Source organism: Fistularia commersonii, chromosome 15 (assembly GCF_037954325.1).
Source record: "Fistularia commersonii isolate RoL2024-O1a breed Wild chromosome 15, RoL_Fcom_v1.0, whole genome shotgun sequence".
NCBI lineage: Eukaryota > Metazoa > Chordata > Actinopteri > Syngnathiformes > Fistulariidae > Fistularia > Fistularia commersonii.
Window position 1 is genome coordinate 11,524,351 of NC_141298.1, and position 61,627 is coordinate 11,585,977.

Here is a 61,627-nt window from a genome sequence, read left to right on the forward strand (position 1 = left end):
ATAGCATAGCAAGACACGTAGACTATAGACACGTAATTATTCACCCTCTCATTCATCGAGAACGTTCACCCTGTCATTCAAACATCATTTAGTAACATTTAACCGTTCACCCTCTCATCCACAGCTCATAGAGAGGCATACAACGATTCACCCTCTCATTCATGTCTTAGGAGACATAACATAATTCACCCTCTCATTGAAACATCATCAAAAAAATGAACTTTTCACCCTGTCATCCACAAATCATTCGGATAAACAATCATAAATATTCATCTTCACGCGTCATGTAGACAGCGAACCATTCACCCTGTCATTCATGTCGTATAGAGGAATAAAACTAATCATACCCTCATTCAAAATTTATTCAGATATACAATCTTTCATTGTCTCATTTGTTTTATAGAGGCATATAAACATTCACTCTCTCATTCAAACATCATATAGACGTACAATCCGTCACATAAAGAGAAATGCAACTATTCATGCTCTCATTCTCACATAATTCAGATATGCAATCTTTTGGATTCTTATCCACGTGATAGAAAAATAAACATTCACCCTCTCATTTCATCTATGCAACCTCCCATTCATGTCAAACAGGAGTGTCTCAGAAAATTAGAATATTGTGATTAAGTTCTTTTTCTTCTATAATGCAATTAAAAAAACAAAAATTACTTTTTCATGATATTCTAATATTTTGAGATAGGATTTTTGAGTTTTCTTAAGATGTAAGCCATAATCAGCAATATTAAAATAATAAAAGGCTTGCAATATTTCAGTTGATTTGTAATGAATCCAGAATGTATGACATTCTAATCTCAACGTAATATGGATTTTTTTTTTCAATTTTTAATTTTATTGAACATAAACAGTATACATATGTACAATATACATATGTACAAATAAACATGACAAGGTAGAATCGAATTCAAAGCAACAACCGGGGATGAGGGAGCAAAGGACATTCGTTCTTTATGTAATCAGAAGTTAACGGTGTTAAAGGTTTGTGAAAAATGTGTAATGCTAGACAAAAAAAAAAAGAAAGTAAAAGAAAATAATTGAATAAATAGATAGATAAATTGAATTTAATGGATAAAAAGATTAAAAAAAAGGGAAAAAAGGGAATCCAACTCTTTTTTTTTTCGTTTTTCTATTGAATTTAAACAGTATAAACAAATATAAATATATACAAATAAACATGGCAAGGTTGAATCGGATGTCCATGAAACAACCGGGGATGAGGGAGCAAAGGACATAAGGACATTCTTTCAACAATTTCCTTCGGGATAAATAAAGTTATTCTCATATGTAATCAGAAGTTAACAGTTTTAAAGTTTTGAGAGAAATGTTTAATGCTAGACAAAAAAGAAAATAAAAGTAAATAATTAAATAAAGAGATAGATAAATAAAATTTAATAAATAAATTAGTTCAAAAAAAGGGAATCCAAGACTTTTCCTTTTCTTTTTTTATTGAACTTAAACGGTATAAACAAATATAAATATATACAAATGAACATGGCAAGGTTGAATTGGATGTCCATGAAACAGCCGGGGATGAGGGAACAAAAGACATCCGTTCTGTATGTAAACAGAAGTTAACAGTGTTAAAGGTTTGTGATAAATGTTTAATGCTAGACAAAAAAGAAAATAAAAGAAAATAATCAAATAAATAGATAGATAAATAAAATAAAAAATAAACAAATAAGTACATTAAAAAATTAAAAAATAAAATAAAAGGGAGAAAAAAAGGGAATCCAACTCCTTAAATGTGATCGACGTCCTGTGACGTGGGTGTGGAAGGGGTTGTCGCGTCTCCTTGTTTCCGGAAGTGGTTGCATCACGAAACCGCGCGATGAGCCGAAACTCCGTGCGCGTCCCCGCCCCGCCCGCGCTCCTGAAAAGGCTCGCTCCCGCCGCGCCCACCCTCATTCCAGGTGCGACGGAGCTGCAGGTGCACGGAGAACCGGAGATCAGAACCAGACCTCACCGCACCCGAGAACACTTTTAATCATCTCAACCTTGAGGATCCACTTCCCTAGAAGCCTTTTATTTTAACTTTTTAATTTTTTTGGGAGTTGTTAAATCCGCGACCCGGCAGGTGCACGCCCCGCCAAACCATGGCCAACTCGGGCCTGCAGATCCTGGGCTTCGCCCTGGCCCTCCTGGGCCTGATCGGGCTGGTTGTGGGCACCATCCTGCCCCAGTGGAAGATGTCCGCCTACGTGGGGGATAATATCATCACGGCCGTGGCCATGTACGAGGGCCTGTGGATGTCCTGCGCTTTCCAGAGCACCGGGCAGATCCAGTGCAAAGTTTACGACTCCATCCTGCAGCTCAACGGTAAGAGAACGGCAATTTCGTTCAGGGCCTCGAATTGTTTTTGTTATATATTTTTAATGTTTTTATTTTTTATTAATTTTTTTTTCATATTATTATTATTTTATTCATTTTCTTATTAATGTTTTATTTGTTTTTATTGTTAATTTAAGTTAGGAAGCTTTTTTTAAAAAAAAATAAACGGAAGTGACGTCAGTCGGCGGACTCTGGCCTTCAGAAGAAGGCTGCTTTCTCCTCAAGGCCACGCCTCCAAACACCTGCAAACCGGTTCGGTGACCCCCTTTTTTTTTGTTTGTTTTTAAAACATTTAAAAAAAACATTAAAAAAAAAAAAAAAAAACGCTCCATCTTGGATCCAGTTGAATCGGGGGGGTTGGATGCCAGGATTTGCGTGCGGCGCCAGAGGTGGTCGAAGGTCACGTCTCCTTCCTGGTGAACCTTCTGGGCTTTCGAACCGGTAACCGCTTTGACCAAACGGAGGAGTGAGTCATGTGAGCTTCAGGGAGCGACGGGGGGTTGAAAAAGCTGGTTAATCATCATCCACCATTTCTCTCCGTTTACCAAACGTCTCCTTTACGACTCCCTCCCCCACAACCGGTTGGACGATTTTTATTCCCCGTATTTCTTTCACTTTTCACACTCTTTTTTTTTTCCTTTTTTTTTGTTTTAATTTTCCCTCAAATTCCGGGCCCGGACTTAAAAAAACCACGGGACAAAGCAATCGGGCCTTTATCGGGCTGTTCAAACCCGGGCCCTCGATAAGGCCGGCTGCGGTCAGATAGGGAGCGTGGAGGTTCTCCAGTACAAATAAACAGCTGGAGATGTTTGCAGTGATCCACACAGGAATACATTCTTTCACAGAAATCCACCTGCTCAGGAAAAGAAAGGAAAAAGCAGGTCTTTTTTTTTTTTTTTTTTCCTCCAGGATGAAACCTGAAACCAGGTCAAACCTGTTTCAGCCCAGCGCTCATGTCCTCCTCCTCCTCCTTTTTCTTCCGGCTCAAGCCGGTTTCCACCGTGACAGGGAGCGGCCCTGTGTGTCGCGGGACTCACCTGTCGGCAGGTGGGAGGTTCCTGCAACCGGGTTCAGCGAGAAGGAACTTTCTGTGTTTTTGTTTTTTTTAAAAAGCAAGCTTTTCCAAACCGCTCTGTTATTCCTCAGGCGCCCTTCAGGCCACCCGCGCCCTCATGGTCGTCAGCATCATCGTCACGGCGGCCGGCCTCGGCGTGGCGTGCATGGGGATGAAGTGCACGAACTGCGGCGGCGACGACAAGACGCGCAAAGCGCGCATCGCCATGGCGGGCGGCATCATCCTTCTGATCGGAGGTGAGGAGGAAATAGAAAATGCGGAACGTCCGGGCGAGTCGGAACAAAGCCGACGTGAAATGGTCATGCAAAATATAGACGATAAATTCTGTTCAATTTTTATTTCTAAATACAAAAAATGGTAGGTTACATAAAAATATCAGGTGACTTTTTTTTTTATTTAAATGATTCATCCAAAAAAAAATTATACAATAACTTTAAAATGGAATTCAACCATTTTTTTTTATTGTATTACTTTATGGCTCTGAATTTCCTACAGTCTGTTCAAAGATTAACTAATTCATTAATTCACAAAGCGATTGGTAGATATACTCCATCCCTTACTCCGACATAGGTTTTTATATTACATTTTTTTTGTTTGTTTATTTCCAGCTCTGTGTGCCATCGTGGCGTGCTCCTGGTACGCCCACGACATCGTCCAGGCCTTCTACAACCCCTTCACCCCCGTCAACACCAAGTGAGTAGCGTTGCGCCACCGCCTTTTTTGCAGCGGGATCCCGCTTTACCAGCAGAGTCCAGTCGCGTTTAAACCGAAACAATTTGACTGATTCAACCTTTATTTGAAAATGTATCCGTTCTGAATTGCTTACGGCGGGCCACTTCGAGGCTCCGCTCCTTTTCATGCCTATTTTATCCCGAGTTTACGGGAAATGTCTTGCGAAGTGCACGATTAATACCCTGTACCTTCATCTCAACAACACCGAAGAATCTCACAGTCTTTGCAACGACTGTTTTTCAAAGTGATAAATGTAATGGAGCTTTCGTACATTTTCAATAAAACGGGAATTGATTTATTTCCTCTTCCCTCGAAAGGTACGAGTTTGGCTCCGCCATCTTCATCGGCTGGGCGGGGGCCTTCCTGGTGGTCATCGGGGGCGGCATGCTGGCGGCGACCTGCCCACGGGGCAAACCCACCCCCAAGTACCCCATTTCCCGGCCCCCCAGCAGCAGCAAGGAGTACGTGTGAGATGATCGGAGGAGGAGGAGGAGGTGGTGGATGGACGGACAGGTGGAGATCAGAAGGAACAATGCTCTGCTTGTCTGGAGGAAAGACGCATTCCGGGAGACGGACCGCAACCCCGTCTGGCTTATTTTATTATTTTTAAACTTTTCTACATGTCTCGTGTCTGTCTGGCAAGTGGGGGGGGGGGGGGGCGTTTTGTGATGTTACTGTAATATTATTTTTTAAATAAAGACATAAAGAGTTTTAAAACGTCTCGTTTACTTCACACCAAAGATCAATTTGGCGCCAATCTGAGATGTTGACCCCCTCCGCCCGGCCACCGTAGCTCCAGATCGAAACATGGGCCTCTTGTCGCTATAACGACCAGTGCATCAGACCATTCATTTTGTATTTTTTTGGTGAGGTTGAGCAAAAGCATTTAGCCAAAAATTACTTTTTGCTTGAATATAAAGCGCAATTTTTCCTCTTGTGTTTTTTTTATTCTTGATTGCAATAAGTAATTTTCAGTATGGTGCCACTTGTGATTAAGTCAATGTTGCAAATATTTTCATCCATTTCTGCAGTTTCTACTGTCATAACAGGTAATAAGCATTTATAAAATAATTTTTTTAATGTTTATCTGAATTGTGATTATCAGAAGATGAAATAAAAGTGATGTTTATCCAATGAGCCTCTTTGGTCCTCTGAGTATCAACTGGTAGGACAATTTAAAAGATTTCGAGACTGGCTTGGGACTGTGGGAGGAAGACAAAGAACATCGACAAGCCTAAGGGTTTATTTTTATATTGAGTATCACCTTTGACCTAAATGACTAAATATATTTATAAGTATATATTTATATTTGTTGGACTATCAGAGCTAAAGCTTTACCGCCCCCTAGTGGTAAAATAAGGCAACTGCATGTCTTTACCGATTTTTGATCTTCACAATGAGGATTTAAACTCATTTCTTATAAAAGTGACTTTTCTCAATTAGTGAAAACCTGGCCAGACACGTAGATGGGACCTTGCTTTAAGCAATAGATTTATTGCAATAAAAAAAGGTAATTTAGATGGAATTAAAATATCACTCCCTATAATATGCTTATAGGAAATAAGATTTTCCTGAAATATTTCTATGAAAGCTTTGGTTCATCATGTATGGATTATCAAAGTGTTTCCTGGTCCAACACCCGGGAGTTAAATTAATTAAATAACTCTTTTTAAAATGGATTAAACGAAAATGTTTACAGAAAGGAATCGGATTCAAAAGTACAGTAGTTCCGTAAATGGAACATGGAAACTTTGCTACACTTGATGACTAAACTATAATGCGACCATGATTCCCCCTTCTTTTAAAGCCGTCAAATCGTCCCAGACCGGCTTTTAACGACTCTTCGGACGCCTCGTCCATTGATGTTACCGCCGTCCGCTGCACAAAATCCCCATGAATTAATAATTTTAATCTCTTCATGGATGAGCCTGCTCATGTTTTTCCATTTTTTCTAGGCTACCAAGTGGCAGGCGGTATCTCACTTGTCTTTAAATGTCATTTAACAGACAGCAGAAGCAACTTATGTCCGCTCAAATCATAAAGTTAAAACGTCCACTGAACTATGGCTTGGGTCTCGATGCACCCCTACATGAAGGTCCCACTTCTTTTTGTCTAAATCAAAACAAAAGCGTGAAAATCCACAAAATGCTCTTTATTTCATTCAGTCTCTGAAATGCCGTTCATATGAACCCGCTAACGTCCGACTCGGAATGATGAGGGGGCCTCGACGGCCTTCCGACGGGGGAAAACGCCAGACAGCGGTTCCCCGGCCCCCTCCCGGATGAATCTGGTAACGGGCTCCGCTCAAAAGAAAAAGCCGATCGTCCACCCGGAGCGCTGCTGGGCGGACGGGGGGCATCTTGGCGAATCTCACCACAGCGTTTACATTCAGACGAACAAAAGTGCAAAGGGGTTGAAGGGTCCTCGGCTTTGGGCTGACGCTCCGGGCTGCCATTTTCCATTTCGAACGCACTTGAAAAAAAAAAAAAAAAAAAAAAAAACATCTTCCTTTTATTTACAAAATGCATAGGCAGGAACCGGTGAGTGGGAGGAGCCAATTCAGAGACGAGCGGGTTGGGATTAGTGGGGGCGCTAAGGGCTCGAACGGGTTGAGACGAGAAAGAAAGGATGACGAACCGATGATCTAATAAAACTGCTGTTATTTGGGGTCGGCTACTGTCTGTCTCCACTTCCACAGCTCGGCCACCACCTGGGGGTCAAAGAAAAGAAATTAAATAAAATCACGGGAGACTTCATACGCGCGTCTCATCATGGCGGCAGCACAAGAGTACAAAATAAAAAAGGCAGCACTGCGTGCAAAGCCACGCTAGGCTAATGTTTCCAAGTGGCTCAGAGCGAGTCTCGCTATTCTTCAATCTTTAATGCGCCAATGGCACGACGCCCAAACAAATACAAGTTCAGGAAGGCCTCGGGCAAACCATAGCTGAGAAAATAATTGTTTTATTGCAGACACTTGCAATTTGTTTACAATAAACTTTATCTACAGAAAGTATACTCTGCAATTAATAAGGCTTTTTGTGGATGGTCATTAGATCCAGCTCTTGTATACACACCAAAACTGTTTAGAGAATTACAGATCAGTATAAACAACCAAATATTAACAGTTGAAAGACCTAGTATTGCAATAATATCTATCATAAATGCTGGCATTAGAGACGCTACTTTTCCCACATGCTTTGAGAATTGTGAACAATTCCTCTTCACAGGTTTTGAATTTTGAAGCATTTAATAGAGAATATTTAATGTTTCAAATGAACCAAGATGTGTTTAATTCCTCCCCAGACACACCTTTTCCTCACGTAATGCGGAATTCAACTATGAAAGAGTGATTTCGGGATACAATTTGGACTGTTCTACGGATGCAAGTTTAGCGCCCCCTAGTGGAAGGTCAAGGAAAACTACGTTCACCCACCTTGCTGTCGGAGACCTTGTAACCGTGTTTGACAAAGTTCTCGAACTTGGGCTGGAGTTTGGGCAGAGTCACCCCCTGGGTGGAGAAAGGACAGCAGAGGGTCACCCGAAGGTCCTGGTTCGACAGGAGACCACCGTGGGGAGTCAGGAGAACCGACCCACCTTCTTCACCGCCTCCATGATTTTGGCCTGGATCTCGGGCAGGGTCATCTTGGCCTTGGGGGTAGGCGGGGTTTTAGATTTTTCACCTTTGCCCTTCGGCGTCTTCACCTGAAACAGACATACCCGTGTTTAAGAGGAGATCTCATCATGCGCCTCCTGCTCCTCAGATGAAAAAGCGGAGATACCTGCTTAGCTCCCGGAGAGCCGCCTTTGGCTCCTTTGCCATTCTGCGCTTTTTTGGACGGAGTCTGTTTGGCCTGGAATTACAGGACAGAACACTGAGACACAAGTTTTTTTTTTGTCTGGCGCGCAAACCCTTGATTATAAATCTGACCTTGACTGGCGATTCTGCCTCCTCGCTCTCCTCGTCCTCGTCATCTTCATCATCATCATCCCTGAAGAAAGACATGATTAGTTACAACTTGGCCCGATAACATTTTCTTCGAAAGGTGAGTTTACATCTGCTGTACAGTTTAACACTCACTCATCATCCTCCTCATCGTCGTCACTATCTTCACCCTCATCCATTTCCATCTTCATTTTTTTCTGCCAACGGGGTTAAAACAAAAGAAGGAATTGACATTTGACAATAATGCATGAGTGGTGTCCAACCCCAGACGTCTGGTGGAGACCCCCCCAGCCTCTCGGCTTGTGTACATTTTTTATTCTTGTCGAAATCTTCTCGTCCTGGCGACTGGACTTGAAGCTCAGAACTGAAGAAGCCTCTGGGGTGAGCAGTCCTCAAGAGAAGAATTCCAAGTCCAGTTACCTTTACCATCATTTCCAGACTCTTACCCACTACTTTTCCCTACTAGCTTTGAACACTGCGGCTAATTTATGGATTCTTTTGGGCCAATGGGTTTCACGCCGCCAAAACATTTAGCCACATCACATCGGACCAATGAAATGACCATGAAATTCTGAGGCGGTTTGATTCAGACAACGAAAAAGACGACTTTACTGTTTTAGTGCGCGGGAGGAAGATCAAGCTAGCTATCAGCCGGAGTAGGACAAACGGATAGAAAATGGATGGACTTTTCGTTGAGTTATCTTTGTCATCGCCAGTGTTACAGACACGATTTGGAAAAAAGCATTTCCGGTACGTATTTGTGGAGGTTACGGTACGGATTTAATTAAGTTATTTTTAACCGGTGCGGCTTATATTCAGGTGCACTCAATAACCTGGAAGTAACGCTAGTATTCTTGGCATATTTGATGGGTTCTCGATCATCTGACAAGGTGCTGCCACAACATCCTTCTTTAGCATATCTCATTTCGACACGATGCTTTATTTTGGTGGGATTACATCCCTTCTCCTTTAAACAGTCCGCCGGTGCATTCGCAGCTGTTTCTCCCATCTTATTTATTTGTGGCGTCCACTTATTTTAACTATTTCCTATTAGATACACTGACGGTACGGCTGCGAGCGCGGCGTAGCAGACCTTGGACTTCTGGGCTGGGGACGACGCCGGCCTTTTCTTGGAGGCCTTCACATTCTCCTCCTCCTCTTCCTCCTCGATGTCTTCATCGTCCTCCTCGTCGAAAGACGGCTCCGCCTCCATCACTGCGAGAGCGAGAGAAAACGCTTGATCGAGTGATACAACTGTAAATCAGCCAGCGCCGGACGCAGCGGTGGCACTTACTGACAAGGTGCTGGCCGCTGATGTGGACGGGGCCAGAGCCGGCCTTCAGGCGGAACACTGCCGGTGGGGTGATGGTGAAACCGCCCAGACACACCTGCGTCAACAAACACACAGCTCTGATCACTAATTAATACGTTAATGGCGGTCACATGACTGAATCCTGTGGAATGGATTCGCTTTCGCTCTTACAACATGGAGAAAAAAACAAAACGGCATCTTTCGATTATGAATGATTTGACAGTAACAGTCAATATCAATGGATTGTCTTAATTATACAGGTGGGGTCAAAACCTTCACCCTTTCATTCACACATCTGGACAATGTAGGGTCCAAGTGCTAATCACCATATTAAAACCTCCATAACTTGCTAATTATGGTTAGCATTACCCTCTATTATCAAAACGTTTGTAATAATCTGGCCGTGATGTACTCACACTTGGCAGGGTGGAGGGTTTGAGGGAAACAAGAACCGCTTTGATTTTCTGGCCCTCGAGGTCTTGACCTTCCACCTCCACCATGTTGAACTCGTCTTTGGTGCTGGGGTCCACGCAGGCCTGCCAGGTAACCAGCGCAGTGAGAGTCGGGGACAGATGGAAAAATTAGGCGGAAAAACAACCAAGGGTTAAAGAACTACAATCCCAGAATCCCCCGCATGACGATATGTCTCCGACAACCTCCTGGAGCCTTCAAGTCGGAGCGAATGGCAAGCGGGTTAATGTCCCATAGCATTTCTTGATACAATCAACAAGTTTCACACGAACGCCGATGACACTCCACCAATCAGAAGTCATCGCTTGTCTCTAATATTGTGGGTAATGTAGTTCTTTACCCATGAATTCATCACTTATGAAAAATCACTATTTGCCACCTGGAAATGTTTTGCTTGTCCAACCAATGAGAACTACAACATTTGACTTCTTTGGATATGATCTTACCAGTGATTTAATGGGATATTTTGTCATGTGGTCCACGCAGAAAAAGTCCAGTATTCAAGAGTGCTATTGGACAACAATATTCATTTCATAAAAGGAAAAAGGCTCTCTCACTTTTTCATCCAAAACTAGAAATCATTCATTTATAGATTTTTTGGGGCAAACGAGCTTCACGCTGCCAAACCATTTAGCCTTGTCACATCAGACTAATGAAATTCTGAGGCCGACCAAATGTGACACCGAAAACGACAACTAACGGTTTTAGTGAGCAGGAGAAAGACCAAGATAGCGATCATATCTCATGTTACAATGTGGACACCTGCGGCTTATATATGTACACATCTATTTGGTCCTTTTTTAGCCGGTGTTGCATATATTCAGATACACTCAATAGTCTGGAAATTTACAGTATATATCCATTTGCCCTGCGGTGCAAAAACCAAACCCTGCACACTGACCATCCTCAGGTCCAGCTGATGCTCAAACTCATCATCATCTGGGTTGAACACCACCTCCTTTCCGGCCTCCAGCAAGCATCCTGGAGAAAATGAGAAAATGTAAATTATCTGAATATGTGTATAATGTATATTAATGTGTAAAATAACTGTTAAGATGGAAAACTAGGGGTATAAATCCTAGATTTAGTCAAACGTACACAAGAGGGAGCTCTCCAGACCACGAGTATGATTACTTAAAACGTGGCCTTGTAGCTAGGCACACACACACACACACACACACACACACACACACACACACACACACACACACAAGTCACTACTTTGGGACGTGTGTGTGTGACCCGATTTCACCTCCAGCCTTTTCCACATCAGCTTTATCACTTTTTTTTTTTACATTTGTTATTATTATTATAGTTATTTAGATTCGCGTTTTCGGCTTAACAGGTTCCAGGAACTGGTATTATAAAAAGAAAACAGGGTGCTGAAAGAAAATTTTATTGAAATTACTTTTTTAGTGTCCCAATTTGTTTGTATTTTTGTCTTCAAAGGATTTACATGAAAGTGTGTGAAGACACACGTGGGCAAAGAGGGGAAACATCAAAGGGAAACGGTCGAAACCACGTGACTAAGCCGGCGGGGGGGTAAAAAAGGTGACAGTTTAACGCGGGAAAATGTGTTTAACGCGGGGAGGGGTCACGTCTGCTCAAAAAAGAAAGAAGACCCCGGATTTTATTTAAAAGCATACAATAAAAATTGACACGATCGAGTCGTTAAATGTTGTCAGGATCTAGTTTTACAGTTTATGTATTTAAAAAAATGGTTCCGTCCGAGTTGAGGCGACCCGGTCCGCCATGTTTAAAGTCAGACACGTGTTTCCCTACCGTCACTCTTCAAAACTTAAAATTTTAAACTATTCAAGGGCATTTTATTCAACACAACTGACGGAAAACAAATCGCCCATCGAGTCTTAGATTCATTCATGGCATTGTCGGTACTCGCTCCGGTACCGGCAGCACCTTGCATGTGGTCACCGGAGCGGGATGTAAATAAAAAAAAAATAAAAACTCTCACCGTAAAGAAACGTCTGCGGCGCCATTTGTTCTTCCTCTTCCAGCCCGTTCATTATTTATATAATTCTTAAAAAAATAAAAATAACAATCTATATAACTCGACGTCTAGTTAAACCTTCTGCCGGATCAACGCCGAACTTCTGGCAACTAGTAGTACCGCTAACTAACGTGGTGTAGGAAAGCTCAGCCCCCTTTCTTCTTCTTCTTCTTCTTCTTCTTCTCCTTCGTCTTCTAAAGGGTTGACTCACCCAGCTGGACGGCTCTATACTGCCCCCTAGCGGTCAATATATATATATATATATATATATATATATATATATATATATATATATATATATATATATATATATATATATATATATATATATATATATATATATATGTATATGCTACTGCACTTTGTTAGGTCACTCCTGGTTATGGGAGATCATAAAGAGATACATTTATTGTATTGAAAAGCATTTGGGAAGGTTGAAAGAAATTAGATAAATGAAGAATAATTTTTCCATCTGAAGATGGAAAAAGAGTTGACTGTTCTTCCTCAGGAGGCTCAGATTTTTCAACGTGTGCAGAACCATGCTGCAGATGTTTTACCACTCGGTGGTGTCCAGCGTCATCTTCTACGCTGTTGTGTGCTGAGGCAGCAGGCTCAAGACAGCTGACGCTGACAGACTCAACAAGCTCATCAGGAGAGCTGGATCTGTCCTGGGAGTGGAGCTGGAGTCTGTTGCGCAGGTGTCAGAGGAGGATGCTGAGGAAGCTCCTCAGCATCATGGACAATGTTCATCAATGCTCCACTGAACGCCGCAGGAGGTCTTTCCTATCATCATGACTTTCTAATTCCTCTCCCTTCAGTTGCAGGGAATCATAAACCTTAAAAAGAAAAAAAATATATCACTCACTTAATGTAAATTGTAATAATTTATCTGGAAATGTGTTCAGAACCGTGTAATATTTCATTTCATAACAGCTAAATGTACAATATTTTTTCATACTCTTGTGGACTCCTTATCTTTCACTTGGTACATAAGACCTTAAGACACTTAATAGTTTATTTACTTGTATTTCTTATTCTCCCCTTTTTATTCTTTTTTTTGTTTTACTGTTTAGACAATTTTTCTACTATTATTCATTATTGTTCTGTTTTTCTTGTAACTCTGGCACAAAAATTTTCTTCTGGATAAATAAAGTTTTTCTTATTCTTATTCTTATTCTTATTCTTATTCTTATTCTTATTCTTATTCTTATTCTTATTCTTATTCTTATTCTTATTCTTATTCTTATTCTTATTCTTATTCTTATTCTTATTCTTATTCTTATTCTTATTCTTATTCTTATTCTTATATGGTGTGTGAGAAAGGCGGATACAGAGAATAGGGTTAGATGGAGGAGGTTGATTCGCGGTTGCGACCCTTGAAGGCAAAAGCAGAATAAGAATGAGAATAAGAATCCATCCATCCATCCATCCATCCATCCATCCATCCATCCATCCATCCATCCATCCATCCATCCATCCATCCATTTTCGATCCCCGCTTAGTCCTACTCCAGCTAATTACTATCTTCGTCTTCCTCCTGCGCACTAAAACCATTAACGCTGTCTTCTTGTTGTGTTGGAATGTTGGAATTCAGAATTTCATGGTAATTTCATTGGTCCAATGTCACAAGGCTTAATGTTTCAGTGGTATGAAGCCCCCCAAAATCCATAGTTTAGCCGCATCATTGTTTAAGCTGCATTGTTCAAAGAATGTGAAAAAAGTAGAGGCTTATATTCTGGAAATTACGGTAAATGGGATTTAACTGCATGAAATTTCAAGTTCAGCGGGCCGGATTAAAAAGCCCAACGGGCAGCAGTTTGCCCATACCTGATGTAGTTCATGGACTGATGAATGAATGACGTATATCCGTGTTGGCGCAGCCAAAAGCAAATCTAAATAATTCTCTTTGTTCTGAATGGATTTGAAATTTTTGTTGTAGTTTTGGATCCAGAAGAGAACGTGGGTAGAAGCAAAGATGTGCCCGGAGGTGGCGTTAAATGCTGACGCTTGTAGGACTGTAATTACGGGGAGACGTGTGTGTGTGTGTGTGTGTGTGTGTGTGTGCGTGTGTTTATGTATGTATGTGTTTCTAGGGCACAATTATGCATCCCTTCCCTCTCAGCACATTCAATATTTATTCCAGTAAAATCATATGTGTGTGTGTGAGTGTGTGTGTGTGACGAGGAGCTTTGATGGTTTTTCATGAATTTTATATTTTTTATTTGCTGTTTCAGCCACTTATCTGGATACATTAGTGTGCATTTCCCCATATCACATTTGCACACACACACACACACACACACACACACGTCTGCTGAGTAAAAACACAACCCCAACATATCAACTCACATGTTTATTCCTATGGCTTTGACTGATTGTTTTTTTTTAATCATTATTATCATTATTATTATTATTATTATTATTATTGTTATCTTTTAAATAGCTGAGTTGTAGCGCCTCCGTGACATCATGGCCGTGAGGTCACACGCGCTGCAGGGTGAAAGAGAACAGCAATGAATATTTCAGAGCTGCATGCAGAGATTTCTGTTGCAGGCGTGCTTTTAAAAACCCGCATTTGACTCACGGAGGCGAGAGAAAGAAAAAAAAAGAAGTCGACTGCAGGCCACACAATGCCTGATTTCCTCTGTGCCCACGATGGGTCGGGGTTTTGGATTGGCGGAGGAGGAGGAGGCCACATCACAATCCAAAGCCCACAGGACCTGCAGGACGATGAGGAGCTCGACGTCGGCAGACTCCTGGAAACCAACAGTTGAAGAACAAGGGACGTCTTCCATCTCCGGGGTCTTCAGACACTGGGGGAGGGCGTCCCTCCAATCAGGGTGAAGCGCTTTGGAAATCACAACGTGTGAAAGCATCCTGTTTTTAGTTTCCATAGAAAACCCTGACTCAACAGGATTTAAAAAATTTTTTTTTACAAAAATAAATCAGAGAAACCGTTTCCTTCCCTCCAAATTCAAAGCACAATATTCGAAAAATGTCCAAAAGATCCACAATATGATAAGATTATTTTTGTATTTTTTTGGGCAATTTTTAGGCAAATCATTCTTCATTTTGAGAAATATTCACACAAGAGTTTTGGTGGGTTTTTTTTTGGTACATTTTTCTTTATTTTTGATCAAATCTTGACTGCTTTCAGGTATTTTATTGTAAAAATGTACAAATTTAGGAATTTAGGCGCATTTACCAACAGATTAAATTCAATTTCTTGCCTTACATCCAAAGGTTGTGTAGCTTTCACACCTTGCGTCTCCAAAGCGCTTTACATTCAATTGCATTCACACACTCACACACACCGATGGCAGCAGAGCTGCTATGCAAGGCGCTAAATGTACTATCTGGAGCAACTGGCTGGTTCAGCATCATCTGGAGAATCCGAATTTTTTTTTGCGCAGAATGAAAATGATGAAAATGAACATCCACGACAAAAACAGCAGAGAAGAGGAAAGTATTTTCGTTTCAGTAAACATTTAAATACAGACAGACAGACGGACATCAGAATAAAACCCTTAAAATACACAGAAGCTTGGACGGACACACACACACGAGAACGACAGTAACCGCGACAACGAAACACAAAATCCACTTGCCGTCTATCAAGGGCTCAGACGGCACAAGTACAGCGAATGTTCAAAGGTCAAACGGCCTTCTTGCGAGAAAAAAATAAATGAAGTAATCATGCATTTATCTTTTGGCATTAAAATATTCTTCTCTTTTTTTTTTTTTTTTGGCAAAAAAATAAATAGTTCTGCTGGTTGGTCTTAGCTCTTTTCTGGTCTCTTCTTGCCACTTCCAAGTCGGTCAGCTAAAAACAACAAACCAAGGCCCTGCAGTCCACGTCTGTTTGGGTTAAGTCCTGTTTGTATCCCAGCTGGAGATGGATGAGCTGGGGTGGAGAAGGAGGAGGAGGAGGAGGGGGCTGGGTGTGCTGGGAATATTCATACACACACACACACACACACACACACACACACACACACATACACATTTTTGTCTCGTCCTCCTCTCCCCACAGTTTCTTTTTTCTTATCTTCACATGACGTTCTCAAAGAGCTGCATGGATCTCATCATGGTTTCATCCTGGCCGGAGAGAAGACAGGCAACAGGGTGAAGTGGGGGCGGTGATGTCATCATATAGTGTGTGTTTGTGTGTGTGTGCGTGTGTGTGTGTGTGTGTAAGAGAGACAGCGTCTCTATCAGCTCCAAGCTATTTGTATGTGATTGTGTGAGTGTGAGAATGTGTGTGTGTAGGACGGCGGTCACTCGCAGGTGTGTGTTTCGGGTGTATGTGCGTGCATATCAGCTAGAAGCCATTTGTATGTGAGTGTGTGTGTGTGTGCGTGTGTGAGTGTCTTGTGTAATTTTGTATGTGAGTGCGACACGGTGGTCATTTGCATTTGCAGGTGTGTGTTTTGGGTGTTTGTCAATGTATATCTGCTAGAAGCCATTGTGTAAATAAGTGTGTGTGTGAATGTGTGTAAGGCAGTGCTTGTTTGTATGTGTGTGTTTTGGGTGGTTGTGCGTGTGCGTCAGCCAGAAGCCATTTGTGTGTGAGTGTATGTCTGTGTGTGTGTGTGAGCGAGATATTGTCTGTGAAACACAGTGGCCATTTGCATGTGTGTGTTTTGGGTGGTTGTGCGTGGACATCAGCCAGAAGCCATTTGTATGCGCATGTGTGGGTGTGAGTGTCTCGTGTGTTTTTGTTTCGGTGTGTAAGGTGGTGATCATTTGCATGAAGCCATTTATACGTGAATGTGTGTGTTTAAGTGAGTGAGTGTTCTGTGTGCTACTGTCTGTTTGTGCAACATGGTAGTCATTTGCAGGTGTGTCTTTTGGGTGTTTGTGTGTGCACGTCAGCCAGAAGTTATTTGTGTGTGATGATGTGTGTGTGTTTGTGTGTGTGCGTGTGTTTGTGTGTGTGTGTGTGTGTGTGTGTGTGTGTGTGTGTGTTGGACACAAGATACACAAGATATTTGTATGGGTTTGTATGTGTGTGTGCAGTAACACTGTTCGAGTCTTGTGTGTTTCTGTGTGCACGTCAGTCATATGCCATTTGTGTGTGTGTATGTGTGTGTGTGTGTGTGTGTGTTTGTTTGTGTGTGTGTGTGTTACATTTGCCATGATGTTTATGTATGCAAGTTGTGTGTGTGTGAGTGTTAGCACGTGTAAGATGCCTGTCATTTGCAGGTGTGTCTTCTGGGAGGGAGTTTCTGTGCGTGTGTGTGTGTGTGTGTGCGTGTGCGTGTGTATGTGTGTGTGTGTCTCTGTGTGTGTGTGTGTGTGTGTGTGTGTGTGTGTGTGTGTGTGTGTGTGTGTGTTGTGTTCACAAAGATTTGAATGTGTCTTAGCCAGGTCATAAATGAATGTCCACGTGTGTGTGTTTGCACATGTGTCATTTGTTGTGTTTGTCAACACATTCAAAATTCTGACGACAACAGTGTCACTCACCTCCTGACAGGCGAGAACAAACTCCTCCAAAGTCACCACTCCGTCTCTGTTTTTATCCATTTTCTATCAAAAAGAAAATAAAATAAAAATCTACATCCCATTTGTAGGGTTGAAAAAAGTGGGTAGTAAAATCATCATTTTTTTTTACATGCATTTATTTATTTTTCAACTTTTTACCACTTTGTCACTTTTATTGAATTTATTTTTGTTGCTTCTTTTAAGTCTATAAGTCGCTTTGGATGAAAGCGTCCGCTAAATGACTGTAGTGTAATGTAAAGTTTTAAATCTGTATTTTGTGTATACATCTGCCGACATAGTGCACCAAAAATAAAATGTATTTTTATTATTAATAATAATAGAAAAAAATTAGATCAATGGAAATGTTCATAAACAAATCAGCAAAAAATATGAAAATGTCGATTTATTTTCACAGAGGACACATTTGAATTCAGAAGCAAATCCCATAATATGAAAATTGGAACCTGGAAAAAGGCATCCACGTGCTGCTGAGGAACATCCCCCTTCAGGGCAGGGTAGGTGTACTTCCCCATCATGTCGTAGATGGCCCTCACGATCTCCGTCATTTCCTGCATGGAGAGCGGGAGAACATGAACCTGACAATGTCCAGGGACCCCGCCAGCCCAGAAGTGTATGTTCTTCTTTTTTTGGGCTGCTCCCTTCAGAGTTCTCCATGGCCAATCATCTGCTAATCATCAACTAACTTCATATCTACTTTCCCTCCTGCCTGGTAGCTCCAACCTCAGCTAGACCCCTGACACTTTTCTCCTCTTTCCAACCTGCTTGCACACATTTCTCCACCTCTTCTCCACACTCTTCATTGCTTTGGTCCTTAAAATCCTCAACCTTCTCCATCTCCACTCCCTGTAGCCTCACCGTTTTACAAATATATATTCCATCCGTGTCCAGGTCATACCTCCACCTCTCCAGATGTTCCTCCAACTTGCCCCCCGCTCTCACAACACATCACAATGTCATCTGCAAACATGATCATTCTGCCTCTTGCGGCACTAACGACATATTTGTGCAAAAAAATGCAGCATTTCATGTGGACATAAAGTAAAGTTCTTCCACTGTAACTGGATTAGCATCTAGCAACCCGGCAGCTACGACGAGGACGACGAGGACGACGAGGACGTCACATCTTTGTCTTTCGGGCGATTTGACGGAAAATGACCACATGGTCGGGGGTTCGAGTAACGACGTCACACCTCTCTGTTGATGTAACCGTCCCTGTTGATGTCGTAGAGGTGGAACGTCCACTCCAGCTTCTCCCTCAGCGTTCCCCGCAGCAGGATGGACAGTCCCGTCACAAAATCCTGGAACCCGACGGGGGACGTCGTTCAGAGTCGAGGAAGCGACAAACGTCTAATTCTGCATAAATATGCAAAAATATATTTACCTTAAACTTGATGGAGCCGTTGTTTGTGGTGTCAAAAGCGTTGAAAAGATAATGCGCGTACATGCTAGCATCTGCGGAAGAAACAAAAACAACAACAGCGGTTTATCTTATATCACCACAAATGCATTGAGATCAGATATAAAAAATACACTAACACACACACGCAATTGCAACTTGAAGAGATAACAGTTATTTAACAATCACAGCATTAACAAAAAATTAACATTGGACATGTAATTACTGTGGAAAAAGCTGATTTTCATTTGTTTGTTGTTTATTAATCCTCAGAATTAGATGAACACATGGGCAAATTTAATTAACATCTATTTAGGTTTGATATTAAGGTTAATTATTGTGTCTGTGAATTGCTCTGAGAGAAAAAAGCAAGAAAACTCAATCCAATCTTTCAGAAATACTGTTTTGATTTTCATAATTATTCAGATAATTCCCATAATGTCCTGGGAGGAAAAAAGGAAATCTGGTTTTAGATTGTGGAAGTAACAGACAAACACAAAAACACCAACATTTCAATTTATTTGCTTGGAATAGTTTTACTTGTCACCCTACTTTCGTTCTTTTTATTTGTTATGTTTTTAATAATATTTACCTGTTCAACCTTTAACCTGTGAGGCTGGGCGTGCTGGTGCGTTCATATCACACGGGAGAATCGGGATGGTTAGTGTATCTCTCCGACAAAAATCAAATCAAAATATAGAAATGAATGTACCTCAGAAACGACAGAGGTAAAAGGTAAAAAATTAAAAAGTTTAAGCGGTATTGCGCTAAAAACCACTGAACTATCACCCCTCTGTTTCGTGTCGGACCCGATGTTTCGGAGCGCTTTGGCTAGTTCGCGAGAATATCTGTATGTACCTGAACGCATCTCACAGCGTTTTATATCCGTCTCTACCACCGCGGCGGCCACGTGAGCGAAAGACGCAATGCGATTGGTGGAGATGACACTCGTGACTTCATTTGTCGTTAGCCTGAGGTTTTAGCGGGAGCTTCGATAATTGACGGCGAAGGTAAAGATGTTTTCGTTACACGGTAGCTAAATGACTGCCATTGGGAGCGAAATGAAATTAAGATAGGAGACAAAAAAGGAAGTTGAATTAATTCAGAAAAATATAGATAAGGTTGGACAAAGAGCCAGCGGAGGTCTAGTTAATTTAACCCCCAGAGAATATGCTAAGGTTTGATAGGGCTAGTTAATGAGCTAGCCCTAGCAGCCCTAACTAGCTAGCTCTAACTAGCTAGCCTTAGCAGCTAAATCAGTGTTTCCCAACCTTTTTTGAGCCATGGCACATATTTAACTTTAGAAAAATCCCACAGCACACCACCATCAGTATGTCAAAAATGTTTTTAATGAAAAAGATTAAAACTGCAGTCGCAATTTACTTACTCAGTGTGGGGCTATTTTTAACAGTGCCAGGGCCTAGCATTTCTTCTACAAGGATTTTGGAGGCAGGTAGTATTTATGTCTCTGTCATGATGTGTGAATGTTTGGATTTAGCGATCATTCCAGCTTTGTAGCTCTCCAGTTGTTTTCTTCAACAACTGCCTGTATCTCAGTCTGTTTTATGCAGATGAACCAAATAGTCAATTTTCTTATCTCTAAGTGAAGGGCGAGTTTGAAGATGGCGTTTAGCTTTGCTTGGAACTATGGCAATGTTTGACAACTTTTCCCCTCAAGGGAGTCGGCTCGGTTGGTTCCCAAGTAAAAGGGAATTCAAACACAATCTCACTTTCATTGTACTGAGCTCACCTTTTTTGCTTTCTCCTGACAGCTATTCATACTTGGGCCTTCAGCTGGGTCAGAATGTTCTTCAGGACCAGAGGGTCCTGATTGAGAACTTTTTCTTTTAAAATATTTATCCATAGTGTATCACTGCTGCTGTCTCACTCGAAGCTGCACTAACTACTCTGTTTGAGCAGCAGCTGGCAGATGCAAAGGTTCATTCACTACGTGTTCCCATCTAGTAGAAGAGCATTTCATTGTTTTGCTTGTCACTGAATGCTTCCCACCTACAAAGACACATTATTTGTGTTGAACAAATGATTTTTGGACCAATCAGGTGAAAGTGGGCATTTTCCATGGCACACCTGATGATCTCTGTGGTTGGGAAACACTGAGCTAAATAACTCGCTAACTAGCTTACATACAAGCCATGCAGCTAATATGACGGGCACTCGAAGAGTCATGCGAGGAAGGATTGGGTCAAACATACACACTTGCTGTCAGACTGGCCACCTGATGGAATTATAAACAAAATTAAATATTCCATCTTATGCTCAAGGAAGTTATTTTTGGAGCACAAACACACAATGGCAGACACATCGAAGAGATTCCTGTTGGTTTCCCGGATGTGGCAGCCATAGTTTTCCTCCTCTAAAGGTTGGACTGAGTTTTACAGACTTTGTTACACAACTATGATGGTATTTTCATATTTTTGAAGATTAGAAAAAGAAGTAAAAGCGGAGTTTTTTCTGTCTTAATAAATCTGGTTTTGAGATCTAAATCATTGCGGTCACCTGAGAAGATCATTAGGCTAACGTTAGCTTTCGGGAGTAATGGACTTTACCTCCGTGTGGAAAGAACTGCGAGTAGATGTGTTTAAATGTTTCCTCGTTTACTACTCCGCTAGGACATTCCTGTGGAGAGAGAGACACGTTGATGAAACCTCTTGTGACCTGGAGTCCTGATATGAGGACATTACGTTATGAGTTCCATAGATAAAGGAAATTCATGTAAAAACATGCAACTCCCTCTGTAGCAAATCCTGATTGTAAAGTAGACAACATGTCAAATCAAGCAGGGATCACGGTTTATCCATCCGAGGACATCGGGATTTAATCGCCCAACAAACCAAATGCTATCCCATGAATGTTTGCTGGGATTATCATAAAGATATTGAAGTACAGTTAAATATTGCAGACTTTAAGAAATCAATTGTCCCCACCGGAGAACATTTGTTTTTGCAAAAGCTATTGAATGGCCAAAGACTAAAATGAGTTTTGTTCTTATTCAGGTCCTGCTCAACCCTTTGATATGCATGGTAAGTGAAAACTACAAACAGTAAGCACTCAATTGAGAACATTCAGATTTGTCAATGCTACATCTGCGTGTCCCAAAATAGAGAACTTAGAGAAATTTCCTGAGGCTCTTGAATGGTCAGTTATAATTGATGCAGTCAAATAAACGAACTGTCCTCATATGATGTCATCTTTATTATTTTGGTAGGATTTCTGTCATGTTCAAATGTGCGCTTTTTTACTCACGTTCTTGAATCCTCGGTATAGGATCTGCAGCTCCTGTTTGGTGAAGTTGGTCTGGGCCTCCAGCTGCTCGAGGCCCTCGGGTCGGTGACACACCATTGTCATCTCCAGCTCGTCGTCTATTTTATCTGCAGGGAACAGATTCCCCCCCGTCCCAAAAAAAGACGCGGGGTGTTAGCATGCTCTAATTGCACCGCAGCTTTGAGGATTTCATTTTTTTGACGTATTAAAAAAAACCCAACTCTAATCTAATACCCGTCGACCAGAACATTAATTCGTCAGCAGGCAGGCAGCGGCGTGAGGTGAGCTGTAGAAATATGGGACCGAAGCGGGGAGAGGAAATAGACGGATTCCAGGGGAGCTACTTGATAAATTACAAATTACACCCTCCTTCTGCCTCCACGCGCTCAGGAGCTGAGGGGTTTTATTAGTTGCTACACGGCACTATAGCCATGAGATGGATGGCCAGTTCATGATGGGATGTGGAGAGGTGGAGATGCCGGCGGCCAAATGTGGCATCGCTGTTGCCGCTGGGGAAGCGTCCCGAAGCATCGATATCCCAGTAAATGAACGACAGTATTGATATTCACACACGCCAAACATGTGACTGAAATCACAAAAATTGATCATGACAGGGACGAGTTGAGAGCCTGTTTTAAAACAATGGCGTGGTGAATAAATCACCTGACCTGAGGTTCCTGAAATCCTTCGGCACGCAAGATCCTTCTTCTGGTGGGAGAGCAGCTCTACCACTTGCTACATGATGAATCTGATCAGGGCTTGGCAACATGGTGACAGCTGGCTGCCCATCCGAGCCAGGGAAATCTCTCTCTGCGTCCAAGGGATTCGAGCAGCTGCAGCCGCCTGTCCAGAGAGGTGGCCAAGTGGGATCTTTAACACTGCGACTGTATTTTCCCGCCGCAGGCGCCATCTGACTGCCTTCTTCCTGTTGGGATTGGCGTTTCGAAAATTGGCCGCCGACAATCGGCTGCTGAGACCGAAATCACAAACCAACTGTTTCTCCCCGGGAGATAAATGGATGATTCCGCTGAGTTTTAAAGAACGGAGACGTCCTGCTGGTTTGGAGTTGTACAGTTGTTGCTAATAACTCCAGAATAGATAGTAGAGTGAGAGAGTGAATGGCTGTGTGTCTTTGGATGACGTCTGGGGTAAATTGATGTAAGTCTATTACGTGAATGACAGGGTGAATGGTGTGTCTTGATCTCTGTCCTTGTGATGGCGTGGTCCAGGGAAAATCCTGCCTCTCACCCAATCACAGCTGGGATAGGCTCCGGTATTCCAGCAACCCCGAGTGCCGGATAAGCGGAAGAGATGATCTTCTTTTCTCTTGGCTTTTCCCTTCAGGGGTTGCCACGGTGAATCAACCTTGCATTAGGTGTATTTCTTTTTTCCAGCTGATCTCAGGGAAGGTTATATTTTGGACTAGTCTTATTTCCTCAAATGCTTCTGTTCATCATTAGAATTAATATTATAATCATTCATTCTTGCTGATTCAATTCAAGCGTTTTGTCAAAATAAAACCTGTACCGGTTGCTGAACACGCCAGCTAGGAAAAGGCTTACACTTTCTGTTTTGTGACTGATTGTTAGGTTCGCGTCTCCCCTCTTAGAAGCAGCCATCCGTGGCGTCTCATGGAAACGCGACATTCGGGGAACGTTGTCCTCCGCCGTGGCAAGCGTGACGTTCCTCCACCGCTTCAATTCAAACTTCAAAGACCTTCTTAAAAGTCTTTCTCAAAGAACTGTCTTCTGCTTTGATGTTTTTAATCACTCTCATGTTTTTAATTTTATTACATTTCCACACAGGGAATTAGAAAAAAAATGTCACTGCAGCACCCTGGTGTTAGCAGAGAGTTTGCTCCTCATTTCCGGACTAAACACATTTTTGGCACATTTCATTGTGCTAAGCGCTTCCACCTCACAGCTAGAAGGTCCCTGGTTGGATTCCCATTGGCTTCCTTTCCATGTTCTCCTCGTGTCTGCGCCGTATCCCTCAGGGTTCTCGGGGTTCCTCAAACAGTTCAAAAATATGCACGAGGTTCACTGGAGACCCTTCATTGTCCAGACATGTGAATGAGAGAGGTGAACCATTGTATATAATGAGAGTTAGCGAGTGAATGTTTTACATTGATTCTGTTTGCTCCACAGAACTCTGACGCAGGGTGTTCATCAGGCCTATAGCTAAAAAAAAACCCAACAAAACACTTGATGCTTTCCCTGCCTGGCTCCCTGCCAGCTCTTGTTGCCATGGATACAAATAACGACAGTTAACCGCTGCGCCCCCGTCGGGAGGAACGTCGTTCGGCGTGATGAGAAACAGATGATGAAGGTGAGAAGAGGGAAATGGGCAGGTGGTGATGAGGGGGTGTGAGGATAAAAAAAAAAAATGTGACGAGCAGCGAAATAGAACTAGCTCAGAGCGCAAATGAGCTTGTCTGAAGACGCAACCTGTAAAGTCAAAGCATCGTGGCATGTTTTGGAGGATAACATAGCAGCATCTCTCTGGCGCCCCCTCTGGACAAACCAACTTGACTGATAGTCCGACTGATCTTAGAATGGATTATTGTCTACTTGCGTATCCTTTTCAGATTTGAGGGTTTTCTCATCGGTTTCTAGGTAAATTTTGCTCAAACTGCAGAACAATTCCCGTAATTTCCAGACTACAAGCCGCTACTTTTTTTACACGCTTCGAACACTGAGGCTCAAACAGTGATACAGCTCATTTATGTTGTTTTTTAGGCTGACGAGCTTCAGGCCGCCAAAATTTTGCTTCGTCACATCGGACCAAAGAAATGACCGTGAAATTCTGATGCCGTTCAATTCCGACACCAAATAAGACGATTTTAATGGTTTTAGTGCGCAGGAGAAAGATCAAGATCGCGATCAGCCGGAGGGGGACAAAGCAGGGATAGAAAATGAATGGATGACGATTTTTCCTTGTGTTATTTATTATTAATCTTTTTAATCAGCCGGGTTACAGGCTCTGTTCAGAAAAAAGCATTTCCAGTATGTGTTTGTGGATTTTACCGGTATCTATTTAATTACAATTAAAAAAAAAAAAATTCTGTTTAAATCTCTCATGTTACAACATGGACACCTGGGACTTATAGACAAGTGTGGCCTATATATGTACACATATATCTATTTAGTTATTTATTGCTCATGTGGCTTATATTTTGGCGTGCTCAATTATGGTACTCACGTATCTTTTTCAGACTTGAAGTGTTTTGTCATCGGTTTCTAGGTAAATTTGCTCAAACTACAGAATAACTACATAATTATTTTGTTCGTTTGTGTTTGGGAGACTTTCCTTTCTCATTTTCAGGTGATATCTCACCTTTCTATGCGGCTTTTTCCCCTTCAGCAAATAATTCAAGTTGCATATTCCTCAGGTTCCGTCTGTCCACCAGGTGGGCCCTCCTGCCGCCTCGGTCACTAATCAATACCAGCGTATTGGTCTGATATCGGCGGGAAAATGTCAGCTCGGTTGTTTCCATCATCATTCCGACCCCAAGGCAACGCCGTAGGAGAAACAGGATTCGATTTTCTCGAACGAACTCTCCCGGCTGAGCTGTGTTTCGAAATGTCACGGCCAATCCACGTGCAAGACGGGATCATGACCAGCAACATCAGCAAAAGGTCATTCAAAAGAAAGCGCTGGATTATACTGCAAATATTCCATTGGCTATCTTCATTTATCTCACTGATAAATGTTCAAACACCAGGAAAAAGTCAAACAACCATTTCCGCCCTGTTCACACATAAAGAGAAATTCAATCATTCACCCTCTTAGTCACCTCATATGGGGTAAAAAGAATTTTCCAGAACCTGGAAACCAGCTGTGCTCAGATATGTCCCAGTGCATTGAGAGGAAAGGAAGTTAGTGGTTTCAACTTGCCAATTCTTGATCTGAACTTTGGGGAAATAAAACCGTTAAAACCTTGGTGGAAACATTTTTCACAATGATATTGCTCTCTCTCTTTCTCTCTCTGGTGCTCTGGTCTTCCCTTTTGTTTGCAGGCTCCTGTTTGAATTGACTTCCTGCGGTTTGAGCATCATTTTATTTAATAATCGTCTTGTCGCCCGAAACGCCTCACAGCAGGCACTGCAAAACCTGCACACATCTTTCTCTCGCTCTCTCTCTCTCTTTCTCGCTCCTTCCATCCCTGCCTCTCTCTGCCTCTTCCCCCCTACCCTTCTCTATCCCCTTCCTATCCTCTTTTCTCAATCCCTCAATCCATCTCTTTGTCACCTCTTCCATACCTGTCCCTCTTCCTCTCTCTGATCCTATCGCTCTCTCTAACCCCCCGTCCCCCTCTATTCTCTTTGCTCGATCCTCTCATCTCTTTCTCACTCCAATCCCTCTCTCACGCCCCCCCTCTTCTTTCTCATCTCTCCCTCTCTCTCCTTCAGTCCACCCTCAGTTTGGTGTCATCATTTATCTTTTGTCGTCTATCCGAAGAACAGCACGAGATAGAGCGTTGGAAATTGGACCTACCCCCACATTGTCTTGGGTGGGCTTTCCAACGGTACCACTCCCCAGCTTGTCAGAGAGTTAAGTTCTGCGCTAGGGTTAGGGCTCTCTCATTTATGTGGACTTTCCATTGGCACCGGTACCAAGTTTGTACTCCGTTCATTAGTGGATTGACCGTTGTTTCAAAGGAGTTTAAAAAAGAATATCGGTCATCAGGGTTAAGATTAGGTAAGAAGGTTAAAAACATAATTGCTAAAGTGGCCATCCCACGTTGTCTTGGGCGGCCTTTCCAACAACACCACTGCCAAGATGGTCCGACTTTCGGTTGGAGAGCTCGTTTAGCGTCAGGGCTCTGCTTAATGTGGGGTTACCGTTTGTACTGGTACCAAGTTTGTACCCCATTTACTAGACGATTGACCCTAGCTTCAGAAGATTTGAAATCAGGAATTAATTGGTGTTGTTTTGTTGTGAAATAGGGTGCCCCCCCTCTCTCTTTCTCTCTCTTTCTATATATATTTATTTGATTATTGCTCATTTCCTATTTTGTCACGTGACCAACTGTGAGACATTGTGAAAGAAATTGCCTCCTAAAAATTCCAGTCTTTGATCCAAACCAATTGCAAAGTATTTCACAGTAATAAGGCCTTGAAAATACAAAATCTAAAACTGAGGAAGTCACTGAAAATCCCTTAACAACAACCCTCAAAGGAGGAAGCTAAAAAAAAAAAAAAAAAAAAAAATCCAGGTGTTTCCCACCCAGTCTTATCTGACAGGGTGAAACGTTCGCCGTCAGACTCAGCCAGCTCAATTCAGAGCCTTTTGTCTAGACGAGGGTTTCACATTTTCACATTTAACACGTGGATGAGTCCAACTGACCTCGGGCTCGGAGAGGAAAAGTTACCAGGAGAACGCAGTTGCTGTAGAATCATGAAAAAGAATGTAAAAGCGAGAGGAAAATGTCTAAACGCGAACAAGAACTGAACCAAAGACCTTTCAGCCGTGAATAGCTGAAAATGTTCACAGAGATCGCCAAGAAACAACCTGATATGCTAGGATATAAAAGGAAGCTAAAAAAAATGGCTGGAATTGGACCAAGAAACTCTGGAAAATGTGAAACCCTGAAATAGCCTGCCTGTATGTGTGTGTGTGTGTGTGTCTGTGTGTGAGACCCCTCTTTATCTCCACATCATCCTGCAGTGGATTCATCCTTTCATCCTGACACGCTCCTCTTATGCCCCTTCAAACCCCGTCTCCATGACAACAGGCTTGTGAGGCACGAGGCCAGCAAGAGGTATGATATGTGAGCTGCCTGTTAATTCTACCGCACACACGTCCGACGCGCGCCCTCGCACAAACACACACATACACGCACACTCATACACACCATCCTGCAAGCAAACACATAAATAGAATGTAACAGCCACAAAATTCAGTCTGCACATGTACACACACTCAGACTATCCAACACGCAAGCGTGTAGAAACAAGGGCACTGCTTCCAACATGCGTGTGGACACACACACACACACACACACACACACATGTTGTCCCATTGTGCAGGGATGGTAAGCGCTTCAGGAAGACATGGAGGCTGTCACCCGTCCATCAAGATCACGTGACCCCCCCCCCCAGCCGTGTACTGACATGAATTAATCACAGTCAGAGATTGTTTTATGACCCCCCCACACACACACACACACCACACAAACACACACACACATGTACACATGCTTGCGGGGGGGGGGGGGTTGTCCTACATCTGCTTGAGTAGAAAAAAGAAGGAAAAAAATTAAATTAAAAATTATGATAGTTGAGAGTAAAAACAGCTGTGTGCTAAAACACTATCAATATAGATATTCAGACGTTTATAATTCAAACGATGATTATTATTGTTATTTATTCCTGCCAGCTGTTTATTTTTTTTGTTGTCCTTTGTCATTTTGAGTGACACGCTCCCTGGTGGGGGACCATGGCATTACAGCTAGAACGTACTGTATGTCATCAATCATATAAACAACACCACATTTTTAAATATAGCATATACTGTAGATATGGCGACATCACAAACCAGCATAAAAATAGAGTGATATCCGAATGGAGAGTGGAACATTTCAACTGAAATGACAGTTTCTGTAATTTCTTTGGTCAGATTTCCATTTGGCTTCTTTTTTAGACATAAATCAGCAAAATAATCAAGAATGGAGCCATAAAATTAGGAACAGTTAAGAGTCTGAAATGAAAAGGACCCCCCCCCCCCCCTGCAGGAACTGACTGGTGTGTAAAGATGACCCAAGAGTGGCCATGGATATTCGATCATTTATAAATTTCCTCAAAACATTAATCTAGCAAGAGATGCCCAGAATTTACGAGGAAAGTAAAAAATGATGTGGAAATTTAGGAGAAATTCTCTGCCTTTTTTTCTTTCACGAATTACAAAAAAAGAGAAAATAAATTTCAGACAATGAATTATGACGTATTTTCCAAAATTACTTGATTTGCTCAAAAAAAAAAAAAATAGTGCGAAAAAGTGTTTTCTCTGGAGAACCAACTGACAAATAAAACATATTCCCTCAGAATGAGCATCAGGTCAGGGAGCACGGACAAACTCCCCCGCAGGTGCAGCGTGAGTCACCCCCCCTTCCTTCCAAACCCCTCCCTGGGAATCATAACTTCTTGCCCCCCGCTGACTGACGTACCTCTGGACGGCCTCCTCTGCTTGGTCTGCATGGTCAAAGTGCCCACCACTGCGCCCATGTCGTCACCGTGGAAACCAGTCCGCTTAAACAACCGACAATCCCTATTTCTTTCACGGCTCAGAAAAGAATCTCTTTCTCGCTTCCCTCCCAGCCCCCCCTCCCACCTCGCCGCCGCTCCACACTTAAAGAAAAGGAAAAGAAAAACAGACGAGTGTTTTTCCTCTCTTTCTCTTTCCCCCCTTTTCGTGGCTCCTCTCTCCTCCGACTCTCACCCCTTTTCTCGTCCTCGCGCTCGCAGGCTGCTCCTGCCTCCCTGCGCCACTCCCTCCTCTCTCCACGCTCCACTCATCTGTCAGCCCCCTCCTCCTTCTCCTCCTCCTCCTCCTCCTGCTGCCCTCGTGTTGTTATTTTGGAGTGGCGGTAAATGACGCGGCGCCCGGCGATAATAACTATGTAATAATGCCGCGGCCGAGGAGGCAGGTGAAGGGCGTTGGAAGGCGAGCAGGGGGATGCTTGCCGCCGCATTTTATATGTGTGTGTGCACTTGTACACGCCAGTGTACACACACACACTCAAACACACACTTGATTACTAATGATTAGTGTTCTCCCCGGAGCACAGTTTGCACTAGATTGAGCACGAATGGCAGCAGTGTGTGTGTTTGTGTGTTTATTTGTGTTGGTTCGAGGCAGTAACGCGCTCAGATCGTCCACAGTATCACTCGAATCCAATGCAAGCATCTATAAATGAGCTCCAAAAACAAAAATGTAAAAATATGAAAGGGTGAATGGTCATTTGTCTCTATATGATGTGTGAATGAGAGGGTGACTGAATTGTATGTCTACATGAATGTATGAATGAACAAAATATTGACATAAAGTGACAGTACCCAGCTACTTAAGTAATAAGAATGACTAAATCCCCCCCCCCCCAAATAATTCTGAAAAGTGAAAACAAAGGCATTCACAGTTGGAAAGCAGGAGTCATTCTGAAAATTGCTGGAATAAAGTCAGTTATCATGAAAATCACTAGTAGCAGGAAATCACATTAAATCCCAAAAAGGCTGAATAAAAGCTTCACAGCAGCAAAATAAGAACTGGATAATTATCGAGGAGGAAACTGCTAAGATTAGCCGTCACCTGAATGCCACAAGAAGTGACATCAGGGGGTAAATCTCAGCACCAACAGACCACCCTGTCACATTCTGCGGCTCAGCTGTTCACCGTTTCTGCAAGGAAGAAACACCTCCCACGCACACACACACACACACACACACGCACGCGCTGTTTAAACCACAGCCCCATGAATATTCACACTCTACTTCCAGTTTAAACAGCACAAAAAGAAATACACACCCTCTTTGGAATGTTTCTTTTATGGAGTACAAAATCTGTGTGAGTGTGTGTGTTTGAGTTACTGTGATAAGTCGAGCCATACGCGCGCGCACACACACACACACACACACACATACACACATTTCAGAAGGTTCTTCCCTCTAATTTTCAGGCAGTTTGTCAGAGGGTCTTCGCTCACCTCTGCAGGTTGAAGGTTGTTCTTCTAATTTTAAATGATTTGTTTTTCAAATAGATTAATTTTCATTTTATTTATTTATTTTATATTATCTGATATTTAAACCTCTTTTTTGGACCATTGTGGTTTTTCTTAGACTTACCATTTAGTTTAGGCTAATTTGATGATGGTGTTTTTTTTTCTGATGATTTTCTTCAATTTTTTTTTCCTTTTTTTCAGAATAAATTTCTGCAAATTTCATATCATTTTTCACATTTTTTTCCTGTTGAGTTTTTTTCCTGAACTTCTTTGGCATTCATAGTATTTTTTGGACATCAATTTTTGGGGGGTTTATTTTTATGTTTGATCTGTGAAAATGGCATCTTGGACATTTTTCTTCTACTTTTTTTGCCCCATTTCTTGTTTGGATGATTCTTTGCTGATTTTAAGGAATTTTATTATTATTATTGTTGTTAAAATTATGTTATCCTTCTTATTATCATTATAATTATGCTATTATTCTGCAAATGTTCAGGTTATTGAACAAGCACATTAATATTTTTCCTGATAAATGTCTGAGCTGGGAAACTGTGCTGAGTCAGCACACACTCCCACACACAAGCACACACACACTCCCAATCTTACACACTCTTTATTTGAATCTTTACCCGAGTGTGATCGCTGAAGAAGGAAAAAAAAAAGTTCTTGTGGTGTTAAAAAATTAATGGGGAGAGACATTTCTTTCTTTCTTTTTTCCCAATCTAATTTCTGCTTGCGTGTTTCTCGAAAGTCGTGCATCGCCTACTGCTCCTCTTCCTCTTCTTCCTCCTCATCCTCCGCAGGCTTCAAACGTTAGAGAAGACATTTGTATGTACGTGGAGGAGTCTGCAAGTGGCCGGTGGAAGTAGATATTCGATTCCCGGCTCCTTACATAAGGGGCCCAGAAAGCTGGAGTCTGCAGGAGTTTGAGCAGAGAGGAGCATGAAATATTCAGGCTGGGGTCGGCGGGCGTTTTCCCCGAGGAACCGTCACAGATGAGAACCCAACACTCATGGTGTCCAGAAGCCCTGCCCCTTTTCAGTATGTCCCGCTGTCGCCTCCTGGACAGTGACGAATTCTGACTCCCCCTCATCTGAGGAGTATCCCCTTCTCAACCCACATGGGTGGTGTTGTTTTGGGTCTTCACCAGAATATGTTTTGCAGAATGTTTGTGCTATCCTTGACACAGATCTCAAGATGTTCTTCCTGGAGTCTGCTGTAGGCTTTGGCACTTCAAGTGAGCCCATCACTGCTTGGATCCCTTTTGCCTTGACACCCCCGCATCTTCTCCAACTCCTTGAGGCCCTTGCGTTGTCCAGCTTCTCGTGCTCTTTCCTCCTGATGTTGCCTGCACTTGGGATCACTACATCCACCTTAATAGCTGTCTTCTGCAGCTTTCCCACAATCGCTACGTCTGGTTGGTTCTTCATACCAGCCTGTCCCACAGTGCCTTGGCTCAATCGGTAGTGGATCACCTTTGGAGGTGACTTCTACCTTGTTCCAGGGACCTCCAGCCCACTCGTTGCAGTTGTTCCTTTCTGCAGTTGTGCGATGCTAGTAACCTGGTGATGCACCATCCTTGCCTTTCTTGTCCGTCTCCAGCTGTAGCTCAGCTGGTAGAGCAGGACTCCAATCAGAAGGTTGGGGGTTCCAACCCTGGCTCCTCCTGTCAGTGTGTCCTTTGGGAAGGTACTGAACTCCCACTAAATGCCGCCAATAGCCTAGTCAGCACCTTACATGGCAATTTATAAGAGAAATCCAGTTTATATTTCTGTGCATTTCATACTTCAGTAGTGCTCAATTTAAGAATCCACCCCTCAATAACTGTTTTAAGGCTATAAAAACCATCTTATTATACAGAAATGTGTGAGCCGAACTTAAAATGATGGACAAATCCTTTTCCTCTGTGTAACAGGCCCAATAGTTTCGGAATTGCCCGGCCTTTCTTTACAGTGTCCAGCTTCTCTTGCAAAGTCCTTGTTAAAATAACAATAAATCTGCAACTACATCAATTTCTTCTCTTTCTTCAGCCATCTCAAATTAGCTGTGATATCAACACAGCTATACTTGTGTTTGTGCAGGTCGCTACAGATACAGCCTCCTCGCTCTGGCTAGTACACTCTCTGACTATCCAATCGAAGGTTGTGTGACACCCTGACGTTACCGTAGACCTCTAGAAGGCCTTGGTGTCACAATTCAAAATCTGATTGGTTGAAGCAATACTTTCATCGACACTTACTTTTTGCTAGTATGCCTGTGAATCTGATTCGGCAGGCCTCCAGGCAGATTTCTTTGACTTTGACCCTGCCTGGCAATATGATAATTTCAATAATGACTGAAATGTGATTGGTTAGATACTTCAATCTGAACGTACATGTCTGGAAGCAGCACAGCCAGGGAAAACGCATTTGGAATTATTTCCAGTATTCATTGACATAATATCATGGAGCGGCCAGCCCAATCCCCGGATCTTAATCCAATAGAGTACTTGTGGTGTGACATCAAAAATGCTGTTTCTGAGGCAAAACCAAGACATGCAGAGGCATTGTGGAAGGTTGTCAAATCATCCTGGGATGGAGTACCTGTTTTCAGGTGTCAGAAGTTGCTATTATTGTTGCTGCTATTATTTTGAACGCAACTGTATATATGTAAAGTTTTATATATGTAAAGTAATTTACCATAATTGTAGTAATTTACATGATTTTCATCATTTCAATTCCCTTGTTTTTCAATCCAGTTTGGCACCTTTAGGAGCCAGATCCTGAGCACCGGCCCTGAAACCTTAATATTATCCATGTCCGCTGACACAGATGTCGACGCAAATCCAGGCTCAGCGGATGGAAATGACACTGATACCAACAAACACAAATCCACGAAGGGGGGAGGGATGTGGGGGTATAATCCCTGCCAGATGTGGCACATCTGGCTCCGCCTCCTGAATCATCTGGCGATGAGGACCGGCGAAGGCTGCCAGCATCCCTTCCTCGTCCTCCATGGATGGAGGAGGATTTCGCGTTCGGGAACGGTAAGAGAGTCAGAGGCCGAACCAATATGTGTTCTCATACAGGGGAGACTCGAGGTCATTCATTCACAACTAAAGTGTAAAAATGTCAGAAAGTCGACTCCGGCTTGTTCTTTCTGACAATTTTCCTACCACTCTATTGTATTGGAAGGAAATTTCATGATTTGATCACCTGCACGTGAGGTTCTGAACATTTCTCCCGACGACTCTGTGACTTTTATTTTAAAAGTTGCGCCTCGTCCTCCTCAGACCCCTCAGTGAGAACGCTTAAGAATAATGAATATATCTATGGCAGGAGTGCCAAACTCTTTTCACCGAGGGCCACATCAGCATAATGGTTGCGCTCAAAGGGCCACATGTAACAGTAACATTATAAATGTAACTAAATGTAATTCAAAACAAATGTAACTACTCCTTAATGTTAAATTTCTTATTGCTCATTCAAATCCAAAACGTTACATATGCATTTGCATCAATGTAAAAAAAAAAAATTGTTTACTAGTTGCTCTGTAACAAAGCTAGCTTTCACTGCTGCAACATTTTTGGATGCAGCTTTTGTGAACACATTCTGCTGACATTGTAGTTGGTTTTTAATTTTTGGACAATTCGTTGTTTTTCTGGAAGGCTAACTTTGGCAAACTTCGTTCCGTGTTTGGTGTCTTCTGCAGCTTTCGTAGATTGTACTCTTTGACAACCGACACTGCCTCACAACACAAAAGACATACTGATTTTTCTCCTTGAAGCACAAACATGTTTTGGCCTTCCCATCTTTCTTGAAACAGCCTTCTAACTTTTCTCTACCTGGACATTTAGGGGTCATTTGTATTTCTCAATTCTACTTGACGGGCCACAAAAAAATGACATGGCGGGCCACATTTGGCCTGCAGACCTGGAGTTTGATCCATGTGATCTCTGGTTTCCAGGGTGACCATGGGGTTCCATTTTTCCAAAATAAATAGCTTTTGTTTTCAGTGCCAATTTGGTGAAAATCGAGGAAGTGGAGGAAATGAAGTTGTTCCTAAAATGCTGCAGCAGATCAATAATTTATGTGTTCACGTCTTAGTGGCGGTAATATCGCCGATAACCTCCTCCATGGGTGGAGGAGGGGTTTGCATTTGGGTAACGGTAAACGAGCCGGAGGCTAAACTAATGTGTGTCCTCATACATGGGACTCGGGGTCATTCATTCATCCATTATCGGGGTTAAGGGGCCAAACCGAGCTGCCATCGGGCAAGGGGCGGGGGTTACCCTGGACCGGTTGCAAGTCGATTGCAAGGTAGACAAACAATCATTCACTCATTCACATAGAGACGTGCAACCATTCACTCTTTCATGTGTAGCATACAGTAGATATACAACCGTTTAACCCATTCATCTGGCACAGAGACACAATTAGAGACAATTCACGGTCTCCAATGAACTTCCTGAATGTTTTTGGAACTGTTGGAGGAAGCCCACACAGACATGGAGAAAATGGAGACTCCACGCAGACCCAGGAACCACTGAAACCGTCTTCTTCTTTTTTGGGCCTTTGGGCTTTTTTGCTACAGTGAATCAGCCTTCTCCATCTAACCCTACTCTCTGTATCCTCCTCTCTCACACCAACTAATTTCATATCCTCTCTTAGTACCTCCATAAATCTTCCCTTTGGTCTTCCTCTGGACCTCCTGCCTGGCAGCGCCACCTTCATTAACATTCTACCAAGATCTTCACCATGGTTTGGACATGAACAGAGGAGTGTTCATGTCCAAACCATCTTAGTCATCACTTTGTCTTGGTCATACATGTTCTGCACCCCTGGGACAAATTCTTTGTTTCATTTGGGCTTATCTCTTCAGGGGTCGCCACAGCGAATCAACCTTCTCCATCTAACCCTATTCTCTGTATCCTCCTCTCTCACACCCACTAACTTCATATCCTCACTCACTACGTGCATAAATCTTCTCTTTGGTCTTCCGCTAGACCTGCAATTCCAGCATCTGTCTAGGAATATATTCACTCGCCCTCCTCTGTACATAACCCAACCATCTCAGTCTGGCTTGATCTCCAAAACATGTGCTGTCCCTCTGATGGACTCGTCCTGAACCTATCCATCCTGGTCACTCCCAAAGAGAACCTCAGCATCTTTAGTTGTTGTCACTGTTTGTGGACCATACACCATGGCCGGTCTCACTACTGTCTTGCGCACCTTTCCTTTCATTCTGGCTGATAGTCTTCAATCTCATAGTAGCCCTGACACTTTTCTCCATCCATTCCAACCTGCTTGAACTTATTTCTTTACCTCTTTTCCACACTCTATTGCTCTGGACTGTTGACCCTAAGTGCTTGAAATCCTCCAACTTGTTGATCTCCACTCCCTGTAGCCTCACCCATCATGGAAAATAATTAACTTTTGAAAAATCGGACACTCGGGTATCTCGACACTAAAGATGATTTAGCGGAGGTTATTAAATTACGCATGGCTTGTTTTCAGTCTCATCACTGAATCACTTCCTGGCCTCTCAATGTCATCCTTTGGTGCTAATTGTGAAAGATTCTCTCTCATTATTTATAAAAATAGGACAGAGGTGACGGGACGCAGGCAGAGGGTTAAATTCACCCTCCTTCCCGTCTAGAAGGCGAGATAAGAAGTGTCTGCCCGATGTAATCATTTGAATGTCGCTGAAGGAGGAGTGGCTGCCCAATTGGTCCGTATGGATAGATTATTACCGCCGCCAAGACGTGAACGCATGAATTATTGATCCGCTGCGGCGTTTTAGGAACGACTTCACTTCCTCCCTGCTCGCAGACGCTTTTCACCGGATTGGCGCAGGAAATAAAAGACGCAGTCATTTATTTTGGAAAAATTCAAACCCCCTGGTTGCCCTGGAAACCATAAATATATTCATTATTCTTAAGACCGAGAAGCGTCTGAAGAGGAGGCGCAACTTTCAAAATATAAGTGCCACAGTTGCCAGGAGAGATGATCAGAACTTCAAGGCCGGGAAATTTCATAGTTTGATTTCCTGCCAAAATAATAGGCCGGCAGGAAAAATGTCAGAAAGAGTCCGAGTCGACTTTCTGACATTTTTACCCTTCAATGATTGTTAATCCAAGCTTTTAAACCACAGACGATTAACCTGAACTTTAAATATTCATCAAAGTGAAGACTTGTGGAGAATCCATCTGTCACAGACACTTGGTTTTCATCTGTTCTCCCTTGATTTCTCCTCACAGGGCAGTACGGAGACATTGACCATTCACTTATTCAAAATTCAAATGCAACGTGGACAGCAAAGTAAGAATTTAATTGTACACGGAAACACGTTTCCACACTATACATGACAATAAACACTTTGAATCTTGATTACGCCATCAATCATTCACTCATTCATATCGCAGATAGAGAAATCAACCACACACACATGCATATGTCAAATAGAGACATCAACGTTCACTCATTCATGTGTCACATAGTCATCCAACCAATCACACAACGTAGTGACGTGCAATATTCACGCATTCATGTCACATGGAGACATCATCCATTCACTCATTCACACGTAATATAGAAACAACACTTTTTTGCTTGTCATAAAGACACCATTCATCCTCTCATTCACTCATCAGGACAATTTAGAGTCTCCAGTGAAGCTCCTGCATGTGTTTGGAGCTGTAGGAGGAGCCCGGAGAACCCTGAAGAACCCCACGCAGACACATGGAGAACATGGAGATGCCACACAGGAAGGAACCCTGTGGGAATCCAACCAAGGACCTTCTGGCTGTGAGGTTGAGCCTCAAACTGCTGCACCACCTCCTCACTGGTCACAGAGCAGAGCAAACATTAATTTATATTATTTAGTGAAATGATTGTCTTCAGCCCTTTTAAGTGTATGATTCATGCATCGGCTGCGCAGAAGATCTTAATAACCAACTGACTGAATAACTATTTTGTGCAATGAATTATTTTTAACAATTAAAATCACTTGCTCTCACTCAATCACACAAGTCCAAATGAAAGAAAAGCTGGATTACAAAAAATAAACTGCAGTTATTGCTAGTATGAAATGATAACATGTAATCGGGGTCCAATGAATTTACTCATGGAAAATAAAATTAAACTGATTTTTAGATTAAATCGAGGTACTTGTAGTACTGCTTCCGGGCCAGCAGATGGCAGCAAAGCACAATATCTGCTCTGGTTCCTCAACCGTGAAGGGAATTATTAAGGAGAAGAGGATATCGTTAAGAAATTATTAAGTTATTTTAGTGTTTTATTTTTACTTCATTTTAGGATTGTGAGGAAGGGCAGGATGGAACTGAGACGGGTGGCGTGGAGTGACAGAAATACACTCGAGTGAAATCAGTTACGTAAAAAAAAAGTGTAAAAAATTAAAAGGCCCGGACCACACGCTGTCAGCTCGTGTCCCCGCAGCACTTCCACCACCGCAGAAAAAAGAGTGAGAGAGGGAGAATAGAGGGAGAATAGAGGGAGTGGGGTGGAGGAGAATCAGCCAGCAGGTTCACAGGCAGGTAGATGACATGGAATAACACCAGGAAATTCCGGTTTGAGATGCAAAAAAGCGAAATTGAAAAAAAAAATGCAATTATTTTACACAATTAAATTCAGGAAATGATCTGAAAGGAGATAAAAATAACATCTAACTTTTTTTATAATCGAAAGAAAATTGCATTTCTTCAAATATTTGCAGTTAATCACACAAAAATACAATGTCCTTAATTTGCAGTCTTTTCCTATTTGGTTTTCCCTTCAGGTGTCACCCAAGCCAATCACCTGCCTCCATCTAACCCACAAACCAATCACCTGCTTCCGCTCAAGGGTCATGACCTCAGAGTCCCCAGCTCACAAAGGCTCCAATGCAATCCGGGATCACTCCTGGATTATCCGATCTTCGGATTGCGTGAGTGATTTGCTCAAGAGAAATCATGTGATCTGCGACATCAGATGCATTATTGAGTCAGCGTATTAAATTTATTCCTACCGATCAGCAGAACACAAATACCCCTTCCTCTTGTAAATAATTCAATAGCAACATTTATACTTTAAATCTCTCTCCCATCAAATATTAAATCTCATAATTGAGCCGCCATTTGTTCCGCTGTGTGTTTTCAAGTGACAAAGACGAGCTCCGTTTGGACGACGAAACGCTCTTACTCTAATTAACTTTTAACAAAGTCGTCGCCATGGTTACGTGGTGGTTCATGCATCTTGCCCGCAAAGGTTGTCACGGGTCAGTACCGGGTCTCACCGCAAACTGAGCACACCGATCGCAATATTGTTGACGTTTACTAGCTAATGTTTTTTTGCTGACATCAGAATGATAATTTTTAAAAGTTACTTGCAAAAAAGGCATTTCATAAACAGACAATGATCACATTTTAATAGGTAAAAAGATACATAGATAGTCAGATATAGAGATAGATAGACAGACAGACGGATGGCTATATAATGGATGGGTAGGTAGGTAGTTAGGTAGCTGGGTAGAGAGATAGATAGATAGATAGATAGATAGATAGATAGATAGATAGATAGATAGATAGATAGATAGATGTTTATCTAAGACATAAAAAGGTTGAACTAAATTTTTTTCTTTCTCCATGCCTTTTTTTTATAAAAAAGAAGAAAAAAGTCACTTTTTAGAGTAAAGTTTTGAGAAAAAGCACATCTGAAGGATCGTCCATCACCGTCTGCATCAGCATCATCATGCACAGTCAGCGGCTGCTGCCGCTGCAATTTCAGACTCGTCATAGCCAATCCTCCATGCACGGCGGGGTTTGTGCACGCGGTTGCCCATGCACGCCTCAGGTCGGGGCAGGCCACCACATCATGATGGAGATGACGCCACTGCATTATTCACCTCTGTCCGATGTGCGTTGCGTGTCGGCCGTTTCGTGACTTCCGTGATACGACGAGCTGTGCCCGCGGGGCCGGAAGATCGGACGGCCCCCTGTGATTTCAAGCCAATGTCCACAACTCTCCCCTGTATGAGTGAATGAATAGGCTAACCTTTTTGCCTGCGAGCCATGAAAGCCACATATTTTAAAATGTATTTCTGTGGGAGCCATATCACATTATTTCAAGAATCAAGGTTTTAATTGTCATTGTGCAGGCACAGTGAAATTTTGGAATGAGAGCTCCTGGCTCCGAGTATGTACAGGATAAAAATAAAAATAAACAGACAAGTTATATACATAGTACAGATAGCATGAAGAGAGAAAAAAAGCACAGTCTTCATGATCGTCCATCATCTTAACACTGAATACAACTAGGTATGACAAAATTATTTTGTCACAGGATCGCAACAATGACAATATAAATATAAATATAAATATAAATAAAAGAGACATTTAATTTATAACTGAAGACATCCACAAATAAACAGACAGCAAAATGAAAAACAACAAGGACAAGAGAAGACAATAGAATGAAAAAATTACTGCAAGGGTGAGAATAGACAATCAAAATGACAACAAGGATAAGAACAGAAACAGTGACAGTAACAATGACAAAAATAAACACTTTGTAGTTTGGTTGGTCCATGGTGAGGTGAAGCTTAATTCATTCATCTGTGAGTGGCTTTCTGTTCCTCACTATTGTTAAAGAACCAGCAAACCTGAATTCCAGTCACCTTGTCGGGTCGGTACATGGAGTTGCCGCTCACTGGCCTGCTCTCTGCAGAGTAGCTCCTGGCATGCTTTCAGCCTGCTGTTCCCCACTGGATATTTCGAAGCAAATGTGGCATGGTGTGTCTCGAAGCGTTGCTTTATATTTGACCATTTCATCAATGAAATTTTATTAGATGGAGTTTGCATGTTTGCAAAATGAGTTACTAAGTGTGTGAGGAAAATAGTGTGTAAGGGTGAATGAATGTAAGATGGAATGAGTGCTGAGGGACTGAAAGTATGAACGAGTGTGTGAAAGAACGAGTGTAAATTCTGCATGTGAGTGAATGACCGAGTGAGAGTGTGTGTCTGAAAGAGTGAATGAACTCAGTTTAACAAATGAAGGACCTGCTTTTTACAAACATTTTTACTGTTGTTGTTCACTCTACTGTCTATTTATTTGTGGATGTCCTTTGCTATCTCTTAATTGTATTTTTCATTTATATTTGTACTCATATTTATTGATCTTGTCATTCTTCCGCTGCTGTGATAAAAGAATTTCCCCTATGGGAATCAATAACGTATATCTTATCTTAAATTGTATCGAATGGTATCCACACCTGCTTGAACCAGTCACATTTGACAAGAACACAGATTCCTAATTTGTCCATATTCCTTTGCCCATCCACTATTTACGAGTATTTTCCAGATTATCAAACGTCAACAAAATGAATAACTTTCACACGTGTGTCGTCAATATTTGCCCCAAAAACATAAACACGGAAGCGCGGGTTAAACTGAACTTCTATTGGCCACTCTATGTGTCAATCAAATGCCCGTCCAACCCGTTGGCTAACTGGAGCTCCCGCCCAGTCAGGCGGTTGTCAGGGCGCGGAGAACGCTCCAGTTTTGAGCACCTGGAGGTTGTATAAGTTAAAGACTGACGTTTCCAACGCCGAGAAGATGGGAATATATTTTTTGGCTTCTGTGCTTAATTTTTCCGGCTGTCTGAACGATGTGACTCGACAGATTCTGGCCGCTATCATTTCTTCTAGTTAGCATCAATTATCCGCCGCTAATTATCCCTTAACGCATCAGCTGCTCTTAAGTAGCTTTTAGCTGTTCCGCTAAATAGCTACTTTGCGAATTAGCTAGTTTACTAAATAACTACCCTGCTCATTAGCAATTTTGCTAACTCTCATATAAAATTGTTTGCTAACGAGAAGATAGAAGAAAGAAGCTCCTTCATTAATTAGTAGCTTTGGTCACCTGCTGCTCCGCTAACCGGAAGCTTTGCTGTCTGGTGGCTATGCTAATTAGCTCCAATGGGTTGTGCTGCTAGCATGTCATAGGAGCCTCTTATTAGCCCCTCAAGAAATTCAAACCAGATAAGGACAAAGGTGGAAGGAAAATAATTCCAGACCATTTAATGGAGAAATGGATATTTTACACTGGATTACACACTACGACAATACCCGGATGACACTCCTCTGGTGAGTGAATTACGATTCTCCGAATGAATGAATTCCTGCTATCAGAACTCAGTTTGGCTCCTGCTGCTTTTGTTTTTGCAGTAAATGTACACGATTTATATCTGTGATTTATTTTCATGGATAATTGTGTGTCTTGAATGAATCTGGTGAATATTGTCGCCGTTTTGCACTTTAAATAGTAGACCTCAGTTTGAACATTTTTATGTGGCGTGCTCCGTGGCTTTTTCAGAAAAATGTGAAATGCTAGCAATTTCTGTTTTCAAATTCATGTCTTGTGCTGCATCCACTATCCCTCAGTATTTTAGTAACCCTTTTTATTTTACTGCTATTTACTCTAAGTGGAAAATGGCCTTTTATTGAGGTGATGTGTTTTTTCCAGCAATAGTGGCTGGTACTTTGTATTTTTTCTCTTCTGCTGACTGTTATGTTAAGACTCTAATCTCATTTTATTAAATATGCCAATAGTTGCTAAACCATATAGAAATCTTTTGTACATATTCAGAGGGAAGGGGCTCAAGTGTGAGGCTTAACGGTATGAATCTGGACCTGTTCACACCTTCATCGGTGGGTTAAGTTCATCGGGATTGTCCACTTTGCTGAAAGATGTGCTTTGCGGGATGTTGGAGATCTTTGTTTGGGTATGAGAGGGCCGGGGTGAAAATATGGCTATTGAGAGCTTGAATGGCCTTGCCTCCACCCAACGCCCCCTTGTTTTTCCCCGGGTCTAATTGGTATGGTGGCCGTGATGGATGACGCAGACTCTGTCACTCCAAAGACAGATATACTGTTTTTCACTAAGGATCTGGCCATAGAGAAATTAAAGGTCAAGGGACTCGGCGAACATCGACCATGCCCTTGTCATTTGGAGCCTGAGGAAGCCTGCTCTCACGTGCAGAGAAACCTTGAAAGGTTTATTTTTTCTTCCCCCCAGAAAACATCTATAATTGGAAATCGTAAAGGACACCAATACTAGTTTGCCAGGTGGATGAGTTGCTGACTCGTGATCAATTTACACCAGTAGTGGTAAAAGAAAATAAGAACTGACTCTTGGTCTTTCTTGGCTGCTGTTTGCTTCACTGTGTGATGTCCAGTTTCCCATCAAGTAAAAAATAAATGTTGTAAAGTATTCATTTCATTCATTCATTCATTATCCATACTGCTTATCCTGCACTCTTGCTGTGGAAGGGCTGGAGCCTATCCCGGAGAGGGACATAGAGGGGTGTGCGTGCGTGTGTGTGTGTGTGGGTGGGTGCGCGTTTGTGTGTGTGTGTGTGTGTGTGTGTGTGTGTGTGTGTGTGTGTGTTCACACACTCATTCAGACCACATAGAGGCATACGACATTCACTCGCTCATTCATATCATTTAGAGACCTTCATTTACTCATTCACACATCATATTAGAGACATACAACAATTCTTTCTCTCACCCACGACGTAGTTACAGAGTTTTTTACTCACATTTACTTACATTCACTTATTCACACATCGTATAAAGACATGACATTTGCTCACTCATTCAAATGCCAGACATATGACCATTCACGTGTTATAGACAACCATTCACTCACTCATTCACATCATATAGAGACATACAACCATTCACTCTCTCATACACTTGTAGACATATAGGGCCATTACTCACTCATTCAGATGTCTTATAGAGACCTGCAACAATTCACTCACTCGTTCATATGTTATATAGAGAGATACAATTCACTCTGTCATGCACACATACAACCATTCATTCACTCATTCACAAGTCATATAGCGACACACCACCATTCACTCTGTCATCCCTGTAAAAATCAAAAGCAAATGAGTTTTAAAAGTTTGTTATGTTTTGTGTACCCAAGGATGTGCTGATCCGAAGGGGCAATGAGTCGAGGAGCATTAAAAGCTTTTATGGGGGGCTGGATGAGCCCGTCCGAAGACGAGCAGCAGGAAACTAACGAGCGGTGCGAAGCGGGACGGTCTCCAATATACTGAGCAGCAAAGTCGTTTGAGGCCTGATAAACATTTATGGGACTTTCGGGATCTGTTCACGGGGAACGTCAGCCCATTCCTGGGTATCATTCTCCTTCACTTGTGGTTTTATGAAAGGTTTATTGCCGCCGAGGAGAAATCGTCTTTGGTGAGACTAAAGATGAAAACCAAACTTGAGGGAATCCCTGTCCAAACCAGCAAAATTGAGCGCTTTTAAAGACTGTTTCTCACAGATATTTTCGCAACGTAGAAATCAAGTTTCATTTTCAAGTAACTTGCCGTTTTTAGGTCTTTTTTTTTTTTTTTTTTTGCTGTTAATTCCTTTTTTTCCCTCATTTTATGGACAATTTCTATGAAGTTTTCTCAATAAGCTGATAAGGCATCCCACTGAAACACTATACAGAAATGGGATTCTGCGGTTCTGGAGAATACCATGGACAACCATTCATAGGTTCTGCGGAAAGCTTCTCGATAGGCGTTCCTTTTAATTTATTTATATATATATTCAAAAGTTCAACTTGAACTGTTAAATTATAAATGTGAGCGATTGCCAGTACGACAAAATGACTGGAGCGGCATTGATGAGTCGGTTCCCTCCCTTCTTCACTGGGGGCTTCGTTTCAAATGCTGGTGTTTTTATTCATACGTAGTTTGATTTACCGATGTCTTAAGTAGGCGTGTGTGGTGAAAGGGTTGTGGTATTCTGTTTTTTTTCGATCAATCATCTGACCCTATTTCGGGACAGGGGAAGTGATCTGTCACTCATTCTATCATTTCACGCATATTTTCTCATTTAATTTGTGATTGGAAAATTTTGTCTTTCTTAAAGGTTTTTAAACCACTTCTTTAATCGTTATATCTCTTGTTTCTCTCTCTGAACGGACATATTTTGGTCATGTTAGAATGAATAAACCAACTCCTGACAAAGTTGGCAGGATTTGCTGCAGTCAGTGGAAAATAGAAGACTTTTGGAGAAAGTGCAGATATCACACACACACTTAAATATATATTTATATACAAAAAAAAGCCATGAGGATGCAGGACTGGCTCCAAAGTTTTCATTAGGCAGGACATTTCATGTGAAAGTGTCTTTTGTGTTCCCGGGTGGAGAGCAGTCCCCTGTGACGCCTGACGTGGATGGCCCTCACAGGCAGTTTATTTCTAGAAGCTGACCAAGCAAGAGTTACTTTAATCCACCCGGCTCCAACCCCCAACGGGTCCACCGGCCTGCAAACCCCCGGGTGCTACGTTGAAACGCGCACAAACGTGAGGGCGCCAGAACCTGAGCAGAAGCTCACCCGAGCTTTAACTCATTGCAGTCATTTTGTTCTCAGGAGTAATGCATTGATCATATACAGGCCTGTGCCGGGGAAGGTTCTCTGTCCTCCAGGTCATGGTCCAGGCTACCTTGCTACCTGGCAACCATCCCTGGCAGTTATATGCTACTCTTTTAGAACTGATGAAGCCTCTCAGACAAGAGGAGTAGTGTCTTCAGGAGTCCACTTGCCATGATGAGATTCAACCATGATTAGATGGACCTCTTTAGCAGCTATCCTGCATCCTGGTACTTCTGGACTGACAAAACAAGACTAACATCACAACAAGGGTTTGTGATGAGGTCTACACTGGAGAGACCAAACAAACGAGAAGCCAACACCTCAAGAAAGGACTCCACAGTCCACCTACACCTGAAGGACAAGGGCCATTCTTTTGAAGACGGCAATGCCTGGCCATTGAAGACAGGTGGTTCGAGAGAGGAGTCAAAGAAGTCATCTTTGTCGAAACAGAAAAAATATCTATGAACAGGAGAAGGTGCCTTGACACAACTGTTCACGAACATATAACGCCGCACTGGGATCAATACGAAAACGGATTTGTATACGTGCACCAGGCCCATCTGCACCCTCCAAACGACCAGAACCATGAGAAGCAACCCCTGGTAACATCCACATGAGCCTCAGCCCATGTGATCAAACAGGTTTCACTGTTTTGTTTAGCTTTTCCGATTCACACGCCAATCCAGGTAATCCACTAAATCGCTCTTTTCTTCCAACAAACAATTCCCCGATTAGCATAACAACCCCCTTAGACCTAGTTTCTGCCCATCAACTCTACCATTTACAGAAGGAGCCACCATAACCCAGACCTGCCAAAACCCTGGCAGTTATATTGGGGAAACTCCCCATAGGTGGCTGGAATTGAAGAAACCTCTGGGATGAGGGCTGAAACATCTTCAAGTGAAGAAATTCATGTCCAGTTGTCAAGACAAGAAGATTTCCACAAGAAAACAAGACTACCATTCTTCAATATGCAAAGTCTCATTTTTGATTTTTGGCCGGCGTGAATGTTCCCTCGACTGTTTTTACACCCACAGGTCGTTTGTTGGCCTGTAAGATCGTAAGTGTTCTAGAGCTGCTGAGTAACAAAATATATCTGAACATTGTGGGGTGAAAAAATAAAACAGCAAAGCCGGTGAGGGCGCACACATGGTTGAACCCTGCCAATTCTGGTTTACATTTTTAAAGAGCTTTTTTTTCCTTACCGGCAGACCTTCACATTACATCGTAACAATGGATTTATGATCGTCCTTTGTAGCGTCCTACACAACGCTTGTGTACTACAACACAGAACCCTCGCACTGATGCATAAAAGTGATTAATTGTGAAAGGTCATGGGGAGGAACCTTGTACGAGAACATTGTATGACTGCAGTGCGATGCTGTTGGTTGGTATCTAGGTATGTCCCTAGTAAAAGGGACTACAAACTAAAACAGTGCACCCTGGAATGTGATGAGACTCCATTCTGAGTTGCTCCACCTTGTACTTCATGGTACTCCACTTGAACTTACTTGGAGATTTCCTTGCCAGTGCCAGTAAAAATCAAATGACACCAGCCAGTACAGAATCAACAGGGGGATACATGCGGCAGATCCTGGTAATAAGGTGAATCAGATATAGAGAAGTAGCAACTTGAAATGTTTTAACGCTAGAATACTTCCTGAACGGCAACGGTTTTACCACCAATTGCTGTTGACCATATGTGAACCCAAAAATACACACTCAGGGTTAAATTATAAAAAAAACCCCTTTTTCATATTCAGGTCAAACTCCTCTCGTCGTCTACATATGAGCACATCTTTCATACTCGGTTCCCACTGTCCCCAAATGGCTGCGAGGAGAATGAAACATCAGGTCGTTCAAACGCTGGAGGTGTCCCAGGGGGAATGTCAGTGTGATATCACTGTCATATTGACATAACAAACGGAAATAAATAATGTACACAGCAAAGTAGGTATGCTAGTGATCGCCATGACAGACCTGAGACGACAGTTTTGTTTGGGGCCTGAAAACGGTTACCATATGGAAAACATCTGTGTCTCCATGGACAGGGAAAAAAAAAAAACGCATCAATTTGGAAACGGGCATGCCAGCTGAAGTTGCCGTCCATCGCCATAAAGGAATGCGTTTACCAAACCAACAGTAGCGGACACCGGAGTATCCCGGAGTACTCCAGAGTACTTGGACTGGCATGACTCGCAGTCTATTTTCTCCAGGAATTTTCTGACCCTTGTGGTTTAGCGTCTTCAAGCAGTACCTTCACGTCATCATCTGCCCATATTTATACTCCATTGCTTGGCGTTGATGATGTCTACACTTGCTGAGATACCCAGGTGTTTTTTTTTTTTTCTTTTTTTGCTGCACAGAAACAGGAAGTGTCTAGTCTGCTTGCCTGGCACGTGCACTGCAGCGTTTCTGCTGTTTCCTACGGCCTTGGTTTTGGGGAAGTTCACGGATGACGCCCGCCATCTTAGTTTGGGTTTGAAATCCTTGTTAACAGTTAACAGTTGTCCGAGTTAACATGGTTTAAATTATAATTTCCTTTGTAGAGTGACACTTTTAAGAAAAAATAAGGAATTCATCCCTTTATTGTGTCTCGCAGCACTGTTCTTTTAGGCGTAGCATTGAAACAGGCAGCATTTTCTTAGCCTTAGCATCTCATATACGTGTTGTCGTGACAACCATAGCTGCGTGTGGTTCTTTAAAACCAGCGGAGGCCCGTCATCAGTAAAGGATGCGTTTTTCGGATCGTGTAGGTTAAAGATGGCCACCCTACCTTTGGAGAGGCTTCCTGATAGCAGTCTCTGCAAGGACTGGATCAGCTTGAGTACCCCCTGTCTGCAGCGATTGGTACAGCCCGCCATCCCGATGAGGTAGACGCGGGCGTTCCAGCTGTTCTCAGAAAATTAAAAGTAGATGTTAAAAAAAAAAAAAGTTTCCGAATGTCCTCCAAGGAGCCAGTTATAGACGACGAGGAAAACCGAAGATCGTGATGCAGCACTTTTTGTGATTTGTCATCTCCAGGGGGTCCGCGGAGAGGATTTCCTTACTGAGAGGAGAAAGAAAACAGAAAAAAATCCCGGTGTTACATGCAAAACAGCATATGGCGGCTGGGATCTCCGGCCGCTGTTCCCTCTGCGTTTGAGATGAAGCTCCGACGCCCCCCTCGGGACGCCGGGCGACCTCAGCAGTGAAGTTGGGAGCAGAGCTAGAATGTCCAAGCCAGCCCCGACCGGCGGAAATGCTGGCGTCCCGGGGCCGAGCGAAACTGGCCCCCTCGCTGCAGGAGGCGGCGGAGGACGTTTTAGCTCCAGGAAGCCGATCAGATGGCTCCTCCTCACGTGTCCTCCTGGAGGGAGCGGCGTATCTGCCGAGCTCCGTGGGTCTTGTAGAGGTCCTGCGCTCAGCTGCTCCAGCAGATCTGTTCTGCGGAGAGAGCCGGCAGCTGCCACCCCCACCTCCCCCACCCTCCACACCTCCTCCACACTCGCTCCCTCCCTCCCACCCATCCTCCCCCTGTGTCCTTGCTCCCTTTGCTCGCTTGCTGCCTGTCTGCCAGAGTGCTTTAGTCCGCGACCCCGCAACCTCACCACTTTGACAAAAACGTGCACTAACTTTGGTCCCCGATGGCCCCCTGGACCAATCAAGATCCATCTAGATATCCGCGGTATCCCTCCACTTGATGATTTTATTTGTTATTTCATCCCATCTGTCACGTCTTCTTCATGACGACTCTTGACTCAAGGCTAGAAAATTAGCACGAGTGTTGGTGAAAACATGGTTCTGGGTTTGCGGCAGGGAGCCTCCAAATTATTCACCTACTTTTTACTTTTCACCTAATTTCTTGCTGTATTCTTGCTCATTATTACTATTTTCTTAATTTCACTGCCATCATCCTCATTTCAGATAATTCATTTATCTTTTTTTAGGACTGATTTCTTCCTGAACCGTGCACTCATTCCGAGCAGCGTTAGCTGAAGAAGCACAGTCGCCATGGCAACCTACACAACCTCAAATCGGGTGGAAAAAAACAACAACAATAATGGCGACATGACAACCAGCAGGCAAAACCCACTTATGGCCAACCGCCGTCACAGATAGAGCGTGGCGCTGGTTATGTAAGGTTTGCTTTTTGTTCGTTGTCCTGCATGACGCAGCGCTTCTTCATCTCCCTGTATTTTTAATGTTTGTGCATTTAGATTTACGATCTGCTTTTTGATTCGTTCTCAAAATGTCCAGATGGGGGGAAAAAATAACCCAACAAAACCCGACAGAGGGAGAGGAAAGGTATGGCTTACGTGACTGGAAGTGGTTGTTCACGCCGACGTCTTAACGTCCCAGGAGACGGGCGCTTTACTGCGGGTAAAAGTCGGCGGGTAAAAATAGAAATGCTGTAGAAGAAGAAGAAACTGGGGCTTGACGTGAGTAATTGCAGCGTCAGGAGTCAACAGGGGTTGGAGCCGGTGGTCAGACCGATACCTAGCAGGTGGCTCTGCAGATGAGTGGGGTTGGGCATCTGGGAGGGGAGCTGGATCATGATGGGGCCCTCTGGTGATCCAAAGTTCACTCTCGTTCCAGACCAACTCGGCTAGCAGTCTGTTCAAGGCTGGAATTTGTTATGAGGGCAGTTATTGCTAAGTCATCCATTCGTCCATCCCCTACAACTATGGAGAGCCACTGTGTTGAAGATATTTGTAACCATATGGTTTTTGGCCAATCATTACCCATGTATTTTTAGATTTTTTTTTTGTCCAGAAGTATTATAATTTTATTTCTTTTTGGTGTTTTGGTCACAAAACTACCGCATCCTTACATTTTTCCAAGAATCGGCCACGCGCCTTGTAATCCAGTGCGCCTTATGTATGCATTCTGGTCGCTCTTACTGTTAGGTCCCTGTCTAGGGCTCTGAGACCAAACAAAAGTTTGGCAACGAAAGTATACAGGCACGTGTTACAGAGATATAGCGTGTATCTAAGTGCACACAAAAAAACACGATAGAAAACGTAAAGTGCTTGCCTCCTAGCATCCATCCTGACCTCCGACCAATTTTATGAGGTACAATGCACTCAAAAATCTGTGACTTGGTAAGTGACGAAGACACTCCGCTTGATTGTCAGACCGTTGCCTCCTGACACAGTGACGTCGTTCTAAAGTCGGTCCTTGGTTGAATATGAGTTGCAATGTTAGATAACTAATTATATAGTGCTGGAATACAACGTTGTTCTAACCCAGACCTGGGCATTTTACGGCCCACGGGCCTCACCCGGCCTGTTTTGCTTCTTTATCCGGCCTGCCAAATTATTTTCTAGGAATATTGTAGTATTTTCAATCAATAATGAATTTAGAAACTCTTTATTTTTTCCTTTTGTTTAATTTTGTATGGATGATTACATACAAAATAATGTGAGTACATTTATATGACCATTAATTATTTTATTATAAATACATTATATTTATATAAATTATTATAATTCAATATATAAATTATTACAAATTATATCTATTAGAAATCAATATTTCAATTGCAATTTTCATCAATTTACATGTTACCCACTTGGCCCGCACATTAAAATTGAATACGAAATCTGGCCCGCCAGCCAAAGTAATTGCCCATCCCTGTTCTAACTTCACACTAACTTCAGGTGTCCGCTATCGCTTGTAACGATAAACCAATCAGAGAACAGTACGTAGCACGCCCACCTTCGCCACTTCTTGTAATACTGGTGTGCAGAATATTACTGTACATGTCAACAGAATATTACTGTACATGTGTGTGTATGAGGACCCCCAAAAACGGCACCTGTTAAGAGACACGCTTACGAGGAGGAATTCAAACTCAAGGCTGTCAGTCATGCCTGAGTTGAATAAAGTTCGACTAAACTGACTATTTTGTTTGGCTTTGTATACCGTATGTTTTATCACACGTCTTATAACGCTGTCTGCCTTAGGTATGAAAATAGACCCGTTCATTGATATTGTGCCTTATAATATGGTGCATCTTGTGATCCGCAGAGTATGGTATGGTCTAAATCCGTTTTAGGGATTTTACATATTTTGTTAATTTGTGGTAGTTTGAAAAACTAATTAAATAAATACTTTCCAAGTTTGTTTTTGCTGAGAGATACTTTCGTCATGAAGAATTTATTCTTATTTTTAGAACATTTTTGCTATTTAGTTGTTTTTTTTTTTCAATTATTTTAAATGATTTTTTCTTGATTTTAGAAATTAATAGCACATTTTCATCTCTTTTCGTGGAGCTTTTTTTTCTTCTGCATATTGCCCTGCTGTATGTGTGCCTGCAAACCTACTCATCGCATTTTGCATGAAACAAAGTCTTTGACCAGACAGCAAAGCAAAAAAAAAAGTGTCACATTTTATATTCTTTATCACCAATTTTGGCAAATGTAGTCTATTAATACTTTTTCTACTCTTAAATGACCCATGGCTTTGAGAGCTGCTGCTCCAGGGTCTGTTCTTTGTAGACAGAACATCTCCTGAAAGGTACACACACACACACACACACACACACCCTGCGTGTTTCCTGCTCATCAGACAGTCTGACTCGACTCCAGGTAGAACTAAAATGTGGTGGTTTATTTACCTTCCAACTCTTCATTTGCATGTCAGACTTTTTAATAAAACATCAGCGTGTTTTGACGCTGAAAACCTCCACGCACACACGGCCACAAACACACACACACACACACACACACACACACAGCGTATGGTACCAGCAGGCGAACAGAGTTGTTTTAAAGAACTCCCCAAAAAGTTCCCCGGTCTGCGTCTGTGCAGCGGCTGCAGGACACGGTGCAGCCCGTCGGAAGGAATGTGTTTAATTATCCATGTTTACTGCTGTCCTGCTCTGACCTGCTGGGAACAATCAGCCCCCACAAACACCGGTGCCCCCCTCCCTCGCTTTATTTACCCCCCTCTCGCCACTGCTGCAGACGTCCAAACACTGTATATACGGTGATGGGACCGTTTGTGCTTTCCCTCTGGCGCTGAATTATCAGCTCGCACGTCCAGGAGGAAGCTAGCTTCATTTTTAATCTTTTTTTTTTTTTTTAATTGTCAGTTGCACACTTTGCTTTAATTAGGACTTTTTTTTCCATTTAATCCTCCCGTTTTCTTCGACATCTTGCTGATTGTTGAATTTTCAGCTTTGCTCGTTTCAAGTCCTCTCTTCTTGCTCATCCAGATTTTCCTGCGGACTAATTTTTTGCTATATTATACATATTTTGGTTATTTCCAAAGAACTTGTGTGTGATTTCTTGCCGATTTTCATACAGTGCACTTCCATGCGAAGTGGACAAACTGTTTTTTATTCATGTACATAAATTATAATTTACATTTTGACGATGCTGGGGCTCTGTTGGTTAAGTGGACAATTTGTGTGTGTGTGTGTGTGTGTGTGCGTGCCTTATTTACAGCCTCACACTGCAGTGTCCCAACACCAAAAACATTCTCATCACCTCCCACACTGTTGTATAACGTATGAAGTTATTTAAATACTTTCATCTGCTTCTCTCCAAAGGAAACAATCAAAAAAAAACAAAAAAGTCCAAAGACTGAAATCTTTTTCTTTTTTTTTTTTAATCTCTTAATGTAAATCACCCGACGCCCTTGCTCCCGGCTTCTTTTCACAGACTGCACTTCTTTTTCTACATTTTCTGATCTTTGCCGATGTGGATATTCATTTTATTTTCTTTTTTTAAGAGATTTATTCCCCCCCCCAGTGTAGTTGTTTCGAGTGAACTCATATTTTTGACATTTTCAATCTCCTGCTCAGTTTCCATGCAGGGCACGCCTGCTGCAGGCTGCATTGTGAAGGAATTAAAATCCACACTGATTACTTTTCTGCAATTATTTTTCTCTGCTTCCTCGCAGCTGTTATCTCTGTCAGCTTTAACGGAGTGACCTCGGGAATTCAAAGCGGCGCTTGAGCACGTTGGTACCCGCCGCCACGTGTGTGTGTGTGTGTGTGCACGCGACGAAAATGGCTGTGTTTACTCTCAGACTGTGTCAACACAGTTGGTTGAATGAGGCAGAACCCCAGACAACCATTCAGGAGGAGCAGGGGTTCACTCTCAGCTCCAAACCATCAAGCGTCCCCCAAACTGTCAACGCTTTGTAATTTTATTAGCAGCAACTTTTACAAACATATCCCTCGCAGGCTTTTCAACACTGCAAACTGTGCGCGCGTGTGTGTGTGTGTGGTGATTGGCCGATCGTAAAGGCAGTTCCGCTTCCCAGCAGAACCGCAGCATCGTCAGCAAAAGGGGCGTCACATGACCCAAGTGAGGATCTTCAATATTTAATCGCCAGCCAAAATCACCTGGGGAAAAAAAACAAAAAAACGCAGCAACCCAGTGGGACGTCACGGGTGTGTTTTGGCTCGGCAAAATAAGATAGAGATGGAGATCTCCTATTCCACCTTCTCCCCATTAACCAAAAAATCTCTTTAAAGTCTAGGATGTCTTACTCCTTGTGATTTCGGCAATATTAGTTAGCTCGCTTCCACAATGTTTATACTCTAACTCTAATGTCATTTGTTTGTTAGACACGCTGTGTATATTTTAACACACAAGGTATTCAAAACAGTTTTTTTTTTTTTTTTAAACATAATAACAAAAGCGTCAGGCCAAAGTTAATGTGTGTTTATTTTTATATTAAAAGATGTCTGGGTAAGATTTGGATAATCTTGGCTGGATTTGTGCCGAACGATCACCCGGTCCTTCCAGCAGAGCGCACACACTGCATGTGGACGCTCCACAGTGATGGTTTCCAGGCTTCGTGCGCCCGCCACTGGCAGCAAAGTGAAATTACATCTATCAGTGCAGCTCCTAATGATGATCTATACAATCTATAAGAGCTGACACCTTTGAAAGTTCAGGCTATTTTTTCATGTTTTGTCGATTTACGTCTCATCTGAGGCTTACGTTCGCTGAAATATAAATGCATAAGGTTACAGACATATATTTCTAGATGAAACCATGCAGAAATAGTGTCTTGATAGTGTCTTTTTATTTCCGAGTGAGGAAATGAAAGAGCTGAAGGTGTTTGGACCAAGTTCTTAGAAATCAACAAACATCTCGAAACTGTTTTCAATTTTGAAGAAAGTGAAACCACACACATGCACGTAACAAAAGGTCTTGCTGCTGCTTTGTGGAGTGAAGATTAGCCTGGACCGCCACCTGGTGGACACAGTGACGCCAAACAGGGCCATCATTGCTGTTCGCTACGTTAAAAAAAGGGCCATCGGGTGGAAGAAACCCTGTTCTGTTCTTCAGTTTCTTCCCGTCAACCAATTCGGGCCGCTCGTGCTCAGCGGAGTCGTTGATTCTTCCGGTTTCTGACCAGCATCAGCGTGTCGGCAGCCGTATTTGGGCTCGCAAATGAAGTTCCTTGTGCCTCAACTCACTTGTATCGTTGCATGTGAGGGAAAAGAAGAAGAAAAGGAAGGGATCGTGAAGTCAGCATGGTGCTTCTGCCGTCTTAGGAAGGCATCTCGTCCGGTTTATTGCACTGGCCACATAAGGACATGTTGGCGCCCGAGGATATTTTCCCCCTGACAGACTGACCCAAAATAAATATTTATACCCCAGATATTATATGCTCAATTTGTATAGGTGGGACTCTGGAGACGTGCTGATAGCACTGTCGCTACAACTCTGACTGTTAGTAAATTGTGATAAACAAAAGGGAGCGGTACTTCTTTTTTTATGATGTTCAATGACTTTATCTTGCTGTTTCTGAACGATTAAGGCATAGCTATGCAACGAGGCCGCTGTCCTTCACGTCTTCAAAAAATACATCCACGTGTCTTGTTATGTTGTTCACGCTTTAACAGTGTTTCTATGGCTGCAGCACATGTCCAGTAGACACCGCAGAAGTGGAGCTTCACTTCATCGCACATTGTAGTGGACAAAGTTGATCTCCAACGTGGTGGGTGTAAATAGATAATTTCAAACTTTTTTTTTTTTTCCATCCGTCAAAGATACTTCCCGTCAATTGGTCAGGTCATGCTGCCTGGAACTGGTCAAATGTCCCGTCCCGTAGCCTACTGGGCTGGTCACTTATTCTCCTTTTCGTTAGCAACTCAAAGGAGAGAGAGAAAAAAAACAAACACCCGGGAAACTTACTGGCTTATCTATTCGTTTGATGGGCCCAGTCTCGGACTGTTGACTGATAAAAATTTATTCACCACAAAAAAAAAAAAAAAAAAAAAAATTGTATAATTTAACCTTTGGGAGACTGATTTGCTTTGGTTTTAAAAGACTTGCTGACTCACGCCAACTTGGGGCCCAAATTAAGTATAAAAAAAAACAAGCATCATCTTTTAGCATGTAGACAAGATAAATTGGCTTATATGGGGTCACTGAATTAGTATACCATATAAAATTTCACCAAACTATTCATGTCGTCCTGATGTCTTCAAAAGCGTACATCCTAATCAGCAGTGTTGCAAAGATCTACTGCTGCTTGTATATCCGGATGGTATTTAACACGCAGCAAATTAAAGTTGATTCTGTTCCTGTTGCAGTGATTCAGTGTTTTGACGCTGATGCGATTTCCTTTTTCTGCCGCTAGGAGTCTTAAAAAACGAGACTCTAGGTAGGAGTGGCACAGTGAGTACAATGTACTACAAAGAGTAGCGACCTAGAAATGTAATGTACCTGTGTGAGAATAGAGGGACACAAGGGGTTAAGAGTGATAACACATGTTGACAGATCCAGTAGATACTAATCAGCCTTTACAGACATCACCATTTGACATTCATGCATATGGAGGCGTCGGCACGTCAAAGAGCTAATCAGTGACGACAGAAGAAGCTTGTGCTCTTTACAGTACTTTCTTGCCGGTGGAGTCCAGGGGTGTATCATCACCCGGGCACGTCTGGGATCCCGTTTATATCGTGCAGGTGGAGATTCTCCATCTCCCCTGTCTCCTTCTTAACGCTGACTTTGTGTTGGTTGAGCTGCAGGGAACCCTGTTGCCCATTAACGGAGATCAGCCGTTTGAGGCCCCTGCAGAAGAGCAGCTCGCCATAGGCTTTCCGGAAATCCCTGTTAAAGGCGGGATACAGGATGGGGTTGAGGGTGGAGTTCAAGTAACCCATCCACAGCACCACCGAGTGAAGGGTGTTGGGCGGGTTGGTCTTTTCCTTTACACCCATGCAGGTGAAGAAGGTGAAGTAGGGGAACCAGCAGATGACGAAGGCCCCCAGGACGGCGGCCAGAGTCACCGTGGCCTTGTGCTCTCGGGCGATGGCGGCTGTCGATGCCGTACGGGCGAATGATGGGGTCGCGGCTCGGATACGCTGCACCTGATAGGAGATGTTGCGAGAAGTCAAAAAAAGCAAATAGGCGGAGGTTGTATGCATAGGAAAGGTCTTGATATCCGTGTTTGCGTCCGGGTGGACTCACCTGGGCTCGCGCTACTCTGAATATGCACAGGTACATTCCGCACATGAGCAGCAGGGGGAGGTAAAACGTCCCGAAGGCGTATAAAATCACGTAGTTGTTGTTCCACTCGAACTGGCAGTAGCGTCCCTCTTTGTCCTCGTCCCCCATGCCCCAGTCCACGTTCTGCACCCTGTAGTCAGCCGTGTTCCAGCCCAGGTGGATGGGCACGAAGGACACAGTCAGAGACAGGGTCCAGATGGCGACGATGGCCAGTGTGACCCTCGGTGGGGTGATCCTGCGGGGGTAGCTGAGCGGGGCCGAAATGGCCAGGTATCGGTCCACGCTGATGGCCAGCAGGGTCAAGATGGAGGCGGTGCACAGCATGACGTCCATGGAGATGTAGATGTTGCACAGGGTGCCGCCCAGGGGCCACTTCCCGCTGCGGAGCTCCACAGAGGCAGAAAACGGCAGCACCAGGAGGCCCAGCAGGAGGTCGGTTACCGCCAGTGACACCACGAAGCAGTTAGCGATGCGCCACAGTCGCCGGCTGAGTCCAACGGCCAAACACACCAGGACGTTACCCCCGATGGTCAGGATGATGAAACACACCAGGACCAGCCAGCGGAGGGCTGTGGAGATCATGGTGGTCTCCTTGTACCCCTCGGGATCGGGGTCACGTGATCCTGGAGCAAGCGACGGTGGACCAGATGAGGAGCTTCTAACAAGACCATCCAGTTTTCCAAGTCATTCGCCCCTCCTCAGCTGCGGGAATATCATGACGCAGATAGCCTGAAGGCCATCTTTTCTCACGGTTGCTGCTGGACATCAGCTGCCCCCCCCTCCCCCTGGTGAAGAACAAGACCAACTTCGAGTTAAAGTTTGCGCAATTAATACGTAAAAGAAGTGTGTTTGATTTCTTACTTTTTTTTGGAACATCAGATCCCACCCCCTGTCTGGTAAAGCTTCGTAAGCAACTGAGAACACATCGTCGCTGAGCAACCCTGAGTCCTCCTATGAGGACCTCATGATTTGAGTTGTTTATCTCCTGAAACCTTGTCTTGTTGTCCTCTGACTATTTAAGCACCCGCTAGTGTAAACACAACCAGACATGAAGATGTTCTCTTTGGGAGTGACAAGGATGGATAGGATCAGGAGTGATTCCCATCAGGGGGACGGCATGTATTAGATGTTTCGGAGGGAAGGTCAGAGAAGCCAGACTAGGATGGTTTGGTCATGTACAGAGGAGGGATAGTAAATATAGACATGTTGGTTGAAGGATGCTAAGGTTGGAACTTCCAGGCTTGAGGCCTGGAGGAAGACCAAAGAGGAGATATCTGGATGGAGTGAAGGAGGACATGAAGTTAGTTGGTGTGAGAGGAAAAATAGGGTTAGACGGAGGAGGTTGATTCACTGTGGCGACCCCTGAAGGAACAGCCCAAAGGAAAAGAAGAAGAAGAAAAAGACGACTACTGTAAACACATCATTGACGGACTCTGCTGCGCATCATGATTCTAGGTGTAGAGACAGAAATCAATATCTACAGGTCTTGCAAACTTGAAGTTTCCATAACAAGGTAGTGCTTTAAGCACGTTGGGATCTAATCACCGAATTAGCCAGAAATTCAGCAAAAAAAAAAAAAAAATTAAAATCCACCACAAATTCCCTCCGGCTCCACCGTCAGGAAGAAATCCCCTCATGCTCTGGGTATTTGGGGGCTCACATCCGTTGGACTTTAAATCCGGAAGTACGGCACATTAAAAATGGTGACCTAATGACCTAAAAGAAGAAAGCTAACTGAACATACCCAACGTAGCCTTAGCTCGGCAGCGGTTTCCCAGCTCCTTTGGCCGTATTTCCGCTACACCCGGGACTTTCTGCTCAGCCGATGCGAGTCAGGCGTGACAGCCCCGCGGCCTCTGACCAGACGGCAGATGTATTGTCTTTGTCCTGCTCTGATGATCTCGCCCCCGGCAGCAGGTCCATTACACGGGCCTTTGCTGAGTCATAAAGGATGCCTGCAGAACAAACAACCAAGCATGTATGGAAAAACATTGCCGCGGCCGGCCTGTCGGCACACACTGGGCATATGCCGCTGTTGTTCCCTCGAGCGCTAGTTTGTGCTGCAGCGTTGGCTGAAAACGCAGTTATGTCGGAAAAAGATATTGATTTTAAATTAATAATGCGTACGCTAGAGCAAAGCCAGAAGAAAGTTCAAGCACCACAGCGAAAATAAATTGGTGATTTATCTATTTATTTGAAAAAAGGATGAACCCTGGATTTTAAGTTTGCAATATTTTTGTGTTGCAAACGTCATTCCACCATATTTTACTCCGTGGGTTGATTATTACTTAGACTGTTGCCTCTGGCTTACAGTACTCAGTTTATGAAAGTGAAAACGCCGGGAACGAATCCTCAAAACACACGAGCAGCTTCGTTTCCCATATTTCCCTGTGGTCCTTTACATTGTGGTTCTCTCTAATCTGACTTTTATGACCCCCTGGCTGCATTTTATGGGTCTGGAATTGACTCTGCGGTCCTGTGACGTCCGTCTGGTTATGTGACCTGAAGACTTACAAAACCAGTGGTAATAATTCATTGTCCAAAGGTGTCAAATTAGTCAGTAAGTCTTTGAAAAATAAACCTGGTGATTAGCAACTTTAACAAAAATAACTTAAAAAAAAAAGGAAAATCTCTAATATTTTGAAGGAATCACGTAGCAGCTTAGAATCCAGTAAATTTGCCATTAGCAAGAACTTTTGAAAACATTCACCTGAACACTGTAAAAAAGTATTTAGAAGAAGCACCTGAATGTTAGCAAGGAATTACCGTCAAAGTTGACGCAAAAAAGAAAGCCTTCAGATAAAAGTCAAACTCCTTGGGTTTTCCATCGAAACTGACTCTTATATTTCTAAAAGTATGATCCAAAGAATACAAGGTTACATCTTTTCTATTTCATCAACACCTGTTTCCATGGCGATGCTGTCAGCTCAGCGGCATCTCTGGTGGAGACACTTCTGGTTTCACAGCCTTGGAAGGGTTTTTTTTTTTTTATTATTATTTTTTTTATTGGTTTACGGAGGAGGTTTGATTGGAGGCTTGAGCCAAGGAGAAGCAGATGCAGGAGGCGAGAACACGAAAACATAATATGATCAAAGGGCAGGATCTCTCGACGGCCCATCGCGTGAATCAGTTTCCCGGATTTGTCTTTGTGTTTTTGCTTTATGGTCTGCAAACGCCGCTTCGTACAGGCACACCTTTATATATTAACAGTAAATTGCAGGATAAGCACAAACTCTCTCCACACAGATAATAGAATACTAAGCAATCACAGACCACAAAAGAAAAGAGCTATCTACTTCCTGCTTGCCAACACCTGAAGAAAAACAAAACAAAAAACAAAAAAAAAAACCTTTCTTTCGCAATAGAAAAATGTTTTTTTTTTTTTTTTTGTAACTTGAGTGGTAGGTGCTGCAGCAGTTAGTGTTTCTGCTTTCTGTGTGGAGTCTCCATGTTCTCCCCCATGTTTGTGTGGGGTTCCTCCAGGTTCTCCAGTTCACAGACCAAAAACATGCAGGAGGCTCAGTGGAGACTCTACATTGTCCAGATATGAGAATGAAGCGGTTAATGGTTGTACTTCTATATGACTTGTGAATGAGAAGGCTTCAGTTGCATGATATGAAATGACAGGGTCAGTAGTTTTGTGTGTATGATATGAAATGTGAGGGTCAAGAGTTGTATGTCTCGGTATGATATGAAATGAGAGGGTCAATAGTTGTATGTGTGTATGATATGAAATGATAGGGGTAATAGTTGTATGTCTCTGTATGATATGAAATGAGTGGATCAATAGTTGTATGCTTCTATATGTGCCCCTGGGTTTGACTGGTCCAAGGTGAGCCCACTCCCATGGCTAATGATAGCTGTGATAGGCTGATAGGTGACCCTGAGTGCAGGATAAGCATATAGGTAATGAATCAATGAATGAATAATTGTCCAAGTATGAATTTTGCCCCCCCAAAAAAAGACTCTTAAACCAATCATGAAGAAATTGGACATAAACAACCAGCAAGAACAACCAGCAGCAAATAAAAACACCGCTAAACCGACCTGAAAGCCATCCTGAACTCCTTGGTCCAGGCTGACAGACAGGGGGAGCCAGAGACTCTCCAGCTTCACCACTTTCAGGGTCTGGACCTGGATTATTCCACTGGGGTGGTAGGGTTGTAGATCCCCCATTATGTTTTATCTTCCCCAAGGGGCCACCGACCAAAATAACTTTGACCAAAATAATTTAAAAAATTTCGGGGGGAGGGGTCTCTTCTTGAGATCCACGAGATGTTTGTGTTTCACAGCTGTCAGCAGCAAGTGAAGCAGCACAGAGTCTCCACGGCTTCCACATCGGAAGATTAGAAACGGGCCACCAGGGACCCTCAGCAGGGATTAATAGTCCCAGACATCACCAGGACTTCAGACTCCCATGAGTCCACACGGGTCCTGGCCTTCCGGGACTTTTCTCCTTCCCGAGAAGCCCCCCGCCCCCATCAATCAGCCCTCTCACTTTGTTTTCCTGTCACAGTGGCAATTACCTGCTGATTCGATAGAAACGCTGGATTGCCACGGTGATAAAGAGGCGGTAGGAGGTGACCCAGGGTGGCCGGGTGCACAGACGAAGAGGTCGCGGATGAGGGATTATTTTCAAAAATGACAATTTGCTGAGGAATCCCCAAGAAATTTAGCAGCAATGAGCAGAAATTTCCTAAAAAAAAGTAAATAAAAATATTTTTTTTTTTTTTTTAATTAACTCAGAAGTAGCTGGCAGAGGAAAAAATGGTCTATAGTATTCCCCTGTTTCGTACAAAAAAACTAACCGGGGTAAGAATAACTCAAATCACCTGAAATGTCTTAAGAATGAGCAGAACACGATGAGGAAACATCCGCCTTCCACCGCAAAGTCCAGGGAGAGCCGCTTTGACATCAGATAACCCGGATC

At 42.9% G+C, this 61,627-nt stretch overlaps 4 protein-coding genes across 5 annotated transcripts; 1 reads left to right on the forward strand and 3 right to left on the reverse strand.

Moving 5' to 3' along the window:
- Positions 1–1,940: 1,940 nt before the first annotated feature.
- On the forward strand, positions 1,941–5,293 carry LOC147226520 (claudin-7-B-like). Its single transcript, XM_086160956.1, has 4 exons — positions 1,941–2,340; positions 3,499–3,663; positions 4,036–4,120; positions 4,477–5,293. The coding sequence occupies exons 1-4, from the start codon at positions 2,118–2,120 to the stop codon at positions 4,628–4,630; spliced, it is 627 nt and encodes a 208-aa protein (XP_086017082.1). The 5' UTR covers positions 1,941–2,117; the 3' UTR covers positions 4,631–5,293.
- Positions 5,294–6,290: 997 nt separating this feature from the next.
- Positions 6,291–12,082, reverse strand: npm1a (nucleophosmin 1a). The gene is made up of 11 exons (XM_086160568.1): positions 11,858–12,082; positions 10,787–10,866; positions 9,831–9,950; positions 9,397–9,490; positions 9,196–9,317; positions 8,238–8,299; positions 8,088–8,148; positions 7,939–8,010; positions 7,754–7,861; positions 7,593–7,667; positions 6,291–6,869 (listed from the first exon to the last, which is right to left on the reverse strand). Exons 1-11 carry the CDS (start codon positions 11,907–11,909, stop codon positions 6,819–6,821), a joined length of 897 nt encoding a protein of 298 aa, XP_086016694.1. The 5' UTR covers positions 11,910–12,082; the 3' UTR covers positions 6,291–6,818.
- A 2,149-nt stretch (positions 12,083–14,231) lies between these two features.
- On the reverse strand, positions 14,232–48,722 carry kcnip1b (Kv channel interacting protein 1 b). 2 transcript variants are annotated; one of them, XM_086160106.1, is made up of 8 exons: positions 48,006–48,722; positions 22,059–22,183; positions 21,362–21,431; positions 18,780–18,850; positions 18,589–18,696; positions 17,842–17,946; positions 17,360–17,422; positions 14,232–15,991 (listed from the first exon to the last, which is right to left on the reverse strand). In XM_086160106.1, the coding sequence occupies exons 1-8, from the start codon at positions 48,091–48,093 to the stop codon at positions 15,944–15,946; spliced, it is 678 nt and encodes a 225-aa protein (XP_086016232.1). In that variant the 5' UTR covers positions 48,094–48,722; the 3' UTR covers positions 14,232–15,943. The 2 variants fall into 2 exon arrangements, with proteins under 2 accessions (XP_086016232.1, XP_086016233.1); XM_086160107.1 differs by lacking the exon at positions 48,006–48,722 and adding an exon at positions 29,245–29,479.
- A 6,481-nt stretch (positions 48,723–55,203) lies between these two features.
- On the reverse strand, positions 55,204–57,482 carry hrh2b (histamine receptor H2b). The gene is made up of 2 exons (XM_086160550.1): positions 56,659–57,482; positions 55,204–56,558 (listed from the first exon to the last, which is right to left on the reverse strand). Exons 1-2 carry the CDS (start codon positions 57,277–57,279, stop codon positions 56,115–56,117), a joined length of 1,065 nt encoding a protein of 354 aa, XP_086016676.1. The 5' UTR covers positions 57,280–57,482; the 3' UTR covers positions 55,204–56,114.
- Positions 57,483–61,627: the final 4,145 nt, after the last annotated feature.

Bases quoted from the DNA above. Each gene is read 5' to 3' on its own strand.
- kcnip1b (XM_086160106.1), bottom strand. From the start codon at position 48,093: ATGGCGGGCTGTACCAATCGCTGCAGACAGGGGGTACTCAAGCTGATC. The intron at 22,184-48,005 runs GTAGGGTGGCCA...TGTTCCCTGCAG, and splicing joins ATCAGGAAGCCTCTCCAAAG to ATAAAATAGACGACGAGCTG. The intron at 17,423-17,841 runs GTTCCAATTTTC...TCTTTTTGATAG, and splicing joins ACGTGGATGCCTTTTTCCAG to AAAATGGATAAAAACAGAGA.
- LOC147226520 (XM_086160956.1), top strand. From the start codon at position 2,118: ATGGCCAACTCGGGCCTGCAGATCCTGGGCTTCGCCCTGGCCCTCCTG. The intron at 2,341-3,498 runs GTAAGAGAACGG...GTTATTCCTCAG, and splicing joins CTCCATCCTGCAGCTCAACG to GCGCCCTTCAGGCCACCCGC. The intron at 3,664-4,035 runs GTGAGGAGGAAA...GTTTATTTCCAG, and splicing joins CATCATCCTTCTGATCGGAG to CTCTGTGTGCCATCGTGGCG.
- npm1a (XM_086160568.1), bottom strand. From the start codon at position 11,909: ATGAACGGGCTGGAAGAGGAAGAACAAATGGCGCCGCAGACGTTTCTT. The intron at 9,491-9,830 runs GTGAGTACATCA...TTGTTGACGCAG, and splicing joins AACCCTCCACCCTGCCAAGT to GTGTGTCTGGGCGGTTTCAC. The intron at 7,862-7,938 runs GTATCTCCGCTT...TGTCTGTTTCAG, and splicing joins GCTCTCCGGGAGCTAAGCAG to GTGAAGACGCCGAAGGGCAA.
- hrh2b (XM_086160550.1), bottom strand. From the start codon at position 57,279: ATGATCTCCACAGCCCTCCGCTGGCTGGTCCTGGTGTGTTTCATCATC. The intron at 56,559-56,658 runs GTGAGTCCACCC...ATCTCCTATCAG, and splicing joins TCAGAGTAGCGCGAGCCCAG to GTGCAGCGTATCCGAGCCGC.